This window comes from Anolis sagrei, chromosome 1 (genome assembly GCF_037176765.1).
Source record: "Anolis sagrei isolate rAnoSag1 chromosome 1, rAnoSag1.mat, whole genome shotgun sequence".
In the NCBI taxonomy this organism is placed as follows: domain Eukaryota; kingdom Metazoa; phylum Chordata; class Lepidosauria; order Squamata; family Dactyloidae; genus Anolis; species Anolis sagrei.
Genome location: NC_090021.1, coordinates 79,155,616 through 79,221,837, shown reverse-complemented (window position 1 = coordinate 79,221,837; position 66,222 = coordinate 79,155,616). Strand labels below are relative to the sequence as shown.

The 66,222-nt window shown below is 40.3% G+C and overlaps 1 protein-coding gene across 1 annotated transcript; it reads left to right on the top strand.

Annotated features, from left to right (window-relative positions):
* The first annotated feature begins 17,104 nt into the window (after positions 1–17,104).
* TNFAIP3 (TNF alpha induced protein 3) lies at positions 17,105–42,000 on the top strand. The gene is made up of 9 exons (XM_060753440.2): positions 17,105–17,203; positions 25,984–26,296; positions 31,754–31,944; positions 33,795–33,942; positions 34,047–34,217; positions 34,628–34,808; positions 36,084–37,000; positions 38,146–38,375; positions 39,654–42,000. Exons 2-9 carry the CDS (start codon positions 25,999–26,001, stop codon positions 39,936–39,938), a joined length of 2,421 nt encoding a protein of 806 aa, XP_060609423.2. The 5' UTR covers positions 17,105–17,203; positions 25,984–25,998; the 3' UTR covers positions 39,939–42,000.
* The last annotated feature ends 24,222 nt before the right edge of the window (positions 42,001–66,222 follow it).

The following is a 66,222-nucleotide window of genomic DNA, read 5'->3' as shown; positions in this document are numbered from 1 at the left end:
ATGCTATCCAAAGCTAAAGGTTAAACTTAAAAATGTACCTGTTCTCACTTACATACAAATTTGACTTAAGAACAAACCTACAGAACCTATCTTGTTCGTAACTTGGGGGCTGCCTCTATTTGCATATATGTACATATAATGAGAAATCTGGCAGATGGGATCCAAGTCTAAACAAAAAATTCATTTATGGTAAGTTTTATGGGACCTATATACAATATTTTTCATAATTTGGGACATGAAATAAAGCATGTGTGCACTGAACCATCAGAAAGGAAAGGTGTCACTTACTTCCTTAACTTGTATATAAGTTCACCACCAAAGCATCAGATCCAAAGTTCAGTAATATTAAAAATAGAAAGGGAATGTGAATAGGAAAACGAATGTGGCACCACCGTTTTTTCAGCAAATCATGAGAGCATTACTATGCAAGATAGTCTGCACATGATAAAACGAAACAGCAATGACAACAAAGCAGGCGGATATATAATGCCAGTCTTATCTATTTAGTAGTAAAGTTCAATTCATATTTCACAACTAGGAAACATAAGGGTTATGCAAAAAGTGAAGGCTCAACTGAAGTTAGATAACTGAAGTTAGAGAAATAAGAGATTAATTTCCAGATTATATAGGTACATATTAGAACCCAACCTAAAAGATAATTGAATAAAAACAATAATGATCTTATGGCCCAAAGATTTTGGGAAAAATATTGAATTAGATAATTGGGAATATTTATGGGAAAGAGTATTGAAATTCTCAATAGCAAATCTATTAGAGAGAACATTTTATAGAAGCTATGTAACACTTCTTGGGGCTATTTGGTGAATAAATAAGTAAAGAAGATCTAGAAATATGAGAATACAGTTTTGTTGTAGAATAATAATAGAAAAATCTTGGAAAGGAGAAAAAGAGCTCTTGCTAAAGGACTGGAGATAAACATTATTAGACTATATATAAATGGCCAAGCTACTCAATGGCATGTGGGGAGGAAGCAATGAAGGTTTTGTAAGAAATGGAGGCCTGCATTTGGATATCTACAAAAGAAGGCAAAAATAGATTGCAAAGCAGTGTCAAGGAGAATTTATTAATGTAGGTTAAGGGTAGGGTTTGTTTTTTGGGTTTTTTTTGTTTTTTTTTTGAGATATTCGTTTCACACTGGGTGGTGCTGGAAGTCATGGCTGGTGGTTCATGGGTGGGGGGAGGGGTGGGTGTTTGAGAAAATAGTATACCTGTATTATATCTTTAGATGTTTTTCTTTCTCATTTTCTGTATGCCACTGTAGTGAAACTGACCTTTTTGGCAGTAAGGCCGAAGCCTAGAAAGTCAGTAGCTGACATGTTCTGGGTTAGGCAAGAGAGCCAGAGGCAGGAGGGAGGAGTCAGCCGACTCCTGATTGGTTAGGACAGTCAGGGGTGGAGTTAGGATTTAGAGGGGAAAAAGGCTGGCTTATTTGACAAGTGAGGGAGTGGGAGTTTAGACATCGTGGAGTAAAGACGTATATTTTAGAGAGGGAGAGCTGTAGAGATCTTAGGCAGGGAGGGAAGAAGAACAAAGAGCTTGAATACAACTTTGCCTCTTTTCACCTTCACACATATGGTTTTCCTCAGACCTATTTAATTCAGGTGGTGGCAGTGATTTAACAACTACATCACAGTTGGTCACTTAAAAGATATAGTACTAAGGTGGGATAAGAGAGTCTTTCCCCCTTGTTATAGTTAACTATCTTTATTTGATTAGTGTCCAGCTGAACGATAACCCTGTAAGCTGAAGGGCATTGGGTTGAGATTGCTTATTCTCCCTTGCCAAGATAGCCTTGATCTACGTCACACTGGTGACCAGTGGTGGGTTTGTGTTCCCCTCAGCCAGTTTATCACCTGATTAATTTTACAGCCACTAATTTGTGTAATAAAAACTTTTTACAAAAACAAAAGTTATATAACATGGTTGTAAATGGCTTGAAACTTAGGACCTCATCACACTTGAGGATGAATCCACTTAAAATCCGGTTTCTGCCTCCAGCAGAATTCTGGGTTTTGTAGTTTTAGAGAGGAGCCTTTAACAGCCTCACTAAACTGCAAAACCCAGAATTCTGCAGGAGGAAATGTAGGGGACCCCCTGCTTGGGGTCCTTGCTGAGTCCGTCACAGAGGGCAGCAAAATGAAGAGAGTCTAGTCTCCAGAGGTAAAGCAGAAATCTCTTTATTTCAAGTGTGGCCACACAGGGAGAAACAGCCCAGACAGACCAGTGTCTTCAAAGAGAGCTGTCTCTGATATTTGGATATTTCAGTCTCCTTATATACATGTCTTTTCACTGTGTCATGGGCACACACCTCTCTTATCGGATCAACCATTCAAAAACATGTTTTTCTCATATTTTGCCACTCCAATGTCTTTCACTGCTAACCTTCTACAAACTACGTAAACACACACATTATTGTTACAGATAAGCATTTTGGGTGTTAACCCACCCTTGGGTACTCCCTGGGCGTAGTAACCCACCCTGGGTGTACTTGACAATACAGCATCTTGTGTCTTCTAGATACATTATCTCCTCTTAGCTTCTGGTCTTCTGCAGGCCAGAGGAGAGGCACAAACCCCTCTCTAGGTTTGCATGTTAGAATTTCAACATTTCTGAGTTCTGTTAGCCCCTTCACTCCTCCATTTTTTTTTTTTGCGAAAGCTGATCATACAGAAGCTGAAGCAAGATCAATATCTAGTTATAACATTTTTATGATACCCCAGCATTCTTGTAATCACCACCAATTGCCACGAAGTGGGAACCGCACTTGTGGTGAACTTATCACACATCTTCATGATGATGGGAAAATACATCAAGGAGAGCTCTCGTGCACACACACATTCATTCATACTCATGCACACACAGGCCTTCTCCGGCAAAGATGATCAGTCTTTTCTGAGGAAGCGTGGACACTCCATTGCTGCAGTTCAGGAAGCATGGAGATTGTCAGGGGTCCCCTGCATTTATAGGCCAAAATCCATTTTTCTTCATTTCAACAGCAGGTTGCTCTGTCCTCTTACTAAAGGACAATATGTCTTTGTTCTCTCCAAAGTTCAAGACATTAGCATTCCAGGCCTCATGACTTATGGGGTACCTCCTGCACTCCTTACATGCTCGGCCGCATACCTCATTGTCCATTGTTGTTCAGTTATGCCTTGCTGCCTCCTCGCTTCGACTGCCAAGTTCATCCCATATCATGCCTTGCGAGAACTCCATGTTGGTTTTTCTTCAGGCCTGTTTCTTCTCTTTTCCATGCATTCAAACATTCATTCCTCACATATTCCTCCCCTTGATACATAAATGCTAATTTATCGTATCACATACATGATCCATACATGATAAGCAATTCAGTGTTGGTTATACTTATAATCAAACTTGATTAAGTGTAGAGTATATATCTTTAGGTTAATATTGAACTTGTATGATTAATCAAACATCATAGTTCATAATTGTGTTTCTAAACACGTTAACTTGTTTTCAAATATAGATAATCGATTTGTCAATCCTGTCATTTGTCTAAGAGGCCATAAGATCCAAATGATTGGCAGCAATATAAGTATCCCTATCCATACTATTAAATGTATCCTATGAAGATATCATACCAGTGGTGTTCTGTGTTTCCACCAATATAAATCATTAGGTGATATAGCACATAGGCATTACATTCCATTGTCATATACCATTGTTTTGGGCTTTAGCTTTTGTAACCTGCAGATTGCATCTGCCATTTCCAATGCACATGGTTCAACTTGTTTTACTGTTAAAGGACATACATATCCCATTTATTGCATCTATCAATATCAATTATTTCATTCAAATTTGTATATTTGGACCTTGTGCATATGGTTTTCTTGGATAACAAATATGGAACCCAGAACCATTTTCCCACATGCATAGGCATAGGAACTATATCACAAACCAAATTTTTTCCAATATTGACCATTTTTCCCAAGGTTTCCAGTTTCAATCTTAGTATATCATCTTCCCAAGAATATTTGACAAGCTTACTCCATCCTTTATAATCTGTTCTTAACCAATAATGTAATTTTGTTAATTCTAGGAAGGCTTCTGAGTGTCCTCCCATTATTAACATCAACATTTTTCTCTCCAATCTCTCAAATTTATTTCCATAGTCAAACAACTCATAGACTTACTTATTTGTTGTAAGGTTTCATTTTTAGCTTTCATTAAAGCAACCAAGGAATGATTCAGCTGGTCAAATATACTTAATTGCAATCCGGCAGTAATCCCATATACCAAAGCTGTACTTCTCTATTTGAAGCTCAATATTCTTCATCCGTTGTATTCTGTGTCTTTCCTTCTATCACTTGGTTGATCTGCATTTCATCCTTATTTTTTCTATACCCTTTATACAATAAATCTTACACTTTATACCATATATTGCTTTCATTTGTGTTAGAGCAATTGTTCTTTACCAATCATGTAAACCAATCTTAGCAAATCCTGCACTTTTGATATCTCATTTGCTTTGTTTTTCACAGAGGTCTGATGCTGAATAGCTCTGGCCTCTGAAAAAACAACTGCCAATAGGTTCTGGTACCAGATAATAATATGAGTCATCATTATTATTATTATTATTATTATTATTATTATTATTGCACTCCTTAAAAACTATAAAACACAAACAATACATATATTTACTGTTCCAATTAATAGTCCAATTGCAATTTTTTTTCATAAGCTTTGCATCCTTTTAATTGGTGGCCAGTTGCATTCCTGTTTAGAAACCAAATAAAACTGTTAATTAACTTGCACAGCTTTCCAAGTTTTTCCTGGTTCGGATGAACCCACTTCTATTTATCATTAGCCTGTAATCAATAAGGATGAGGATCTTCTGCTCAAAACTGCAAACACTTCATGAAAAGTATCATCAATAAGAATGAGGCTAAATAAAATCTAAAATTACATATGTCATGAATGACTTTTCAATGATTTTAAAGCAGAGGTTCTTTTTTAATGCAATTTCCAGTGTGAGAAGGTATATAAGATTACAGAAAACATTTAGGCAAAGAATGACATTGGACATTGGACATACAGACATACAGATTCTATGTAACTACATTGGATTCACAATTACATTGGTTAACAAACAAACCAGAGGTTCTCAAAAGACATCACGGCTCTGTTTCACCATTGCCTCACCACCAGTTACTTTCAGTGGGACAATGAATTCTACGAACAGAAAGATGGAGTAGCTATGGGGAGCCCTCTCAGCCCGGTCATAGCTAACTTCTACATGGAACACTTTGAAAAACAAGCCCTGGAGACAGCAACCAAAAAGCCCACGATATGGTTCAGATATGTGGATGACACCTTAACCATTTGGAGCCATAGAGAAGAAGAACTCAAACGGGTTCCTGGACCATCTTAACAGCATCCACCCAAACATCCAGTTCACCATGGAAAAAGAAAATGAAGGAAGACTGCCTTTTCTAGATGTCCTAGTCATCCGCAAACCAGATCAACAATTGGGTCACACCGTCTACAGAAAACCCACACACACAGATAGATATCCACATAAAAACTCCAAGCATCACCCAAGTCAAAAAAGAAGCACCATTAAAGCCTTGGCAGACCATGCAAAAAGAATCTGCGAAGCCCACCTCCTCCAAGATGAACTGAACCACCTCAACTGGGCTCTACAGGCCAATGGATACTCCACCTCAGACATCAGAAGAGCTGCAAGACCAAGAACAAGCCACGAGAGTAAAGGTGCAGATCCACCCAGAGGAAAAGTGTTCCTGCCATACATCAAGGGAACCACTGACCGCATAGGGAAGCTGATGAGGAAACACAACATACAAACAATCTACAAACCCACCAAGAAAATCCAACAAATGCTACGTTCAGCAAAGGAAAAGAGGGATCCTCTCACCTCTGCAGGAGTCTACCGTATACCATGCAGCTGTGGACAAGTCTACATAGGGACCACCAAACGCAGCCTTGCCCAAACACGAATCAAGGAACATGAAAGGCACCGCAGACTACTTCAACCAGAGAAGTCAGCCATAGCAGAGCACCTGATGAACCAGCCTGGACACAGCATATTATTTGAGAACACAGAAATGCTGGACCACACCAACAACCACCATGTCAGACTACACAGACTACAAGCATGTGGACAATTTCAACAGAAAGGAAGAGACCATGAAAATGAACAAAATCTGGCTACCAGTATTAAAAAAACTCTAAAATTATAACAGCTAAACAACAGAGAGGGAAAAAACCCCAGGCACAGATTAACACCTCCCAGCAACAGATTTTCCCAGGCTCAGGCAGGCCTTCTAATGCTAATGAAGGTGATCAGCTAAACATTCACACCTAACTGCAGCAGGGAAGAGCTCCTTGCTCCACTCCAGCCATTCCACAGATATATAAACCCATTGTCCTAATTCCAACAGACCTCACACCTCTGAGGATGCTTGCCATAGATGCAGGCGAAACGTCAGGAGAAATGCCTCTAGAACATGGCTCTATAGCCCGAAAAAAACCCACAAGAACCTAGTGATTCCAGCCATGAAAGCCTTCGACAATACATGGCTCCCTTTTTGCCCCATTTTCCTAAGGGTGGTGCCTATTCATAGGGGAATTACATTTTCACTCAACATTCACACACATGTACACGCATTCATCCACATGCATCCAAATATTACCATATCCTTTTCTCCCTCCTTGGAGAAGCACCTGTAAGGCCAGACCCTGCTTTCCTGCAGCCTGCCAATGCACAGTTCCATAACTTCCATAATGCCATAACTTCAAAACACTGAAATGCCAAAACTTCTTTCCCTAAGCACAATGCCAAGGACCAGACCTCTGTTTTCCATACAGCAGAACCTGACTCCCTGCACAAAATCTAAGACTCCAAAAGCGCACTTCTTCCTCTTCCCTTGAGAAAGAAGCCCCAAAGTGTCCAGAATCATGCTTTCCCATAGCATATCTGACACTCTCTAAATACACTACCTCTGTCCTTCCCATGGAGCACAGCATGTAAGTACTGGAGTCTGTGTCTATTTTTTCTCTGAAAGTGCCTAATGCAACCTGTCTCACTAAAAGCAGAACCTATCTAATGTTTTTAAAAGTACTTATGACACATATGGTGGGGGCTGGGATTCCAGCTCTAATTGTCCTTCTACAGAATCAAGGTATATGACCTTCTTACTTTCACCATTAAATGGTGCTGTTGGATTGGCAAGTAAGGGCATGCAAGAGGGAGTTTCTTTGCAAAAAAGCCAAGGAGATCAGGTTTGCAACACAACACTCCATGCATTTATATAGCAAAGCTAATCTAGATGGTTGGCAGCTATGTAACGAAGGTATTGCCTTACTATTTTCAAATCATAAGTTTCGGTTTCTGGCCATCTGGGATTTAAATTAAATTTCGGCCATTCCACCTGACACAGAAATTGCAATTTCTGGGCATTGTTACATCCTGGCATCTGTTGCCTAAACTTAGAGAAATTCTTAACCATACATTCCAATGGGCTTGAGCATTTCTTACTCCCTTTTTGCCCCATTTTCCTAAGGGTGGTGCCTATTCAGTTGTATCACACTCCTGAACAGACAATACTTTCCAACCTTCCACCCTTCTGGCGCCTGTTTACTAGTCTAGACTTTCCCTTTCCCCAAGAAAACCTCTACTCGCCTGGTAACGATGACTTGCGTTCCCTGACGTTCCTGGGGACGAGATTTCCAACTTTCCTCTCAAGTGGAGCGTTCCTGCTGACGAGGGCACCCAACAAAGATGAACAAAAGGATCGGTCTGTTGTTTTGGGATCCCTTCTCGATCTCTGTTGATACATCCCAATTGGGCAGCCTTCGCCTTCAGGAATGGGTTGCCAACAACCTCTAGAATCTCATCAAACCGGCACCTCTGCTAGATCTCGGTGGAACCTCCAGAAATGTAGGGGACCCCCTGCTTGGGGTCCTTGCTGAGTCCGTCACAGAGGGCAGCAAAATGAAGAGAGTCTAGTCTCCAGAGGTAAAGCAGAAATCTCTTTATTTCAAGTGTGGCCACACAGGGAGAAACAGCCCAGACAGACCAGTGTCTTCAAAGAGAGCTGTCTCTGATATTTGGATATTTCAGTCTCCTTATATACATGTCTTTTCACTGTGTCATGGGCACACACCTCTCTTATAGGATCAACCATTCAAAAACATGTTTTTCTCATATTTTGCCACTCCAATGTCTTTCACTGCTAACCTTCTACAAACTACGTAAACACACACATTATTGTTACAGATAAGCATTTTGGGTGTTAACCCACCCTTGGGTACTCCCTGGGCGTAGTAACCCACCCTAGGTGTACTTGACAATACAGCATCTTGTGTCTTCTAGATACATTATCTCCTCTTAGCTTCTGGTCTTCTGCAGGCCAGAGGAGAGGCACAAACCCCTCTCTAGGTTTGCATGTTAGAATTTCAACATTTCTGAGTTCTGTTAGCCCCTTCAGCAGAAACCGGATTTTAAGTGGATTCATTCTCTAGTGTGATGACGTCCTAAAACATATAAATATTATTGCTTATCTGACTGATCACTTTAAAATTGTCTGCACAGCAGCACTAAGAATCTGATTCCATTGACGCCTACAGTATCTGCAACACAGATGGGAAACGCATATTCTGGACTATGTGTGGCACCCTGAGATTGCGCCTCTTGGTTGTAAAATGTGTTCCACCTAATTCAGTTGCAAATGGCAAACCAGAAAAAAGCCATTAAAGTATTAGGAGGAAACTTGTAAATTTCAAAATTTAAAAAAAGCATTTCATAATGTTTTAATGGTTCTAGTCCTCCCTCTAATTTGCCACCAAAACCCAACAGCACAATTTGTAAGGGAAGCAGTCAACAATGTGGTGGAGGGCATAGTCTCCCTGACTGACCAATGTTGCTCACATCGCCTCTAGACTCTGCTGCAGAAAGGTCTGCTGGAAAATCTTGGTTGGTTTCAGGGCCATCATTCAAGAGGTATAAGCAATGTGTTGTTGTGTACCTTCACATCATTTCTGAATGATGGTCACTCTGCAGTGGTTCTCAACCTGTGGATCCCCAGGTGTTTTGGTCTACAACTCCTAAAAATCCCAGCCAGTTTACCAGCTGTTAGGCTTTCTGGGAGTTGAAAGCCAAAGCATCTGGAGACCCACAGGTTGAGAACTAAGGTGAGCCTATCATGGAGTTCTCTGGATCTGAGAGTGTGACTCACCCAAGGTCACTCTATGAGTTTTCATGGTCAAGTGGGGATTCAAAGCCTAGTTGCTAGAGTGGTAATTCAGTGCTCAAAGCACTATGCCACACTACAAACTCTCAAACTGGAGGTGTGCGGGACAAAGGATTAGGACGGTGTTAATTATACGAAAGAAGCAGAACTTTCTGTGGAAACTGGGTCAAAAGAGGCATTTTCCTCTTAGAAAAAGGGGAGAGACGGGCACAATAATAGATCATTCTGAGATCTTTTAGTTTGTGTTTTCTGACAAAAACAATAAAAAATTAGAATGTGGTGAAAATCGCAACAATAACATCAATACACAGACCTCCTAGTAAAATATCTCAATGCATAGCCAAACAAATGCCAGTTCAAATAGAAAGTTTTTTGCCTCCTCAGTGGAAGAGGACAGAGAGGGTGTCCGCCTTGTGGAAGGGAGTCCCACAGTCTGGGAGCAACCACCAAGAAGGCTTTCTCCTGTGTCCTCACCTAAGGTGTCTGTGAAGCATGGGTCTGAAATCCCTTGCAGGCTCATATAGGGAGATATGGGTTTCCAGATATCTTCTCACACAGGGCATAAGCTGCAGCACCACAAAAACCTTATTTCTTATTAAATTCTAAATGTCCAGCAGTGAACTCAATGATAAAATCTAGTTATTTCATGCTGACATCACTGTTTGCAGACTAGCGACCTTCAGCTGAGAAGCAGAGCACATTTCCTACTAGTTTCTGACATGTGGCTTGTTTTCTATAGAGACTGATTTGCTTCACTCCACAAGAACAGTGACAACATAGATCATGCAGAAATGTGAGCAGGCAAATATGTCACTAATCCTGAAATAGTAGTCCACAAGTAGATGTGGAGAAGAGACAGCTTCTGCATTTGCCGCATGATGTGGTTTGTGTTTCTGTTATATGTCCTCTTTTTGATGTTGTGTAGCTATTTTAGATATGCAGATGACACCACTCTGATGGCCGAAAGCGAGGAGGAGCTGAGGAGCCTTTTAATCAAGGTGAAAGAAGAAAGCGCAAAAGCCGGGTTGCAGCTAAACGTCAAAAAAACCAAGATTATGGCAACAAGAATGATTGACAACTGGAAAATAGAGGGAGAAACCGTGGAGGCCGTGACAGACTTTGTATTTCTAGGTGCAAAGATTACTGCAGATGCAGACTGTGGCCAGGAAATCAGAAGACGCTTACTTCTTGGGAGGAGAGCAATGTCCAGTCTCGATAAAATAGTAAAGAGTAGAGACATCAGACTGGCAACAAAGATCCTCCTAGTCAAAGCCATGGTCTTCCCTGTAGTAACCTACGGATGTGAGAGCTGGACCTTAGGGAAGGCTGAGCGAAGGAAGATCGATGCTTTTGAGCTGTGGTGTTGGAGGAAAGTTCTGAGAGTGTCTTGGACTGCGAGAAGATCCAACCAGTCCATCCTCCAGGAAATAAAGCCTGACTGCTCACTGGAGGGAAAGATACTAGAGACAAAGTTGAAGTACTTTGGTCACATCATGAGGAGACAGGAAAGCCTAGAGAAGACAATTATGCTGGGGAAAGTGGAAGGCAAAAGGAAGAGGGGCCGACCAAGGGCAAGATGGATGGATGGCATCCTTGAAGTGACTGGACTGACCTTGAGGGAGCTGGGGGTGGTAACGGCCGACAGGGAGCTCTGGCGTGGGCTGGTCCATGAGGTCACGAAGAGTCGGAGACGACTGAACGAATGAACAACAACAAGCTATTTTAGATCAGGTGGCTGTCTGGACAGGCTTAATTCATCCCAAGGCTTCTATTATAGTAAAGGAGATAACTTCTATTATCCTGGATACATTACAGAAAAATGACAGTACACTACAGTGGATTTTGCCTGAAATTCAGGTGACAACACACAGCAATCTATCATTTTGGTTTGCTAAATCTACCTTGAAGAAGGTTATTATGAGGGAGGCCTATATGAGCTCTTTATTAATGAAAACAGAAAATAATGACACTTTTTTAAAGCAAAGTATTCCTTATGTAAATTTAATGTGCTGTATTAATTGGTCTATGGATATTTTAAATATTCTGGCTGCTGTTTTGTTATGCTTTTCTTAAGCTATTTTCATTTTTGTTTTGTTTTGTACATTGGATAGATGTTGTCAGCTGCCTAAAATTCCCACGAGAATAAAACAGAGTAGATATAGCCAATAAATAGACAAATCAATACATTCCTGACTATGATTTTTAAAATCTCTTGCATCTTATTGAATGTTATAACACTTTTAGGAATGCCTGAGAAGTTGGACATAATCCAGTTCTGTAGTTGAACCTTACAACAGATATAGATTGGATAATGGGTGCAAAATAGAAACTGAAAATGTGGGCATGTTTATTAGTCAGGGCCCTAATACTTATATGTTTGTTAAGTCATGTTGTCAACACATTTTGGTCAAGAATATAAACCTGCTCTGTGGTCCACATGCAAGCTGTGAGGTGAAGGTTAAAATATTTGTTTCTTTCTAAATGCAAGCTTCGTTAGCATGCATTTTATAAGCACTTAAAGCAATGTGACCGTTACTGAGGTGAAATTAATGAATTGTGGTACTGTTCATTTATCCAGATAGAGGCCAATAGGGAGCACTAGAGAGAAGATAGTCCATTTTATGGGAGGGGGATGGGTTGGAGGAATTACCATTTTCCCCTATTTTCCTGTTATTTCCCCCACCCATGTCCCTGTCGTGAAAAAATAATTGTGTATGACATGGGAAGGGGCGGCGGCGGGGAATAACCAGCAAAAATGGGGGGAAATGTTTTCTTCTTTCAACTCCCCCTCCATAAAATGAACTATCCTTCTGTTTCTAGTGCCCCCTAGTGGCCTCCACCCAAATAATGGAACTGTAATTGCCAATTGATTTGTTACCTATCTAATCTATATTCCAAGGATATCGCTGAGATGTCCCTATAGCCTTGTCTAAATACTCATGGGCCTCAGGAATAAGACAATGAATAAGAATTATTAGCTTAGTGCCACACATTCTCTCCCTCCCCTTTTCTTTTCATCTATATCAATAGTTGACCCTGAGTCCTAGGTCTGAAAGTATTTCTACTCAAGTTCTCTAAATGGCAGCAGAATATTTTAATTGCTTTCTCTGATTCCAATGAGTATTCCAATTGCATCTAAGGACCTCATCCCATGGGAAGGGGGAGCAGAAGCTCGGAACTGTCTTTTATTTTTGCATTTTGTATATTCCAGTGTACAGAGAATTATTGTCTCAATTATGTACTGCTTCAAAAGCAATCATTATTCAATTTGCTGTCATACAACAATACAACAGAGATATCCAGCTGTTGCCATCACACGTTAAAGTTCCCACCTTTTCCCACTTCCAAGTGAATTGAGATGTCTGGATTTGGGCAGCACCTGACTCCAAGAATGCCAATTTCCAGACACTTTAAAACCAGAGCCCCATGGGCAACCACCAGAAGTAGTTTTGCATCATTTAATGGCCTTCATGGGAGTCTGTTTCTTATCCTAATCCATTCTTCTCTCATCCCATGTTCCCATAATACTTTTTGGTATAATACACTGTTTTGGATTTTCCTTTCCCCTATGAGGAGGCCAACAGCTGAATGTCCTTTTGGCTTGAGTTCAGCTGCCTAATTCACCATAGCACTACTCACAGCTGTCTTCTGTTCTGTCTCAGTAGTTTGTTGAGTGCCTTCCAACCATATCCTATCAATTTCTGACATTATTTCTTGTTTAATTTTGCATTATTTCATCACTGGGTTTTCATAGTAACTTTAGAAGCAGTTTACCATGCCTCTTTCTGCATAGTACTATCAAGTGTTATCTATGGTGATTTCACTCCTATCTCGACCACTACAGTTTAACAATAATGTCTCACCTCTCATCAGTTGATAACTGACTTCATTTTTCATAGCCTGAAATATTTAAAATTGACAGAAATCTCAATTGTGCATTTCTGTAGCTACTGCATAGTTTGCATTCACACTATATACTTTTAAAACATGGGCATAACATTCAAGCATTAATTTAATGGAATATCCTTAACAAAGTTAATACAGTCCATAATATCCCAAGAGCAAAGATTTGCTGTGGGTGCAATATCTTGTCCCACCATAATATAATTACTTATTTAGCCCCTTATCTTGACCCTTCATTTTTTCTTTGTTAACGTTTTAACTATATGTTATCCAAATGTATCTCTCTTTATGAGCCAGGTAGAGCATTAAGATCGGTCCCGCAGCCCTCGCAGGTGCGACTGGTGGGGACGAGAGACAGGGCCTTCTCAGTAGTGGCCTTTCGGCTGTGGAACTCTCTCCCCCATGAGATTAGATTGGTCCCTCCCTCCTGATGTTAAGGAAACTACTCAAACAAGTTTTTCAAACAAGCATTCAGAGAATGAGATGATGTAGTCCAAGATATCTTGGGACTGGTGTAATGTTGAATGTCTTATGTTTTATGTTTGTTTACATCCAAAGTTTTATAGATTACTGATTTTAATCTATTGTTATTTGTTTTTAATAGTGTAATACATTTTATATTGTGAGGTTTTGAATTTTGCCATTTGCTTTGTTGTGAACCACTTTGAGTCCCCCTACAGATTGAGAAAAGTGGTATATAAATGAAACAAACAAATAAAATAAAATAAAATAAAATAAAATAAATAAATAAATACGATTGTGAGAGGGATTCCATCACAGGCATTAAATAAAATGCTGCATTGTGTACACGGCAAGTCCTAGCAGTATATTATACATTAAATATTTAAGAGCTAAGTTGTGTAACACAAACTTGACATCAAAAAATCACATTATTCTCCTTAAAACAAATAAAGCAAAATTATTTGGTGTACCTATGTACGGCGCTCCATGCAGTCATGCCAGCCACATGACCTTGGAGGTGTCTACGGACAACGCTGGCTCTTCGGCTTAGAAATGGAGATGAGCACCACACCCCAGAGTCAGACATGACTGGACTTAATGTCAGGGGACTACCTTTATCTTTACCTTTTATGCTTATTTTACATTTTCCTTCTGCTAGTAAGCCACAGGAATAGTCTTTACATTTATGTTTTATAGTATTGGTGGTTTAATCTTTGTTATATATATATATATGCTTTGTATAGTCCTTAGTTTTATTTGTGTATTTTAATTATGTTGTACAGCACCCCACCACGATCTGTAACAAATAACATTTGTTGTTGCCAAATAATTTTCCATTGCAATTCAGGATTCCTTTCCCACTTGACTAATAGCAACAATATGAAGAAAGAAAGAAAAATCTGATAATGATGTTTCTTGCATCACAGCTCTCTGATCATTTCCCATCAGATGCTTACATAAATTGGGAAGTACTATTTTGTTCTCCTTTTGGGACCCATGGCATTCTTGAAAAATAAGGACTCTGCCAATCCATTTCCTTCTGTGTTCTTTCTGGATCACATATATGACTGTTAGGAATTGTAGGAGTTAAAGTCCAAAACACCTGGCGGGCTGAAGTTTGCACATGTTTTATTTACACAATAGAATGACTACAGCTTGACACGACCTTAACTGCCCTGGCTCAATGCTATGGAATGATGGGAACTGTATTATACAAGGCCTTCAGCCTTCTCGGCCAAAGAGTAGTGGTGCTTCACCAAACTCCCTATTTTATTATTTTATTATTTTATTGTTTATACCCCATGTTTTTTCTCTATATGGAGACTCAAAGCGATCCATAATCCAAAACATTACAACTTAAAATATACAATAAAACAGCATATCATTATATATTATCAGTAGTCATTATATTTAACATATTCGTATATTTAATATATTAGTATTACTATATTACAATATTATTCTATACTATTATATTGTATTATTGGTATTATATTGTATTCCTTTATATTATTATCAATATTATAGGACTATACAATATATTATATTATTAGCATAGCACAATAGTAGTATTATACATTACTATATTGTACTATACCACTATACTGCAATATTATTAGTAATATTACATGTAATATATAATATACTTGTATTATATTATTATATATTATTATATTGTACTATATTACTATACCACTATATCTAATATTCTACCAGTTTATACTACTACTATACCACTATATCTAATATTATACCAGTATATAATACTATTGGTATTATATAATATATTGCACTATATCACAAGTTGTAGTATATATATTACAACATTATTAATATTATATATTTTAGTATTATTACATTACAATGTTATTATTTCTATATAGTATAGTATTGTATTGTATTGTATTGTATATATTGAGGGGGCTCCCAACTTCAAGCAGTCTTAAGCTGCATTCCTTCTACACTGTAGATCAGTGTTTCTCAACTTGGGGGTCGGGACTCCGGGGGGGGGGGGGGGGCGTCAAACACCATCAGAAAACACAGTATTTTCTTTTGGGTTCTGTGTGGGAAGTTTGACCCAATTCTATCATTGGTGGGGTTCAGAATGTTCTTTGATTGTAGGTGAACTAAATTCCAGTAACAACATCTCCCAAATATCAAGGTGGCACAGTGAGTTAAGCCGCTGAGCTGCTGAACTTGCTGATCGAAAGGTTGCAAGTTCTAATCCGGGCAGTGATGTGAGCTCCCGCTGCTAGCCCCAGCTTCTGCCAACCTAGCAATTTGAAAACATGCAAATGTGAGATCAATAGGTACTGCTCCAGCAGGAAGGTAATAATGCTCCATGTAGTCATCCTGGCTACATGACCTTGGAGGCGCCTACGGATAATGCTGGCTCTTTGGCTTAGAAATGAGCATCAACCTCTGGAGTTGGACACGACTGGACTTCGTATCAGGGAAAACCTTTGCCTATTTTCCCCAAACTCCAACAGTGTTTACATTTGGGCATATTGAGTATTTATGCCAAATCTGGTCCAGATGTATCATGGATTGAGTCCACAGTGCTCTACCTGGATGTAGGTGAATTACAATTCTAAAACTCAAGGTCAATGCCCACCAAACCCTTCCAGTATTTTCTGCTGCTCAAGGGAGTTCTGTGTGTCAAGTTTGGTTCAGTTCCATCGTTGGTGGAGTTCAGAATGCTCTCTGATTGCAGGTGAACTATAAATCCCAGTAACTACAACTCCCAAATATCAAGGTCTATTTTCCCCAAACTCCAACAGTGTTCACATTTGGGCATATCGCGCATTTGTGCCAAACTTGGTCCAGTGAATGAAAATACACCCTGCATATCAGATACTGACATTACGATCCAAAACAGTAGCAATATTACGATTATGAAGTAGCAACAAAAATAATGTTATGGTTGGGGGGTCACCACAACATGAGGAAGTGTATGAAGGGGTTAGGAAGATAATAGGAAGGTCGAGAACCAGTGCTGTAGATGCACTTGAAAAAAAACTCGGGCAAGAGCCACAGCTGAAGCAGGGAAGAATCACGGTGGGGATACCCCAGGGGAGAAACCCAGGCTGCCAAGCCAAGGAGGAGCGATGATGACGTCAGTGATGTTGATGATGATGATGATGATGCGAGGCAGTCGGAGTCACGTGCCGGCGGCAGCGGCGGAGGCTTCCGCGGGCCTGGCTTCTCGCACAGCAGCGCCACCTAGAGGCCGGCCACAGCGCCAGCAGCAGCAGCAGCAGCAGCGCCGGCAAAGGCCACCGCGAGTGTCACATGCCTCCCGCCGGAAAGTCCCTCGCTTGCCTCTCCGTGGCTCTGGAAATCCCCAGCCCTTTTTTTCCTGCACTGGGGTGAGGGAGGGGGCCCGCCTGGCTCACAGTCCGGCTTCTAGAGGAACAGGAGAGAGGCAGGGCAACCACACGGGAACCTACCTTCCTTCCTTCCTTCCCACCCGAGAAAGCGGATTAAGCCATGGCAGCCTAGCGCCGGAGAGGGTTTGCATCCAGAAGGATTGAGGAGGAGGAGGAGGAGGAGGAGGATTTCTCCAGCCCTCTCCAAGCTGACAACGAGTAAGTACTTCGCCTGGTTCTCTCTCTCTCTCTCAGTCCCTCTCCTTTCTTTCATCCCTCTCTCCCGCTCTTCCTTCCTTCCTTTCCTTCCTTCCTTCCTTTCTTCTTTCCTTTCTTTTTTCCTTCCTTCCTTTCCTTCCTTTCTTTTCTATCTTTCTTTCCTTCCTTCATTTCTTTACTTCCTTCCTTTCCTTCCTTCCTTCCTTCCTTCCTTTCCTTCCTTTCTTTCTTTCCTTTCTTTCTTCCCTTCCTCCCATCCTTCCTTCCTTTCCTTCCTTCTTTCCATCCTTCCTTCTGCTGCTCTTTGGACTTTGGGATTGTTTGGGGGTCCAGTAAGGACTCGCTTCGGGATGGATGGTGGTAAACAAGAAAAGGGTGCATCTTATTCTCCTGTAGATACTGTAGAATGAATGCAGTTTGATACCGCTTCAACTTCCCTGGCTATGGAATGCTGGGAGTTGTCGTTTGGTAAGGCATCAGCCTTCTTTGGCAGAGATCCTGTCAGACTCCCAATTCGGTAGCACTGAGCCATGGCACTTAAAGTAGTGTCAAACTGCTTAAATTCTACAGCGTAGAACAGGGGTCCTCAAACTTTTTAAAACAGAGGGCCAGGTCACAGTCCCTCAAACTGTTGGTGGGCAGGATTTCAATTTGGAAAAAAAAAAGAATGAATTCCAATGCACATTGCACATACCTTATTTGTAGTGCAAAAACACTTTAAAAGAATACAATAATTGTTACGAATAACAATTTAGACAAATATCAACCTATTAGTATTTCAATGGGAAGTGTGGGCCTGCTTTTGGCTGATGAGATAGGATTGTTGTTGTTGTTGTTGTTGTTGTTGTTGTTGTTGTTGTGTGCTTTCAAATTATTGTTGTGTGACTCTGAGTGAGGGCCGGGTAAATGACCTTGGAGGGCCATATCCGCCCCGGGCCTTAGTTTGGGGACCCCTGGTGTAGAAGATGGACTCAGAGGAGAGGAAAGTGCACCCAGTTGTGTTTCTGCTATCACCAGGAAAGTTAAAACAAAGGCTGATTGAGGGCCCTTCCACACAGTACTATAACCCAGAATATTAAGGCAGTAAATCCACACTCATCACAGAGAATGAATCCACTTTAAATCTGGTTTCTGCCTCCTGCAGAATTCTGGGGTTTGCAGTTTAGTGAGGCTGTTTAAGTCTCCTCCCTAAACTACAAACCCCAGAATTCTGCAGGACACAGACACCAGATTTAAAGTAGATTCATTCTCTTGTTTGATGAAGTTAAGTGTTGAACTGCCAGTGTGGAAGGGCCCTTAGCCCCCCTTCTTCAAAATACTACTCCAAAATCTGAAATAGCCCACCTGAATGTTTGAGAGAGTCACACCTCTGCTTTCTGATGGTTCACTTTGCCAAACTTTGTTTCATGCAACATATTTTAAAAATACTTTTGTGCATCAGGTTATTATAAGGTATGATTAAGACATACGATTTCCTGTTTATACTTGGATGCCAGCTCCAAGGTTACCTATGTATTTGGAAATATAGAAATTCCAAAATCTGAAAGCATGCCTTTCCTCTTCTTTATTTGTACCAATCCATGCAAGTTTTCTAATCACTTGAAGCCCCTAATCAGGAATAAAGGAAATGTGGCTGATTATTTATTTATTTACGGTGTTTGTATACCACCCTTCCCAAGCCTGAAGAGCACTCAGAGCAGTTCACAGGGCAATTATCCCCAACCCAAGATTTGGCCATGGATATTATGATGTGTTGTCCAAGGCTTTCATGGCTGGAATCACTGTGTTGTGCTTCTTCCAGGCTGTATAACCTTGTTCCAGAAGCATTCTCTCCTAACATTTCACCCTTATCTGTGGCAGGCATCCTCAGAGGTTGTGAGACGTCTGAGGATGTCTGCCATAGATGCGGGTGAAACATCAGGAGAGAGTGCTTCTGGAGCATGGACATATAGCCTGGAAAACTCATAGCAACTCAGAAATGATGGCTCCACAGGATTATTTTTAAAGAAAGGAGGATTGTTTTTTAACCAATGTTAAAAGAAGTGGAAGGTGACCAGAGAGAAGAAGCAAAAAGGAAAATACTAGTTGTCTTTGCTTCCCATCATGTGCTGAGAAACAATTATTTATTACCCTTAAGAGTTTGGTTGTTGTTCATTCGTTCAGTCGTCTCCGACTCTTCGTGACCTCATGGACCAGCCCACGCCAGAGCTCCCTGTCGGCCGTCACCACCCCCAGCTCCTTCAAAGTCAGTTGTAAGAGTTTGGTACAAAATAGTAAATAAATTCTGGGATTGTAGGCTGGGAACAACAAAAACCTAGTAACAAGCAGGTAATACTTGTTTGTGGCATTGAGTTACATAACAACATGACAGCTCATACATAAGTATTTATCCCATTTTAAAAAACAAGGATTTGCATGAGATGCATGGACGTTGTGCTGTGTCATATGTGATACTGACATTTTAAAGATCCAATGGTTCTTTTAATTTTAATTATTATTCGCTTTCTCATAGTTTCATAATTATCAATATTGTGGTAACATGAACAAGTGATCTTAAACAGACTTACAAGGCAGTAAATCCATTAAATTCAGTGTGACTTTTGGGTAAACAGGCATAAAATGATATTGTCAGGTATTAGGTTGCTTAAAGCAGTCGCTAATTTCTCAGACTCCAATTGGTTATTTTTTTAATCCTCAAGATTTATTTTCACAATTTTTCCACCTTTGCTTAAGAGATGTGACATTGTAATCCATGTTATACTTCAGGATCTGCACCAGTGAGTTTAGTAGTAGGGCTAGTACTAGACACTAGACTTTTTCTAGTAAAGCACCAGCTCCACCTCCTTAGGTTAAGGCACCTATTATCCAAAACCAGTCTTGTAGTTTTAGCACCTGGAGCAAAACAAACCCTACAAGTATCTATTTCTCTCTTGCTGTGAAAAATGAAGTGCTATTCATCCTATACTTTCCATAAATAACTGATTTGAAACAATTTCATGAGACCCAGTAGCTGCTCTCCAGTTAGATCTCCCTTGGGAGGGGGATCTGTAGTGTGGAAGCAGTCCCCAAGAAGGCCTTCTCCATTGTTCCTAACAAAAGGACCCAAGGTGGTGGTAGGACAGAGAGAAGGCCTTCTCAAGACAGAGAGAAGGCCTTCTTAGGCTGGATCTACACTGCCATATAATCCAGATTATTATCGAACTAGATTATATGAGTCTGTACTGCCATATAATCCTGTTCAAATTAGATAATCTTGACTTTATTTAGTAGTGTAGAAGGGGCTTTAGAGCCCGAATTACGTCAGAGAACCATGAGCTGGGTCCATAAGAGTCAGTGTTGGACACACTAGTCTTCCTTCCCTTGCTGCGCTGGAGATTTTATAGATGACTACACATACCTTTTGTGACCTGCCTTCCAAGCTCTTGGACCGATTGAGGTCCAAAGAATTGTTGAGAACACCCCTTTGGGGAAGACACACCTGCACTGACCCAAAGTCTGGAGTCTTTCTTAGCCCTGCTTGGAGGAAGCCCTGAAACTGAACTTGGAATCTTCTCCATGCAAAATGCATGGCTTAGCACTTCTCAGGAGATTGGCAAACTAGGTGCCTTGTAATCCCTTTGTAGCATTTCCAGCATTACAGAAATAGGGTCATTTGCAAGTTGCTTTCCTCCAGGCGTTTTTCCTAGCTTGAGAATGGAAATGGCACACCAGAAGTATTGCTGACAATATCTCACACATAAACAAAGAGGCTAAGCTGCAGCACTAGCTCTTCATTAAAAAAATAGTGCTGCTGTGCTATACCTCACACATTTAACTAAGTCCCTTCCACATTGCACTATTATAGCACTTTGGTTTAACTGACATGGCAACATCCTGTGAATTTTGGAGCTTGTAGTTTGGGTAGCCACTATAACTCTTTAGTTGAGAATTCAGATTAGCCCCCCCCCCCCTTCCTATAAATGCTATGATTCAATTGCATCGAAGCATGTAAATTAAAATAAAACCATAGTGCTATAATTGCTTACTGTGAATGCATTGCTGGACAAAGGTCCCATTCCTTAAAATGTTAACATAATGTGAATAGTTAGTTATATTAAAAGCAGAACTACTTCTTGCCCGGTGCATGGTGACACATTTGGGGAAGTAATTCCAGAACAGTGGGGTCAAGCAGTGGAGTTTGTAGTTTAGTGATGATAAGAACCTCTCTGGCTGAGCAGCTTAAAGGCTCTTCCTCTAAACTACAAGCCCCAGAATTCTGCAGGGGACAGAAACTGGATTTAAGTGGATCCTTGCTGTAGTATGATGAGGCCGTGTGTCACAAGCAGGGCCACAAGTTGGGACACTGTTATAGTTGCTCTTTATCTTTTAATGTAAATTTCACAAAGTTCAATGGAGTTTGCTGCTAAGAAGTTCACCTGAGTTTACTGCTAGAGTTTAATATGATGAGGGAGAAGGGTCTTGATGAACTTGGGACCCAGGCAAGCTCATATAGGGAGATATGGTCTAACTAGCTGGGCCATATAGGTAATAAGTATCATTTTTATTTGTGCTCAGGAGCAAACTGGTGGAGCTGTTGTAACAGGGGAACAGTTAAAGCATTCATAAAATGACTAATTGAGAAACTGAAAACTAATCAATATTGTTATCCCTGTACTTTCTGAATGTGTGTGGAAGAAAATATGAAAAAAAACCCAAATATTTTATATTTTCATAATTCTCTCAAAGAATGGTCTGGCTATTAAAATAATAAAGGTGGTCATTTTAGTGTATTCCTGATGATGAAGTTTAAACAGAGTATAAAATGATAAAATTCACTGAAAATGGAAGCATAATCTCTTCAAATTAGGAGTGTACGACTGAATATGCATGGGCTAAGTTGTTTGATCTCAGTGTATCTATGTGCTTTCAAGTCACCTGTCAACCTATGGTGACATGAATTTCATAGGGGGTTTTTTAGGCAACAAAGACTCCAATGTAGTTTTGTCAGTTCCTTCCTCTGAAATATAGCCTAGTCCAGGGCTTCTTTAATTTTTTCCACTTACAACTTTGCAACTGAGACATTTTTACATAACCTGGGTATATAGGTATATAAAATAGCTATAAAAAAATCAAACATTTACTAATCATTAATCGGCATTTGCAAGACTTGCCAAAGAAGCTGATTTTCCTTTATATGATGTACAGCAGAAGCCATTTCTGCAGAGTCCACTGTAAACACTGCATACAGTGGCTTACATATTTGTTTAAATGTCCATGGGGCCCCCTGGTGGTGCAGTGAGTTAAACCACTGGGCTGCTGAACTTGCTGACCAAAAGGCTGGCGGTTCAAATCCGGGGAGCGGGGCAAGCTCCCGCTGTTAGGCCCAGCTTCTGCCAACCTAAGAGTTCAAAAATATTCAAATGTGATTAGATCAATAGGTACCTCTTCTGTGGGAAGGTAACAGCGTTCCATGCAGTTATGCTGGCCACATGACCTTGGAGGTGTCTACGAACAATGCTGGCTCTGACCTAGAAATGAGCACCAGCCCCCAGAGTCAGACACGACTAGACTTAATGTCAGGGGAAACCTTTACCTTTATTTTTACCTGATGGCATTCTGAAACCTTTTTTGTAACCCCAGCTTTAAGCTAAGGGGACCTTACTTGGGGTCAAGACACACATTTTAAGAAGCAGTGGCCAAGAGCACCTGATATTATTTGGTAGTCCTCAACCCAAGTAACCAGAACTGACCTACTTATCGTTAGAATGAAGCTGTTCTTTTCAGAGTATTTAGGCCCCGCATGCTGTTTGATGAGACCAGCTTGTTATAGCATCTTAAGCATTGGATTAGCAATCTGGAGGCCTGGGTTTGGATCCCTGCTCAGCCATGGAAATCCACGGGGGAACTTGGGGATGTCATATCCTTTCAGCCTCAGAGAAAAGCAATGTCAACTCACTCTGAGTAAATCTTGCCAAGAAAACCCTGTGATAAGTTTGCCTTAGGGTTGTAATAAGTGGGAAACTACTCAAAAACTTACAACTTTATATATTTTTTTGCCTTAGCAGTCTGTTCCCATACATGGAACAAATTACAGTAAGAAGGGGAAGAGGTGCTTTTTTGGCAGAATCGGAATGTTAATTAGCTTTCTAATTGAACTTAACAAATTGGACAGTCTATTATTACTTAATACTGGAAACAACCAGTTGTAGGCCTAAACATACATCGGTTCTATTGATGTCATCATTTCTTATTCACACAAACTTTCCCGTTGACTCAAAATTATCTTTTTGTATTATGTGCTTATACAGTCTAAATACCCCCAAAGCAGTGTTTCTCAAACTGTATTCCTCCAGATGTTTTGGACCTCAGCTCTCAGAACTCACAGCCAGTTTACCAACTTTTAGGAATTGTGGGAGCTGAAATCTAAAACATCTGGAGGAGCCCAGTTTGAGACACTCTGCCCTAAAGGCACCAGATCCCCTCTTGGAAACCAAATTGGGTTAGCCCTGGTTAGTATTTGGATGGGAAGCAGCCAACAAATACCAGGTGCTGTTGGTTATATTTCAGAGGAAGGTTGAAAACAACCTCTGAGTATTTCGTGCTGAAGAAAACTGTGAAATTTATGAGGTCACCATAGGTCAATAGGAAGCTTGAAGACATATAAGGATAGGTAAAGGTAAAGGTTTTTTCTTGACATTAAGTCCAGTTGTGTCCGACTCTGGGGGTTGGTGCTCATCTCCATTTCTAAGCTGAAAAGCTGGCGTTATCCGTAGACACCTCCAAGGTCATGTGGCCAGCATGACTGCAAGGAGCATCGTAACAATCCCCCTAATTTAAATTATGGTGGATTTTAAAAATGCCTTTACTATTAATAATGGATGTAATAAAAATAATTATTTCTGAAAATCACAGAGGGTAAAAAGAAATCAATGTTAAGAAATTGTACCCTGGTGATCACATGCTTTATGATTAATTCTTTGGGGATTAAGTTATTAGTTTTTAGATGAACTGTGCCCATTCCATATGAAAACTCGTGTCACAGTAAATGATCATTGATTATATAAATCTCTCTCTTCCATTCAACCCACAATTACTTAGTTTTTAGTTTTTGGACATAAAATGTACTGACATGTTTAGAACTAAATCGTAAATATATTATTAGGAAGCAATTTTTGTTTCCTTTATCAAAGTTATTTGGTCTGGTTTAATCCTATTTTTAGATTTTTTAAAGACAAACTCCCATTTTCACCTGTCTTCTATTCCATTAGTTCCTCTTTCAGCATGTGATTTTTTTAGAAGTCATTGTGTCATATGTTACTCAGAATAGACACACATTCTGGAAATACTTCCTTTATTGCATACAATGTTGCTGCTTTGAATCACTACACCTAAAGGGAAAGCTCAGTTCAAAGGTATAGAGAAAAATATAGGAAAATGGAGGAGGAAAAGGGGAAGAGAAGGTGGAAAACTATTTTTTCCCACCAGGGATGTGGAATACGTGGACTTCCAGATATTGTTGGACTACAACCCCCATCACCTCTCATTGTTGACTAGGCTTCCATGGGAACATGGGAGTTCCAGCCCAACAACATCAGAAGAACTACATATTTTTCATTCCCGTTTTAAGCACATTCATTGTTCTGCCTTGAATTCTACATAGAGCAAACATAAGGTTTTAATCCTCTCGCTCTGCTTTATTGTTTGCCGATAAACAAGATGTTCGCTTTACAAGAGTGAAGAACTAGAATCCTCTGAAAGGTTGTTTGATTCACCTCCTTCAGACAATAATGCCGTATATTATCCATGTTATCCAAACCGTGATTTGAGGGGTCTTAAGCTGCCTGTTTTAATTACACACAGTTCATGAAACCAAACTCTGCCATGTGCCACTTGCAAAGACTAAGAGAAAAATCCCCAGGCTGTCTAGTCAGTCTGATCATAAGGGAATTATGGAATGGAAAAAATGCATGGGGGATTCTAAGATAAGAGGAAATTCTTTACAATCTGAATTGACTGACAGCTGAGCACACTCCCAATTGCTACCTCTAGAACTGACAAAATCCGAAGGACATTTCTTGGGTGCAGAATAGCAGGCGCCTGTTTCCCATTTATGACATGTGCCATCAATAATACTATGTAACACAATGTGAAAAAATTCTGTTCCTGTTTTGAAAGTGTTATTTCCCATTTAATTGAGTGGTACTTACTTTGAAAGTAGTTGTTGTACTCCAGAAACTTCATTTTTGTAGCTGAGGGTAGTACAGTTACTTCTTTTAGTTAAGGCCAGTGGTTGTCAACCTGTGGGTCCCTAGATGTGTTGGTCTTCAACTCCTAACAGCTAGCAAACTGGCTGGGATTTCTGGGAGTTGTAGGCCAAAACATCTAGGGATCCATGGGTTGAGAACCACTGGTCTAGGCACTTTGTTTGTAATTTTTCTCAATGAAAATATGCTATTTTTTAACCTTGTAAGGTAAAAAGTAAAGGTTTCCCTTTAACCTTTGTGCAGACCCCAAAAACAAAGTTTTTGCGATTTAATAAACATTTTCCATATTTTTATGTTAGAACAAAAATGATATTTATAACCCAGGAACATAGATTAGGTTACATAGTTTAATGTAACTGGTCAATTATAAGCTATGAATACCTCACATGTTGTTGAATGTTTGCTTTACTTCCTTTGGAAAGAGCTCTTAGTACCAATGACTTTCTGTAAAATAAACCACGACAAATACCTTTCGTGGTTTGTGTCTTAGTTGAAGAGGGGTGTTTCTCACTTTGTTTTATTGGTATGGCTTCTTAGGTTTCTTCTAACAAAATGGCTGGTTCACAAATTATTCCTCAAGCTCTATACTTGAGCAACATGCTGAAGGCTGTGAAGATAAGAGAGAGAATGCCCGAAGACCTCATCAAGTGTACCAATGGGATAATCTATCATTTTAAGACTATGCACAGATACACCATCGAGATGTTCAGAATGTGTCAGTTTTGTCCGCAGTTCCAGGAGCTTCTTCAAAAATCACTTTTTGATCGAGCAACCCAGACCTCACTGGAACACCAACGAAAGTTGAACTGGTGTCGAGAAGTTAAAAAACTCATGTCATTGAAGACAAATGGTGAGTCCGGCTTCTATTATAATTTCTTCTAGCTGGATAAAATATACGATTTGCTTTATGTGTGAAACTGAATTAATCTTATTTAGTTATCAATGATATTATTATCTTCTTTTAAAACAAACCAATAACAATGAATTGTCTTCCTACTACAGAAATCATGTTAAATTTAACAGATCTGTATATCAGAAATCTGGTGTTTAAAAACCTGTATGTTTGATGCTCATGTTGCAGCATGACACTCCTGTATACGGTGATATCCTAAATGTGGGGGGCGGGGGGAGCAAGAATCATTTTCAGGGTCTGAGTTACATACTTCCAGAGAATTTTAATGTCTATCCTGGCAAACTATATTTCCTTCATCATTTCTAATGATTCCACCTTGTCCTGTCCAAAGTTGCCTTGACTTAATGAGGTACTTGATAATAAGCTCTTAATGTTTCCTTTTTATTCAAGACATTATTCAAGGTAATATCAGAAGCTCACATGTTCAATGGTATTTCAATCATAACACCGAAATTATATGTAAAGTAAAGGTAAAGGTTTCCGCTGACATTAAGCCTAGTTGTGATTGACTCGGGGGGGGGGGGGTGCTCATCTCCATTTCTAAGTCAAAGAGCCACCATTGTCCGTAGACACCTCCAAGGTCAGCATGACTGCATGGAGCACCGTTACCTTCCTGCAGAAGCAGTGCCTATTGATCTACTCACATTTGCATGTTTTCAAACTGCGAGGTTGGAAGAAGCTGGGCCTATCAGCGGGAGCTCACCTTGCTCCCCGGATTTGAACCGCCAGCCTTTTGGCCAGCAACCTTTTGGGCCCCTGAAATTATATGTATGTATATATAAAATTATGTATATATATGTGTGTATATACATACATACATATATACATATATACATATACGTATAATTTAGATAGATAGATAGATGCATTGATAATACATCCTCATTTGGGTGTTTGCATAATGCCTATAACCATCTACAGATACGTGTTCTTTTGCTTAATTGCATCATCACTTTTCACCTGACTTCCAAATTATTCTAAACATATTTATTGTGTGTAATTGATGTGGACTAGCGCTTTACCCCAGTAAAACAAAAAGTAAGTGAACATGCACAGTAGAGGAAGAGGAAGAAAAAGAAAACATGTGTGCCCACACATGTGTCATTGCATCCCAAACAGAGTGTCAGGACCTCTCATGAAGGGATGGGTCATTTATTGTGAATAGCAGGTGCTGAGGTTAAAGTACAAGGAATTAAGAAAGTATTGCTTCCAGATTGCACAGGGCCAATGTATTTTGCTCTTTTCTTGGGCCTTGATCTAACTTTCAAAAGCTGCTGATATATATCTATATCCATATCCTTCTACTTCACTGCATTCATGGATGCAGTGAAGCAGCATCCATCAATCCCTGCAGCAGTGAAGTAGCACCCATCTATCCATGTGTCCCTGGAGTCTTCCTGGGATCCATGGTTCTTAGCCCTCACTTTTCTGAACTTGTACTTCACTTGACAGTATTTTAAAAAGCATGGTAATTAACAAAATAAACTAGGCGAACCATCTCATTTTCTCCACTTCTGTGCATTCATCTTTCCAAGAAGCCAGCCTTTCAATCAGCACCCTCCAGATGGCTCAGACTACAATTCCCAATATCCTCAGGCAACAAGGGGATTATGCAAGTTCTTGTCCAACCCATCTGGAAGTACCCCATTGGGAGAGACTACCATAGGCATTCTGGTGACGCTTTTCCCTTCCCAATTGGTTCCTCCATTGCTACGTGCCAGGACCGTTGAGGAGGCCTTACATAATTACCAATGAATGGCCACATTGGTGCATTTGAAACAGTAGAATGTGGAGACCTTGGAAAAAAGGCAGGGAGGATACAGTTTATGAGGATGTTCTTGGTGCATTTTAAACAAGGTTCTTGGGCTCCAGCTCCTCGCTATTGGCTATGCTAGCTAGAGCTCTTGTGAGTTGATCTAAAATCATCCTAGAGGCTCTTTGCTGATATGAACTATGCTGGGTATCTAAATCAAGATGATTTGTGCTGTAAACACCAATAAATCAACTTGTTAAAGCACTTTGCGCATACTCAGTAGAAGAAGAAAAAAATCAGCTATATGTGTTTTTAAAAACTCTGTCCATCTGGAAAGCCAGGGAATAAATGCATTAATCTATTCAATTGAAAGGATCTTAGAGGGAAGAGAACATAACATTACTTGCAATAGTGGAAATCAGGGTGATCCACACACTGTGCATAAGTCTGAGAACATTCCGAAGGAATGTAGTTATGGGGTTTTAAAACAGAAATGTTGCAAGGAAGCGATCATTTAGAAAGATTCCAGCCGCTCCTGACTAGCAATTTCACTTGTCTAATGAGTAGGCAATCCAGTTGCTCTAACCACACCCACTTGGAAAGTCCAGTATGTACTTCACAGTTCAAATGTCTGTAGCTCAGAACAAGAAGTACAATAGCTGTTACTCAATTGCTAGTCAAATAGCTTTGTACTGGGGAATTCCAAGTGTTGCTTAGGGAATTTTGGACTGGTGGTTCTCAATAAAGAACTGAAAGCAAGCACACACAAGAGGAAAAAAAATACCCCACTTATCTTTGCAGAGGGAAAATTTTTACAGGATGTAATTATTGTCCTAGTTGTATGTCATATATGTGCCTTTTGCTAAGCCTGAGGACTGTAAATCTGTCCTTTGGTGAATGACGTTAAAGTTTTTATTCTTTCTTTTTTAGGCTTGCATTTAATTTTGTATCTTTAAAGATTACATCAAGGAAAACCCAATGTACTTCTGTAAATGCGGCTGTATTTAAAAGAAACAAACATAATATGAATCCCCCTCCCATTGTAGAAAACATTTGGATTTTTACACTGGTGGAGTTGGACCTTGCCTGATATGACTGGGAAGGTGGGGGGAGGGGGTTGCAATTGAGGGCTGGATCAAAGCAGGTTGGAGGAAGGAATGTGAAGGATATTTGCAAATCTTGTCTTTCTTGAGAAAGGGAATTGACTTCCCGTCGTAAAATTATGTGTTGGCACATTATTTTTCTACAACTTGAAATATTTTTGTGAAAAAAATTGTTTGTGCAAGAAGAATGGGGGAAAGGGTGTCATAATGAACAATGGTTTTACATAGGAAAGGAGATGCAAAGAGTCTTAGTGTAGGTCTGTTTTTCATGAATTTTTCAAAGAAAATTCCTGAAAAATTCACAAAAATTAGGATCATCTCAGCTAGTGCTCAGCTAAGATGTTTGAGATTCTTCCTCACTGAATGTGTTGTTTGCCTTCAAATAATTTCTTATGTATTGTGTACATAAGGTGTTCTTGTAGACATATGCATTCAGGGTAAACCTTGTTCCGTTTTGTGTTGCAGCTTTCGTTGGGGGCCCTGATCCATTTTTTGGAAGCCTTCCAAAATTGAGAGGGTTGTTCTCAGTTCTTTCGTTTCGGCGCCCAAAAATTGAACCATTATTGGGGGGGGGGCTTCCCACCCACTAGCTCCCCTTCCTGGTATGTGTTCATACCTGGCACCTGCTATTTCTACTTTAGAGTAAGAGGCGCTCAGTTGTAGTACTGGCTGGCGCGTGCACTTTCTGGGCCTGCCTGCATGCCCCGCCACACATGCACTCTCCTTGGAAAGAGAGAGCGTGTGTGGCGAAGAGTTCAGACAGGACTGGACAGCGCACGCACCTGCCAGTTTCTGCAGCCAAGTGCCTTTTACTCAAGAGTAAGAGGTGCTCAGCAACAGGTGTGCTTTAGGCCTGCCTGAACATCCCACCACACACACCCCACTACACTCTCTTTCCAAGGCAAGGAGGTAAGTTCGGATGCAAGTCGCACTCTCAGTCTCACAGGATGATAAGAACAACCTGCACCTCCTAAAAAATTATTTTCAAGAACATAGACATGTGCGCAAAATTCATTCCTGCTATTTCTAACATTTCTTTCATGACTTCCGTTTCTTCAGAAGCACTAAATTCCCCATCCCCACATGAAAATCTGCTCAATACAAAAGAAATGTTAGAAATAGTAGGAATAAATTTTGAGCACATGTCTATGTTCTTGAAAATAATGTGTTTGGGAGGTGCAAGTTGTCTTCCTGTGAGACTGAGAGTGGGACTTGCCCAGGGTCATCCAGCAGGTTTCCATTGCTGAGCAGGAATTTGAACCCTGGTCTACCAGCACTCTAGTCCAACATTCAAACCACAACTAGATCATTCTTTGTTGAGTACAAAACTGAAATAAGGGGAAATTCTTACCTCTACATGGCAATGCCCTTTTCCATGGGAACCTTTCAATGAGAAAACCCCAACCCAACCTACATTGACCTTTGGAAGGTATTAAAGTAAATGGGATGAAATTATTCTACCCAGCTAGTCTATTCGGTATAATGTCATTGTGAGCATTTTCCACAAGGTCTAGAAATGTTTGTGTGCTATATAGGAATGGCAAAACTGAAATGATTTTCAACAAATTACTTTTCAAGGGCAACCTTTTCTTTTGATGGCAATACTCCTGATACTTAATTTATGTCTGACATTGGTGTTTATTTCTTGTTGTCCTTTCCTATTATTTAATATCCATTCACTTGTGAGTTAAGATAGTCTGGCTATCTGTTCTATAATCATCACTTTGCCTGGATTTTTAGAGAAATACAAGTTGAGCATCCCTTATATACAGCATTCAAAACTACTCAAAAATTGTCCACATGGGTCAATGAGATAGCGACATATTTGTCTACTAATGTATGCAAATTTTGTTTTGTATACAAAATTATTTAAAATAAAGTTTACTTACTTACTATTTTAAAAATTGCATAATATTGCTTTCATATTATGTATATGAAATGTAACTGCATTTTGTTTTTAGTCTTGGTCCCATTTCCAATATATCCCATTATGGGCGTATATGGAAATGCAGACATTCAAAAATCAAAAATATTCCTGGCCCCAAGCATTTCAGATAAGGGATGCTCAACCTATAAATAAAATCTTTTTACCATTCATTATGTTATTCCTCTATTACCAGTAGGATTCCTGGACTAAAAAATACTGAATTTTAAAAAAATCCAATGTTGCTTCTGTACTTCACTTGAAAGGAAGACTGTGATTTAGAAATTGCTAGACTTGACTTTTGTGGATTTGATTATTCGTGAATTTGATTAATACTTCTGATGAAGGTTAACATAAAAGTTGTTATGGAAGGCCTAGAAATTCCTAGAAAGGTTTTCTCTTAGGTAAAATAGTGTTTTTTCGACTCATAGAGACATGTTCCTCTAATCCCAGTGAATGTTGGGGCGGCGAGGGGGGGGGGTTGACTGTATTCCATTTGTCACTTATTCAGGAATGTAATGTTTTCCCTCTGAAGAATTTTGAGTCAAAGTTATACCTGATTCATCCTGGATAAACTATTCTTAAATAAAGGACCTTTTTTTGTTTCTCTGCAGGTGATGGGAATTGCCTCATGCATGCTGTATCCCAATACATGTGGGGTGTCCAAGATGTTGACCTGGTCCTGAGAAAAGCACTGTTTCATGCCCTCAAGGAAGTTGATACACGCAACTTTAAACTACGTTGGCAACGGGAGACTCTGAAATCACAGGAATTTGTGGAAACAGGTCTCTGCTATGATACTAGGGTAAGAAGGGGAGGTCTATAACATTTCACAAACTTGATATACTTGGGGGATTAATCATGACTTCCCGTGCATCATTTTCACAAATAAAGGAAGGGGATTATGGGAGTAGACATAACAAAAGTAAAATTGCAGGGTTGTCAACTTCTTAAGCATTTTAGTCCTTTAACTTGACTGGGTTGGCTGATTCCTTAACAAAGAGTTTCACTACTGTGGAGTTTCCAAATTAAGTAACCTCCTCTGAGATGGGTTATTTCCATGGACCACCCACATCTCCAGAACGTTGGCATGCCTCTGCCTATTATGAAGAGGCTCCCTTGGGAAAGCTGCTACCACACAAGAACAACAACAGACAGTTGGATGTTCTGTTTCTCAGATAGGTGTAAACTTTCCCATCCAAGAATCCCCACCAAGCAAAGAGTCCTTCCCATTTTCAACTTTCTTATGCAATAACAACTTCTTTAAAATGAGAAATCTTATTGCTAACCACTTTCCTACAATGGATTTACAGAAGTAAGGCTAGCAGGCCAGACAGGGTGGCTTCATAGTTTTGAAATTGTAGGAATAGAAGTAGCCACTGGTGAGAAACAGAAGCCACGTCCTGAAGGCCTGTCAAGCAAGACAGATTTATAAATGAATAATTAATTCTCATTTCTTCTTCCTCAGTTTTGATGCTACAGGTATGCAGCAAATGACTAATAGATAGTCCTAAACAACCCTAGGGAGGCTGTGTTGAGCAGGGAACATGTAGGAGGGGGAGAGCATGTCCACATTGAAGAGCGTGGAAAGTTTCAGAGATATATGAAGGTCATCAGAGCTGTATCTACTAGGAACAGCCCCCAAAACAGGGCATGCTGAAACGGATTAATTTGAGACTATTACCATCCAGAGTTTTTTCCTGCTCCATGAACAGGCCCATGAACTGGTTCACCTCACCTTTCCCTTTCATTGAATGTACTATTGGGCAGTAGAACAAGAACATAAAGCTATATGGGGGAGTATCACACAACTAGTGCACTAGCTGTTGTGAGACGGCAGAGCTTTTGGATGAAGCATTGATCCTGCTGTGGGTATTACCACCATCTATTTTGCAATACATAGGTTTGCCCTGTCATAAATGTAAGGAAAGTGTGGCCTGTAGACCATCTGCTACCCACCCCAAAGACATTTCTGTGCCCCTAGAAATGTTACATAGTCTATAACAGGTATGGGAAAACGTTGGCCTTCCGGGTGTTTTGGACTTCAAGTTCCACAATTCATAAGCACACCAAATGAACATATTAGGACTTCTGAGTAAGCACCCATCTTGTTCTTGGTTGCCTTTAAGTCATTTCTGACTTACGTTGAACCTAAGTAGTTTCTCCCATAGCGTTATTCATAGAATCATAGAGTTGAAAGAGAAAGCATGGACCATCTAGTCCAACCCCCTGCTATGCAGGAAAAAGCACATTCAAAGTACCCCGAGAGATGGCCATTCAGCCTCTTGTTTAAAAGCCTCCATTTCAGAGAAGGCTTGTCATTGCCGTTCTCTGAGAGAGAGCAATTTGAGAGAGGATTTGAACTCTAATCTCTAACCACTACACCATGATGGGATATGTGCATATGAAAATATAATAGAAATCTATTGACATACTAACTACAAAAAAGTGAGCTAACATTTAAGAACTTATCTGCAACAGGCCAGTAGTGAGATTGGTTGGAAAGTCCATGTAATTTCCTCTGATCAGCTTACTGAGTTGTAGCATAAAAAGAATAAAATCACTCGTAAATTTTGGCATGCAAAGGCATCAACGTAACAGGATAATAGCTAATGGTATTTACATGTATCTTCTTGTTTTGTTGTTTTCCATTAGAACTGGGAGGATGAATGGGAAAATCTCATCAAGATGTCATCTGCAGAAACATCGGTTGCCCAATGCGGGCTTCAGTATAATTCCTTGGAAGAAATCCACATATTTGTTCTTGTTAACATCTTAAGACGGCCAATCATAGTTGTGGCAGGTTCGTAATTTATTAATATAACGAGTAATGCTTAATATCCTAGTCTAATAATTTGAGAGGGGAGTCTTGGTTTCCTAAACTTCTTTTTCGTTCATTTGATACAGATAAGATGCTTCGAAGCCTACAGTCAGGTTCAAGCTTTTCTCCTCTGAACGTTGGTGGCATTTATTTGCCTCTTCATTGGCCAGCAGAAGAATGTTACCGATATCCCATTGTTCTGGCTTATGACAGCATGCACTTCACACCACTGATTGCTCTGAAGGACAGCGGCCCAGGTCAGTCTCCAGACCTTACTCCGTATTTTTCCCCCTTCAGGATTCAAAATGGCTTTAAAAAACCACATAGTTTAAAATGCACAAAATACAAAAGTCAAAAAATAAAAACAGTTAAAACGTAAAACGTTAAAAGTATGCATGCAAATATGCACACATTCATATATGCACAGATTCATTAGGGAGAATACAGTCCTTCCCATAGCCTGGCCCCAAGCGATGTAGGATTTCTTGGGTATGTCCCTGGAATGAGTTGCCCATCTCATTTTGTCCTGTTATCAGTCCTTAAGATTTACAAGTAATTTATGAAGACTGTAAGATTCAAGTTCTTAAGTGCTACTTGTGATGTCGTGTCCCTGTCTGCCCTATTTAATTCATAGCAACAATCTTTTTCTTCTGTCTTCTTCCTATAGAGATCCGGGCGGTTCCATTAGTCACTTGTGAAAGGGGCAGGTTTGAAGACTTGAAAGTGCACTTTCTGACAGATTCTGAAGAAAGGGAGAAGGAGATGCTGCTAAGAGACTACCTGATGGTGATAGAAATTCCTGTGCAAGGCTGGGACCCTGGAACAACAAATATTATTAATGCAGCAATGTGAGTCTGAGTCTTTTCCCTATCCAGTATTGTGATTGGTAATAAACCATGTGTTCAGCCTCTCATTTCCAGGAGCTCTTTCCATAGAAGGCACAGACTTTGAAATAGTTACTTTTAGCACAGTGATCAGACTAACCCAGGCAGTGTGTTCTCTGTTTTCAGTGCAACATTTGTTCCCATAGAACACAAAGATATGCAATACCAAAGAAGTATAAAAACTTCAACAACATTCAGAAGAAGCTCTAGAAAAGGGGTCCTCAACTATTTAAACAGAGGGCCAGTTCACAATCCCTCAAACTGTTGGGGGCAGCTATAGTTTGAAGAAAACATGAATGCGCACTGCACATATCTTATTTGTAGTGGAAACAAACATGAAAAATATACAATATTTAAAATGAAGAATAATTTTAACCAACTTAGCAGTATTTTAATATATTTAGCAGTATTTATGTGACCTTCCCAAAGTCATCTAGCAGGTTTCTAGAGCTGACCAAAGAACTGAACCTTGATTTCAAAAATTGTAGGCCAACACTCAAGCCACTACACCACACGGCAGTACTTTATAAATAAAAATTACAAACACCTTTTTTACCCGAGAGAATGCTTCTCTAGGCATCTCTGGGTCCTCCAGTGTTTGTGGTCTTTATTTATATTCACATTTTTCCATATTCGCAGAGATCATATTCTCCTAACCCTCATGAAAGTGGAGGGCTGGCTGTATTTGTCATTTTGATGTGTGTTCCCTTCCACCATGGAGACTGAGCTAGGATGGCATTGCCACAATGAGTCATTCCCTTTCAAGTGAATGGAGAAATGTTCCTTTTTCTTGCATAAGAGAGAAGGGGAAGCTCCCTCATTACAAAAGGCAAGAAAGGTTGCCTTTTGTCTGAAACTCTGTCAGCAGGACAGTTTAAAAATACAGGAAATTTATGATAACATTTGGAAGACAAGCCTTTAAGTACTTATTTATTCTAGTGAGCAAATCCAAGCATTCTGTTCCTGTTCCAAAATCCTTTGTGCATTTAGCTGATGTCTTTCCCACAAGCATGGAGGTGGTACTCGGCTTCCATAAACCCCATCCTTTTATCTTCTGTATCCATAGATCATGTAGGCTTACCCAATCTCTTACTTTTCAAATATAGATCATATAGTTTTTTGTGATGTGTTTTTTATGGTTATAAAATTCCAGCCATTCCTATTTTTTCTATTGGCTCTCAGATGCTATGGGTTTGCTAGCCTTTTAATACCAGTTTGTTATTTTGCTTTGCTTCACAGGTTGGATGAAGGCAACTTGCCTAAAGAGATTAACCTAGTGGAAGATTACTTTCAACTAGTGCAGCATGAGTACAAGAGGTGGCAAGAGAACACAGAAACTTCTGGAAGAGAAGTGGGGACAAGGGACCGCCTGGAATTGCACCTGTCCCAGCTGTCCCTTGTGGAGGCAAAATGTGAAACTCCCAATTGCCCTTTCTACATGTCTGTCAGGACTCAGCCTTACTGCCACGAGTGTTTTGAGCGGAAGCAGCAGAGGACTAAGGCAAAGGGACAGAACCTGAGGCTAGCGGGTGAGAAACCCCAGGCGAATAGATCTGGCTCACCCAAGAGTGAGTGTCGTGAGATTTCTGCGGAGACTCCTGAAAGCCCCGGGACAGGCCCTCGCTCTGCGCCCCCCACAGCCCCAAGTCTTTTTTTGTTCAGTGAAACCACTGCCATGAAGTGCAGGAATCCAGGCTGTCCTTTCACCCTGAACGTTCAATACAGTGGACTCTGCGAGCGCTGCTACAACGCCAGAGAGCTCAGCCCTTGCCACAATCCAAGTGACATGAGGCATTTGGATGGTGTGACCTGTACATTCTGCCTCAAGGACACCAATAGGACCTTCAATGGAATGTGCAGCACTTGTTTCAAAAGGACTACAGACCGCTTGTCCAACACCAGCCCGAGTGCCACACCAATGGGCCATCAGAGGTCCTCGTCTGATCCCAGCCATCTCTCACAGAGTTTTTTGCCAAATTCCTGCCATGTTGTAACAAGTAGCAATGCAGTGGAGCCACTGCCACATGCTCAGCCTCACAGATCAGAAGAGAGAAGGGGGAGCAGTAAATGCAGGAAGCCTGGCTGCAGCTTTTTTGGGACACGTCAGAATGAAGGCTTTTGCACACTCTGTTATTTTGAGTATCAGGAAAATAAAGGTGAGTGAAGGCACTTTTAATCTTTCTCACTCTTGCCAAGGAACTTGTTAGCTAAGGCACCGGGGGTGGGAATTAAGGCTCTGCTGACTCTGAAATTGCAGGGGAAAGGAAGGATGCAAATAGAGCAAAGCAGTACCCTTTGAAGCATTGGTGTATCACATGGTCACATGAAAAGCCACCACAGAAACATTTCAGCCTGCATTAGTCATCTACTGTCTTGTCAAAAATTCCGGGTCTTTTTCAGATTTTGCTGCGGTGTGCAAGAGAGTACTAAATGGCCCCATGCTTTTGTATATATTAAGCATTCATTTTGTTACCAAGGCACCCATGTTTTTCATATTGCCTTCTGAAAACATGCTCTACCAAAAGAGGCCATTTTAAATACATAGGCTGAGTCACCATGCTATGAATTCATTTAGATTGTAGGCAGTTCTCCTATATGGAAAATTTAGGACATGACTACTTAGTTCTGATCATGAGCATCAGATCTGTTTGAGCTATCAGGGGAAAATTCCCTGATTTGGATTTAGATTGATATAAGTGGTTTGAGGTAGGTAGAGAATGAGCAGAAATTCTAGTTGTATGTCAGAGACAGAGAGTTTTAAATCCCAGGAAAACAAATGTTTATTTGTTCATAGGAAGCTGCCATACCACCGAGTCAAATCACTGGCTCATATAGCTCAGTTTGTCTAGATTGGCTGACCATAGAGGTCCTGCGTTTCTTTCATGGTCTTATGGGAGATACCTGGGCACTTGCATGCTTAGCATAGTCATTGTATTACTGAGCCCTTCAGCTGTTTTGAAAATGACTTTATAGGTGTTGTCTCCCATTTTGTGAATTTGCCTTGCACCATGACTGATCCTCCAGAATTCCTGTCTGACAAGTAGGACTCCTTTGAGTTGAAGTATAAAACACCTGGAGGACCATTACTTTAAGCATTTTTTAAAAAATCACCCACTTACTTCCTCCCCTAGCACCATCATTGAGGTACATCTCTAGAAAGGATTCCCAGTTTTGCATTCCGTGAGGTTTGAGAGATGGAAGAGTTGGAACAAAGACAACTTGATTGTTTTCCCATTGTGTCACCAACATTTGAAGTGTCGGTAAAGCGTTAATGTGACTATTCCTTTCCATTCTGTTCTAGATACTTCGCTGCTCAATCACAGAAGGCGTCAGCAGAGTTCTCCAGTCTTTGGGAGCTCTGGAACCACTGCTGCCCTGTACCAGAACACGGTTTCCTGCCTTGGTCGAGAGTGTGGCACTATTGGAAGCACAATGCTTGGGGGATACTGCCAGAAATGTTTTATTGAAGCACAGAGAAAGCGGTTGCGGGAAGCCAAGAGGACAGAAGACCAACTAGTGCGACAGTCAGAGGTCAGTAAGCATATAGAAATTATTCATCCCAATTTAACATCTTTCCTAGAAAATCCCATCATGCATCCATTAAAAGCATAGTACTTGCAATCCCTTGAAGTCCTCAATGTATTCTGGAAACTGATGTAATACAATGGACAATCACTGTTCTTTAAAGACAGGGGAAAAATTCAAAGCCAAATTAAAGTCATATCTAAATCATTTTGAAAATATCAAGGGGACAATTTCTGGAATGGCCAGTTTTGATTATTTTATATCCAGCTTGTCAGTGGTGGATGACCTGATATAATACAGGACTTGGAAACAACTTTATGCAGTGATGATGAGGGAAAGGTTGGAGTTGAAAAACTGAAAACTAATATTTTCCCAAACTGGAAAGCCTGAATTTTAACTTAGCTCTGACAATGAATTTTTTTTAAAAAAACTAACCAATATTACTAGGCCATTATTTATTCATTCTGCATTTTTCAGCCATTTGAATTATAAAGAAAACACAGCTACAATACCACTATTTCCTTTTTAATCCATTTATATATACATAGGTATATAAAATAGGTATAAACAATAAATGTTTAATAATAAATCAGCATTTGCAAGGCTTGCTAAACAGACTCATTTTCCTTTTTATGAAGTACAGCTGAAGAATTTTCTGCAGAGTTCACTGTAAACATTGCGTGTTGTTGCTTAATGCCTTGGTGGCATTCAGAAACCTTTTGCAATTGCCAAATTTTTCACGACCCACAGTTCTTTTTCTACATTAGTTTTTTTATTTTGAAAATTATTGTGAATATGCTACACAAACTTATACAAACATTCAAAACATTTTCCATTGGTAACATATGTTTACATCATTTCCCATCTTTCTGCTTCCCTCCCCTCCCCTCCCCGGAAACAGTTTACAAATTTTGCTGTGCTTATTATGATTGTTCGATCAAGATATGATAATAATCTTGTTTAATTCCTTATATTTATCTTTCTTTTTATTCTGTAAATTAAGCCTTTCCATTTTGCCTCCCATGACTTTCTGATTTGGCCCATCCTGTAGTAACTTTTCCTTTTGCTAATGTAGTCTTGGAGGAGATAGTTCAAGAAGAAGCAGTGGTCTACTCCTAGTCCTTAAATTTGAAAACATTAAGAATTAGTCACTACAGTTAATGTTCACACCTTTAGTTTCCCTTCACTCAATACGACATGAATAAAAGTAGTAAAAGCCCAGACAGAGCCAAATAAAAGTCTGAAAATGCAGCTGTGATAACAAGGTTCTTTTACTGTTTCCAGCGAACAGAACAACATAGAGAGTTACATCAGTCAGGCTCAAGTTCCCAGAAGCGTAGATGTGCGACAGCATCCTGCCGGAACCACTTGGCTTCTAGAAGTGGGGAACTGTGCCAGGTCTGCCTGCAAGCCAGCCAGCGGGGACAGTCTGGGGCATCCCGGGGAGACCCTTCCTCAGAGGAGGTCCCTAAGCAGCGCTGCCGAGCTCCCGCCTGCGATCATTACGGCAACACCAAATGCCACGGCTACTGCAATGAATGCTACCAGTTCAAGCAGATCTACGGATAGCACGAAGGAATGCCACATGGCTCTTGCCTTTTGAAAGACAGAAAGAAAGAAGAGGAAGAAGAGGAGGAGGAGGAAATGGTGCTACACCCAAAATCTCACTTGTTCTGCTGTAACCTGGTCTTCTTCACTGCTTGTGAAAAGGATGAATTATTTGGCAGGAAAACGATAACTTGAACTATGTGCAGATGTAAACACACACATATGAATTACGTGGGTGTATAAGTGCCAACAGTGGCACAGAGGGGACAGTGCAGTTCGAGTTTGCATGTATAAGAACAGAAAAGCGGTTTGGTTTCAGTAGAGATGACTATGGCAGGACATTTATGTGGAATACTTGACTACAGACATTTTTTGTCAGAACTCTTTGGATTCTTTTCTTGGCTGAATATAGTGTCACGGGATATTTGTAGAGCCAGGGCCATTTTTGCCAGTACCTCATGCACCCTGCCTGAATGCCAAAGTGCAAGGAAACTTAACTAAAGCTTTGAAATGAAGAACTGTTGTATGACAGCCATCACATGGCCTGAGGTTGATTAGCCCCTGAAAACACTGATCTCTGGGTGAGACAAGATTGGGCGGAGGCCAAAAATGGAACAAGACCATTAGCAAGTTGTGGGTTTTAATTTGGTTTGCTTAGTTTTTTCACCTCTCTCTTTCTTACTTTGTCTTTTCCTTTTCCCAAATAAGTGTGTGCAAGAGCTATGAATCAGACACAGCTTGGCCCTCCAGTGCTGGCACATTTTTGCCCAATTAATGTGTTGGTTGTGTCTGATGCTAAGGACATCATCACGCTTACCAACAGATAGACACACTGCCCAGCACACATCACTGGACTTCCTGTTGAAACCCCACTCCCAACCAGAGTGTGGAAGCATTGTAGGACACTTCCCTCCTAACAGGGGAAGTCTTCGGTGTTGCTTCAGTGCCACTTTCCACTCGGGAGCATTCACAGCATGCGGGGAGAGAGGAGGGTCATCAGTGTGATGAGGTCATAAAGCACAAAGACCAATAATTTAAAAATGTGAAAGGAATTGGGTACATCTCAATTACTTTCAAAGAGTCTGAAAGTGGAGAAGCAATCAGAGAAGGGAGAAATGTTTCTCTAAGCAGAGAGGCTGATTTTAATTGCTTTTCTGTCTTTAGGTATTATTTATGTCATTGGTATAAAAATAGTGATAGATCATAGTCAACACAGAAAGGAGGCTATCATTGATTAGGCGTGTGCTGTAGGCATATGGAGTCTTTTATACCGACACCATAAATAAGCCATTCTATATTGTGTGCTGTGACTTGCCAAAGCACTTGCCAGGGGTCATCCAATCTGCTTTCCCCACTAGGAATACAGGAATACAGCTGAGCTCTTCTGCTCTTTATGGAATACAGATTGTAAGCTTTGACACTTGTTGTTCATGCTCACTCAGCCTATGACATTCAGAAGGCAGGCAGGAGCTGGCAAAGTGGAGAACCCCCCCCCCCCCCACACACACACACACTTTGCAGCTATCCATAATATTTGAATTGTGTGCAAGTGAATCTGATTCAAATGGCAGCGGAGTAGGGGGGGGCATTTTCATTGAGTCTGGGACCTGCTTTCAGTTGAGGTTGAACCCTGCCCCATTATTAGTGACATATTAAACTAAATACTAGAATGGTACTGGGAGTCTACATCTGCAGTTTAAATCTTCATTTCCTTCTCTGTCTGCTGGTGAATCTTTTACTTCTGCTTTGCATGTGACTTGGGGAAAAGGATAGGCGTTCTTGTTCCACTTTGTGTTTGTGTGTACTATCTGGAAAATATTTTTCATTCTTGCTCCTTCTCTTTAGTCTGAAACACTTTCAGGGTCTGCCCCCTTTGATTCTGAATTTGCTGTATATTATTTGTGAATTAATGTGAAGATTTGTTAAAATATTTATACTGTTTCAAAAGTGTAATGTTAACTTTGTTAATATGATAATTTACATCTTATTTCATTTCTTCCTCTGCCACAAAAACAATTCTGAGAACATGCAATTGTGTAACTGGAGGTGGCAAGGGGAGGAAAATAAATTATTTGAAGACTTATTTTATCTTATTTGTTTTATTTTATCTTATCAAATGGTTAAGATACTTCAGGTCTTGTCTTGCAAGTTATAAAGGATTATGGGTATCTATGGCAGTATCAGGCCACCCACCATAACTATGCAATCAAATGGGGAATCCAAAAGCTCACTTGCACTGGCGTATGAGGGGGAAGTAAGTAAAAGGAACTCATTAAGCAGCTTAATTTATTATTATGGCCCATGTGGGCTGACCATGCTGACACTTAGAGCACTGTTAGATGGCACAGAAGTCTACATAGTCCAACATTTTGTTAAAACAGTGGCCAGCTAATTACTACTGAGAATCCCACAGCATTTTTTATTTGATGAGTTTTGGTTTTCTTTATGCAGTGGTTCCCAACCTTTTTTGATCAGTGACCACTTCACCAGGACCACTTTGACCAGGGACCACTCTCCAACATTAGTGCCAAAAGGGTTATGAATCAGTTTTGGTCAACTTTAGATTTGGTTTGGTTATTTGGGGTGCTGATTCAGAAAATTGCATTGGTTAGACCACATCAGTTCTAGTTTCTCATACAGAACATATGCCATCCAGTAGTCGCCATCTGCCTGCCCACAACAAATCATATTTAATAATCTAGAGCTCATGTGGTAGTAGTAATCTTTCATGGGTAGTCAGCCTGTCCTCTCCCCACATCCCCGGTCCCTCGGCACTATAAGAGGGTTTTGCAAGACCAGTTGCTATTGCTGTGTAGTTTCAAGGCAACAGTATAGTAATGGTGAGGCCGTGGACCATAGTTTTGTTCTTGCGGACCACTGGTGGTCCATGGATCACAGTTTTGGAACCACTGCTTTGCAGTAACCCATGCGAGAGAGAGAGAGAGAGCAAAATGGTGATGTTCTCAGTAAGGTGGCACATGCCAGAGGTCATCCAAGCTGTTCTTTCCATTAATCTAGGACTATAGCTAAGCTGCCCTGGTCATTTTGGCATAAAATAGCCCAGAATGGTCCTCAGAACCAGGTGGAAATGTTCCACAGCATCATCTGGGGGCTTTTTTTTACCTACGAGGACCACAAAAGATGCCTTGTGAGCCACATGGATTCCATACTTTGCTCACCCCCACGTATGGAGCCAGAGTGTTGTCCCACATAGTAGGGAGTACTGGTTGTACTTTAGATTTCATTATTATATACTGAAATGTTTATATTCACACACACACACAATAGCTTAAAATCTCAGACTGCCATACACAAAAATATTTATATGAATTCAAACATTTATTTTTGTAGTAAACTTGTTATCTGGTATCTTGAATGAGACTCCATCTTATGGCAACCCTTATGGCCAGTGGATTCACACTCGTATATTTATACTGTGCTGGCCTTCAACTTAAATGGACTAAGAGGATATCAAACAATTTCAGTAAAGACCATTGTTATTCTCTAAGTCCAAAGCAAGATTAAAAAGCATATTTTGTGGCTATGAAAGGTGGGTAAACTTTATCTTACTAACCTTCACTTTGAAACTGAATCTCTCTGCAAGGTGGGTGTTTCTGAGCTTCAGATTAAAGAACGGGCACAACTATGTGGGTGGCTGATTTGGCATTCCTTGTTTTACCAATCACATAGAGCAGCATCTAAAAACATGCAGTCCCTGTACATTTTGTCCTTAAAAGAAGATGCAGCTTGTTCATCCACTGTTGCCACTTCTCAATCCCAGCTGAGTCTTTCGACACCAATTTATGGCAACCCTACTGTAGGCTTTTCTAAGCAACTAAGGTTGAAAAAACAATTGTACACGTTCACACAGTTTCCTTCACTGAGTGAGGATTCAGCTGAGGACTGGGAACCACAATAGCATATTAAGATGTTACATGTAGCTTATGGACTGTGTTTGCCCTCCTTAGTTTCCATTTATTTATTTATTTATTTGTTAATAAAATTTATACCCTGCCTTTCCCCATTTAAGGGCCCAAGATGGCTTATAGCAAATAAAAACAATATATAACAGGAATGGTCACAGTTGACGCACTAGTTCAAGTTGGTGAAGGTGATCCTGGTAATCTCCATCACCTGGGCTTCTAGGTTTAAGGAGGAATCCAGAATCAACCCCAAGCTGAGGACCTGGTCTTTCAGGGGGAGTGTAACCTCATTCAACTCACATTGTCACCCTATTCCTGTATCAATCCTATATGAGGTCAGTAGTATTTCCATCTTATCTGGATTGAGTTTCAATTTGTTTGCCCTCATCCAGCCCATCGCTGCCTCCGGGCACTGGTTCAGGTGCAGCATGGCTTCTTTGGCTTTATCAGGTGGAAAGGAGTAGTAGATTCAGGCATCGTTTGCATACAGGTGATACTGAACCCCAAAACTCTGGATGATCTGTCCCAGCAGTTTCATATAGATGTTAAATAACATCGGAGAAAGTGATGAGCCTGCAGGACCACACAGTCCAGCGGCCATGGAGTCAAGCAGGACTGCCCCAACACCACCTTTTAGCTACAATCCAAGAGAAAGGACCAGAACCATTGCAGAGCAGTGCCCCTCAGCCCCATCTCCTCGAGTAGCTCCAGAAGAATACCATGGTCAATGGTATTGAAAGTCACTGAGAGGTCAAGGAGAACCAATCTCTCTCTTGAGATTGTTTGACAAAGAAATATTAAAACAACAGAAAAGAATTTTTCTTTACATGATGACAGCAGCTAGAATTGAATATGGAAAATTATGGAAACAGCAAAATATACCTACATGCCGCCATGGGCATCTCCTCCTTCTGTCAGTGACGACAGGGAAATGTCCAGCCATGAATCCTAGCCAGCCTGGTTTCTAGGCCAGTCAGAAGGAGGTGTGGTAAGTTTGAATGGCTGACAGAACTGCATAAGCTTCAGCTAGTACCTGCATCCCTTTTGGCCAAACTGTAATAAACCTCTGCAGTTTGCCTTCCACCCAGAAGGCTTTTTCTCTGTCCTTGCTGATCCGGTTTAGTGGAAGCTCACCAGGCATAGACCTCTTTATCCACAGTCCTAGCTGAAATCTCATTGGAATCAAAACCTAAAGTTCACGGAACTGCATGAAGAGCACTTCAGTTTAAGTGAACTTTTCTTTCCTGCTTTTATTTTGCTGCACGATAGAAGGAAAATAATTTCATGCCAGTTTACCAGGTCATAGTTCTTTCCAGCCACATGATTTCTAGTCACTCAACCTTAATGGCTTTTAACCACACAGTGAAGTTGGGTTGATGGAATCAATGCTAAAGTCATACACTAAATGTAGTTGGGATTATTTTTTATTTTTATTTCACGCAGTAGCTCATAAATTTGCAAAAGTATGCAAATTAATATTTAGTCATCCTGTCAGTAGTATGCTGCTGGGTAAAATCACTGCCAGTGTCACACACTGTGGGACTGTCCTACACCAACACTACCAATGCAAGTATTAGGTTGCATGTGCCAGGTTGTATCTGGGTTGGAGGGGGTTACATGTGGCCATTCAGACGCTGCTAGACTATAATTCCCATCATCCCTTGTTACTATCACCTATAGTAAAATGATGACAGAACAATCTAGTCAGACAATTATTTGGAAGATCACAAAATCTTTTATGCAGAGACTGGATGGTTATCTGTGTGGGGTGCTTTAATTGTGTGTTACTGCATGGCAGGGGGTTGGATTGGATCGCCCTTGGGGTCTCTTCCAACTCTATGATTCTGTGATGCTCATATCTGTTCTAGATCATTTTAAGTGAACTAGAGTTTCTCCACCTCGGCCCCTTTGTCTCCAATATAGAGATAATACATATCTGTTTTATACAATTGATGCAAGGATGGTTGGATCTCTTGGAAGGCTGTCTGAAGTGCTATATTAACATTACCCCAAACCCCTTCCAATGGGAGGGGGGAGCATCCACCACCCAGCTTCCACCCGTTGATCCCTATGCAACATGGGAAGCCTCCCGTGTTGCCACCAAAGTGGCAAATGCCAGTTCCTCTTGATTTGCACCATGAAGCTCCGCTAGAAGCTGCTCTATGTCATGGGATGGGAGCCAGTGGGCTCTGTAGGGCAAATGGAGAGAAACCAGCATATGCCACTGGTTTTAAGCCCATCCAATGAGGTTGTAAGTCCTCCAGTAAAACTCTATGGTCAACATCTGGCAGAATTTTACCATAGTTTAATTGGATGGACATGAGATTACTAGGGAAGCGTTCTCTCAGGCAAAATATATATATTTTTAAAACTGTGTGACTCTACGTTTTTTCCACTTTTGAAGGGGTCCTAATCCCAGCAAATGTGGATGACCAACTGTACAATAGTTTTACGGCATATAAGGCACAGCCCAGTACTATACCTTGAATTTCTATGAGGCAAACAAAATATAAATTGATGCTACTTCCAAAGAACAGCTTCCTGTCTTGCAAAACACAGCACAGTTCCTTGCAACAGTTTCCTGGCTTACAAAACAGAGCTCAGTTCAAAGTAGTAAATTACATTGTTTTTAAATATCATTTGATCACTTGGTTGGAGAGAACAACTGAAGAAACTTGCAAGCCAGATAGGGAAACTACATGGGCCTCATCTAGCTTCTGGGCTGGAAATTCCCCATCCTGTTTCAGATCTGCACTTCGGTGGAGAATGCAGAACTCCACAGGTCTGGCACTGCACTCCCCAGCCCCAGGCAAGAACGATAGCATAATCTCTGGAAGCATCAAGGCGACTGACAGAACTTCTGTGGTCCTGCAAGTCGATAAAATGGTAACAGGTTCAAGTTTTACCACACTTTCTAATTGCACTGAAGAAAGAGAGTGGGGAAAATAATTGAGTAGAGGCTGCAAACTTTATTTTATGGCTTCATACATTTTTATTTTTATTTATTTTTTTGCATTTTTTTAAAAATTAAGCAGTTGCATTTCATCTGGCTGAAGATCTGTTACATCTCGGTGCATGTCACAAGATGAATCTATGAAGTCAGAAAGAAGTACCAAAAATAAACATCTGAGGAAGTAAACTTAAGATGACTCTCCACTGTTGAATGAATGCTATGAAATCATGGGATTGGTGGTTTGGTGAGAGTGCTTCCAATAGCACTCTTTGGAAGAGAAGGCTACAGATCGTATAAAACCATAACCCCAGATATTTTGACCTTCAACTTCCAGAAATCCTAACAGCAGTTGTAGGCCAAAACACCTGGGGACATCCAGGTTGAGAACCACTGTTAGGGGAAGTTGATTATCGTGTTACACTGGAGGAACCACAGATTTTCATATAGAACACTTCTCCAAGCATTTTCAAAACCCTGAGATTCTATGCTCAGTTGAACATAGAGTCACATTGAAGGACCTAGAAATTGTTAGGTGTTTTGTCAGGTTAAAACATATTATATTTGCAGTTTTCCCACTTTATCTAGGCTTGTAAATCCCAACCTCAGTGAATGTGGAAGCTCTCTTGGGGATCGTCCTGTCCTGGAGACTGACGATCCTGTCAACGCCCTTGTTGATCACTATAATAGCGAGATGGCCAGGGTAATTGACACGATTGCTCCCGAACGTTCCCTCTCGTTGCATAGAGTCACACCAACTCCTTGGTTCACTGAGGAGCTGGCTGTGATGAAATGCTGGAGAAGGGGTCTAGAGGGCAACTGGAGGAAATCTCGCGACGTATCTGACCAAGCATGGGCTAAAGCCACTATTAGGGCTTACTCCGCGGTTTTGCGAGCAGCCAGGAAAGTGTTCTTGACTGCCCACATAGCATGTGCTATGTGAATGCTGGAGCAAACCACAACCCCAGTTCAGATGGCCTATGTTTTGAAGACCCAGGATCTTCCTCTGGTGCCAAAAGAACCGGCTTGAAGGCGCTTGGGAACTCCTCAATGTTATCCAGGACAATCTGGACATAAAGCATGAGTCCCAAGGGTAAAAAACCTCAGAACTGATGCTAAGAGGTAACTTAAATCAGGGTCCTTTAGAATCAAGTCTTTTACTCACGTCCATGTGGCAGGGACTCTGATGGCAGAATGAAAAGAAAAAAGGAAGCTCTCCCCTCCTGCAGGAAGTGGTGGAGCCAAACAGTACTGATTGACAGCTACAAGCAACCAATCCATACAACTATACATAAGCAGGGTAAAAAGGGGCAGGATTAAGCATGATACAACAGTTTAAATCTTACAACTAACAGTTCTATACATAGGTGGCGCCACTTGCGCCGTCACAACAGTAACTCAAAGGATCCTAGATACTGAAGCCCAGAAAGACATAGCCACCCTGTCAAACACAGGATCCTTGAAGTGGTTAGGACACTTAAAATATAATTTCCAGTGGGTACCGTACCTAAAAGCTGATATGCCTAGACACCTAACAACCACTTTTACCAGGGCAAGATTTGAACAAATTGAATCCATGGAGAGACATGGTAGATTCAATCATATCCCACATGAAGAAAGACTATGTATCTGTGGTGCCCCTGAAGTCGAAAATCTGAACCACACTTTACATCACTGCAATCTATATGAAAAAGAAAGGAAACAATACATATGGCCTTTTATTTGCAATAAAACAAGCTGGGATACAGCGGCCAAAACTTCATTTTTGTTGGCTGGTTATAACCCCATTCTGACAACAAAAGTTGCCCTTTATTTGTTTAAAGCTACTAAAAGGATATCGGAGTACAAAATCAGATTAGGGTGCAGTGTAGGGGAGACGAGGATAGATGATGCATATATCTATGGCTACCTGTATATTTGTATTTTATTTTAAGAGGACTAGATGTATGTTGTATGTTGTATGTTGTGTCTGCGCTGTCTGTTTTTGATAAAGCCAACTGGCTAATCAATAAAAATTGTTGTTGTTATAATTACTGTTAACAGTGTATCGTCCCAATTTCTTTTAACAATATAATAATAATATCAATTGTCGAAAAGAAAAAAGTTTGGATGATTGATGTTGCCATACCAGGTGACAGCCACATTGAGGAAAAACAACAGGAAAAACCCAGCTGTTAATAGAACCTCAAAATCGAACTGTAAAGGCTCTGGCATAAACCAGTACAGGTGGTCCCAGTGGTCATTGGCATACTGGGTGCCGTGCCAAAAGATCTCAGCTGGCATTTGGAAACAATAAACATTGACAAAATCATGATCAGTCAACTGCAAAAGGCCACCTTACTTGGATCTGCCTGCATCATTTGAAAATACATCACACAATCCTAGATGCTTGGGAAGTGTTCGACTTGTGATTTTGTGATACGAAATCCAGCATATAGATGTCATTTGCTGTGACATATTGTGTTTTTGTGTCAGCAAAATAATGATGATGGTGGTGGTGGTGGTGGTTTGAAGGTAATATGAAAAATTGAAAAATGCTAGGCTATTTGAAAGAATAAAATTTCAAACAACATATATTGTTTGTTAAAAGCCATTTGTGCTTTCTATAAAGTTGTCACCTTATAAAACTGTGTTTTCTTACATGGCCCCTGATGAGTGAAATTACTAATCCCAATATTGCTACCCAATGTGGGCAGAGGTCTTGAGAGCAATGCGATTTGTAGTCCAAAATTTCTTACCCTATCTGGTTGGCTGAAACTAGAAGGAAAGGTTTCACAGATTCAGAATGCAAATCTATTTTTGTTATAAGCTCATCCATTGTAGACAAATGGGCCAAAATTAAATGTGTTTCCTGAAAGTTTCTATAAAAAGGCATATCCACATCTTGCATTTTCAGAAGACAAATAACATAAGCAATGTAGCAAATATATACATGAAATACCCTTGGAGATTTTTTACATCTTTCTACTGTCTTTGAGCTGGGATATTTGCATAGGTAACTTTCCTTATTAGCAATGGGAGAATATGCGAAATGCCTTGGCATTTCTTTTCATTTCTAGTATGGAATTTCCTTTGACTTTACTGGTAAAGCAAGAGAGGGAGAAAATATATCACTACAAGGATGAGAAGGTTCACTAGAATACTTCACTATTACTCTAATTCCCAATATGACTATTATTCTTAAATAAATGCTGCTTTGATTTCTCAGTTATTACAGCACAGTTGCCTTCACATACATCCTGTACTGCATGTTAAGTCCTTGTCATGGACTAGTGTCTGGAACATACCAGATACTAGTCCAGTGGTTTTCAACCTGTGGGTCCCCAGATGTTTTGGCCTACCACTCCCAGAAATACCAGCCAGTTTACCAGCTGTTAGGATTTCTGGGAGTTGAAGGCCAAAACATCTGAGGGCCCACAGGTTGATAATCACTGGACTAGTATCTGGTATTTCAAGACACCAGAACATCTCCATGCCAGGAGTTCACAGCCAAGGTTGAGGAATGAAAACAGAATGAAAACATCTGGGGCCCTGTGCGGGAAAGAACCTGTAAAGGTGTGCAAAACAGCAGAAATCTGTTCCGTTTTCGGTCCTGTTTTTGGATGCCCCTGCTCCATTTTTGGGAAAATTCAGGAGATTCAAGAGGGGAGGTATCAATCCGTAATTCGAAATATGGGGTTCCATTTTCATTCCAGGATGATTCGGTCCCTTTGCACCAATTAGAAAACTGGTGAGGCTCATCTTTTTATAATTTTTATGGCTATCAGGATGAAACTTGCTACAATTGTAGGACACATTTGCAACTGCAACCCTGCCAAGTTTCAAATCATTTCACTAATTCACTGATTTTTAGCCAAAAAAAAACAAAAAACAAGAGGGGTTCCTGGGATTTGAAGTCCAGATCAGCGCATACCACAAGAGGGAGGAAGAATGCACAGAACTCGGCTTGTGATTAGCTGAGGAACATGATGCAGCAAGTGTGGCTGCGCTTGCCACTAAGGCCCATTGTCCCCACCATGGAGAGATTTGTTGGCTCATGTTTCATTCCATTAAGGCTTTGGAGGGGGTCCTTCCCAGTTCATATTTGGCTGAATTGCCAAAATTGTCTGAATTCTGAACTGATCTCCAGAATTCTGCACATTCCTAGGAGCTTAATAACATGAACCGGCTCAGACTGGAAAACTTGGAGGCTGGACGGAAGAATTTTTGGGAGTTGAGGGGGTGGGGTTTTGGGAGTATTGAGCTGAAAAGTTCCCTGCATTTTCTTCATTTGTAACTTTGCTATATTGTAGTAACCTAGAATTAAAGAAATTTCTAAGATTTCCTTGTGAGTTAATTTAACTGCTCCTAAGTTTCTGCAATCATCACACTCTTGACTCTTGACATTTTATTTCAAGGCTTTATTTCAAGTTTCTCAGGCTTAACTGAAATAGTATCATCATACCAATATTAACATTTGAACAAATAATAATGACCAATCCACCATTCAAATGAATGTGAGTTGCCACCATACCCTTATGAATGTTCCAGTCGTTGCAGTGGGACTTGTGGAAGCAATCTCTTAGCAAATCATCCAAAAATAGGATCCTGGAAACAATTTCTGTTACATGACTCAAGGAAAGTTAGAATAAGGGTCATAATTGCCTCCTTGGTTCAGCTTCTTATATTTCATTACTTCATTTTTTTAACTTACTTCCAGTTTTAGCTCTGTACTGCCATCTCATGGCCAATTTGAGTGTATAACCTTTCATTTTTAAACTTATTCACTGAATATAAGCTATACATTTAGCAGTAGTTGTCTTTGTCATTACCTAAACACCCAAGATCACTAGATGCAGTCAGATTTTGGAATCTAAACAGGGTCTGGCCTGATTGGTACTTGGATGGGAGACCGCTAATGAATACAAGGTGCTATAGGATGTATGGACGGAATTGGGAAACCACCTTTCAATGTTCTTTGTCTATAAAAACCTTATGAAATTGAAAAGGTCACTGTATTCCACAAGCAGGTTGAAGGCACATGTACACCTGCCTTAATGGTAACATTACTATTATTGTTGGTGTTCTTGTATTGATACTAAGAGACTAGATCCTTGTCCTAATGAGTTTAGTAAAGGTAAAGGTTTTTCCCTGACATTAAGTCTAGTTGTATCCGACTCTGTGGGTTGGTGCTCATATCCATTTCTAATAAAAAAAAACTGGCATTGTCTGTAGACACCTCCAAGGTCATGTGGCCAGCATGACTGCATGGAGTGCTGTTACAATCCAGCTGGAGGGGTACCTATTGACCAAATCACATTTGCATGTTTTTGAACTACTAGGTTGGCAGAAGCTGGGGCTAACTGTGGATTTGAACTGCCAACCTTTCAGTCAGCAAGTTTAGCACCAAGTTTAACCCGCTGTGCCACCAGGGGCTCATATTAATTATATGAGTTTATAATTTATCATTTAAACAAATTTTATTGAGTCTTTTAAACTCTTCATTTTAAAATAAACGCGTTTCCATTTATTTCTGATGGGGTACCGAGCTGGTATGGTCAAGGGATTTGAGTGTTGGACTAAGAGTCTGGAAGACCATAATTTAAATCCCTAGTCAGCCATGGAAACCCATTGGATGGCCTTGAGCAAGGCAGTCTCAGTCTAAGAGGAAGACAATGGCAAACCACATCTAAAGAAATCTTGTTGAAAAAACTCTGCCATACAATCACTGTACATTGGAGCCACCCTGAAGGTATATAAAAACAGTTTGGAGCATTAGGGGCTATTGCAGGCATGGGCAAACTTCGGCCCTCCAGGTGTTTTGGACTTCAATTCCTAACAGCCAATTGTGAGAGTTGAATTCCAAAACACCTGGAGGGTCGAAGTTTGCCCAAGCCTGGGCTATTGTGATCATCTTTTTTTAAAAAAATACTGATTTGTTTAAAAAGTAGATGTTTGTAGCTCATTAGTACCACATGTAACAGCTACTATAGCACCATTAAAAAGTAATGGCCAATATTTTTTTTCTATAAATGATATTCTGAGCTCTATAGTGACCAAACACTACAAACTGCACTAAAAATATCATCTCTGCTTCCCCATGTATTCCACTCACTTCCTCCAGTCTTCAGATGCATGGGTTCAACTAGTTTTCTTAAAATGAATCATTTGTAGCCACATTTCTGTTAAAAGGGGGATCTGTGCTCCTAATAGAGAAAGTACTGTACTTTTGTGGTCATGAGGCTTTGCCATACACGGAAATCTGGAGACTGAAAAGTAGAGATTGGAATGGCCCAAGGAAGACGGAGATAATGTCTGATTTTATATTGGAAGTACTGTTGGGTAAATTATAGAATTTGATATGTTGGGGTGGGTGGGAGTGGAGCTTCAAAAATGGCTGGCTGCCAATAGACAAACATACAAAATGGAGACCATCTAGTGGAGTATATAGTGAGCTTTTGGTATCCACTGGGGTTTGGTTCTAGGACCCACCATGAATACCAGAAACCATTCCCACAGTTTTCCGGACTAAACCCGCCCCCTCCCCCGCCCCCACCCCGCTCTTCTGGCACGTCATTTCTATGCACTGGGAGAGCTGCTCCAAGAGTGTACTGGAGGCCAGGTAAGTTATTTTACTTTTGAAAGAGGCCTGGGAGCTTAGGGGCAGGGGAGTAGGGCCTCCAGATGTTCACATGGCCCAGTCCTGTGAGAGCATCTGGACACCTACCCCAGAAAGCGCACACTTTTAATAAAGGCCTGTCTGGATCTGCCCCTAGAAAAAGGTTTTCTCAGGTTAAAAAATGACATGTTTTAAGGTGTCAGACTTTATCATTTTGAATGCACTTGTCTACTAGGAGGTGGTTTTTCCAAGATTTTTTTTACTATTGTTATTATTGCAACCACTAGGAGGTAGCACTTCACCAGCTCAATTTGACTCAGTCCACAAACACCTACACAGCAGTTTGTGTCTGTAAGAGTCTTACCTAAGGTGCTTCCACACTGGGGGAAAACCCTTTATGAATTAGGCTTAAAAAAATTGCTTCGGCATGGGTTTTTGTCCTCACACTTCCCCCCAAAACATGGGCTTTCTCAGAACAGTGTCTAGATGCCCTCCCAGTGACTACAGGTAGGGCACCCAGACACCCAGAGGCAGGATTTTCCTGCTTTGTCCCAAATTAATTTGCTCTTACCTGAGGCGTTATTTGGACTCCTTAGGTAAAATCCCAACAGACCCCACATTTTGGGGCCTGTCTGGAAGTGCCCTTAATCTCTTAAATTCGACCTCATCTACCTTCTAAATATAAGAAAGGTTTTCCCTCTCACTCATTTATTCATTTAATGTTAAATACGGTTCATTTCCTCTTTAGTATTTAAATTAAAATTCTTGTAAAATTAGTTTGGACTTTTTGAATTTAAATTGTGTTTCTCTCCTCTCACCCCCTTTTGTATTATATCAGTAATTCCCAACCTGTAATCTTGTAAGAACTAAAATATGGTCCATGGCCTCACTGTTGCAACAAGAGCAACTGGTCTCACTAAACCCTCTTATAGTGCTGAGACTTATTACATATGGTTTCCTGTGGGCGAGCAGATGGTGACTACTAGATGGCATATGTTCTATATCAGAAACTAGAGGTGATGTGGCCTATCCAATGCAATGAATCAGCATCCCAAACAATCAAACTGAATCTAAAGTTGACCAAAAACTGATTCGTAACCCTTTTGGTACTAATGTTGGGGAGTGGTCCCTGGTCAAAATGGTCCCTGGTCAAAAAAAGGTTAGGAACCACTGTGATATACCTAGCCTTGTTTAATAGAATCAGGGGACCTACTCAATGTGTCCTCCGCAAACCTCAAGTTCACAGGTGGGTATTCCTTTGGGGTGAGAAGGGTGATATATAAATATGGTTTTGCTGGGCAAGTTTATCCTTCAGAAGAGAAGGCTGAGAGGAGACATGATGGCCATATATAAATGAGGGGAAGTCATAGGGAGGAGGGAGCAAGCTTGTTTTCTGGTGCCCTGGAGACTAGAACGCGGAATAATGGCTTCAAACTACAGGAAAGGAGATTCCACCTGAACATTAGGAAGAACTTCCTGACTATGAGAGCTGTTCAGCAGTGGAACTCTCTGCCCCAGAATGTGGTGGCTTTTAAGGCTTTTAAACAGAGGCTGGATGGCCATCTGTTGAGGATGCTTTGAATGCGATTTTCCTGCTTCTTGGCAGGGGGTTGGACTGGATGGCCCATGAGGTCTCTTCCAACTCAAGGATTCTATGAAATAAATAAATACATTTTCTATCCAGGTACAACAGCTTTGCTTAACAGTTGTATGTTTACTACATCATGTGGCAAGATAGTACAAGGTTGCATCTATATTACAGTGCTAGATCTTGGGAATACTACTCTTTTGATTACATTTCCCAGAATTCTCTTGTTTCCAAGACCATTCCTGTGATGGTGTGGAAATCTTGGAGAAATTGTCCAAAACAGTAACATTTTCGAGCTCATAAACAGTAACTTAAGTTTTTTAAAAAACTATCAAAGTAATGTCATCATAAAGGATCTTGTGACACGAGAAATGCCAAAGCATTAACCATTGCTGCCATATGTTGCTGTGTTATTTTTGATGAAGGATAGGTTCATATAATCACTTTGTCTCATGTCTTCCACAGTTGGTATTGTTTACTGTCTCTTCCTAGTCCAATATATGCTGGGCTTCCCTCTCATAATGTATATACAATACGCCCATGTTTTATGTGAGGGATCTCTTCCATAATTCTGCATTTAATACATTTTTTGTATATCAATGGGAACCCAATTTTCCTTCTGGCCAAAGCATACCATAGAATCACACTGGAAGATTAGCAATGCCTAGAGAAGTGTTCTCTCTAGACATCCAATGTAATTCTATGATCAATTCCCTAGGAATCTAGGTTCTCCAGGATAACTCTATGGACAACTTCTGGAGGAAACTGGAGGTCTGGGCATCTCTAGGTCCTCCAACATATACCTACATATAAGTGAAACTGCATCCATCAAACTTGCATAGTAAGGAGACTTCTAGGACCTCTTCACATGGGGTTAAATAGCCCCATTTGGCCACTTTTATTTGCAGCCTGGATGGGGGCTGCCGAGTGGAGAGAAAGCATGGGAAGGCGTTTCCTCCTCCATCATGGGGAGGAAAGTGTGTTTTGGGTAGCTCCAACAGAACTACCTGCACTTTCCTCTCCTTTATCCCCTATGATGGGGGAAAGGCAGGCAGGACAATGCACATTGCCGTCCTTTCTCCCATATGATGGGGACAGGGTTCCAATGCTCCCTGTCCCCTCCCTCCATACGATGGGGGAAGTAGGGAAGGCATCTGGGGTGCCACGAAGAACCCTATGAGCCTTCCCTTTCGCCAGCGACTGCCAACACAACCGCACAGCTGTGTGAAGAGGTCCCAACTGTGTTTGGGGAATATAGAAGGGAACAGTTATTTTATTATATGAAGATGACTACATGAAATTCTGCAAACTCTCTTAAACAGAATTTCAAATATGTCAAAGCTTAAGTGCCACTGCATTAGCTGTTTATAAAGTTATCAGAATATAGAATGGCATGAGATAAATTAGTAACTACTAAATTATATAAAACTATCATGGCTATCTTTTAAACAGCAAGAATACTTTAAGCTTAGCAAAGTTCCGTTTTATGAGGTCCTGTTAGTAATTTCTTATGCCAAGTTTGCTCTTAGTAGTTTCATGATAAAATCTTTGTGTCAAGAGTCATAAGCAAAGCCAAGCTGGATAAGACCAAATGCTCAATCCATTCTTCATTCTGTTTCATCATTAGCTAAGCAGATGACAGTGGGAAACCACAAACAGATTATGAAGGCAGTATCTTTCTCCCAGCGACTGGCATTCAGAGATATGTTGGCAGCTTAAGACACATAAAGGTTTAAAAAAAAAACATTGCAGTGCATTTGGTGTGGTTTCCATTTCACCCTGAGGCGGGGAAAGGGTTCTCATAAAGTGTTTCACTACACCCACCTTACTCTTTCAGACTTTCCAACAAAACACCCTTTTACTACTTTAAAATAAACATTTTATACATAGTATACATTTTTCAGTACCCTCTTATTTGTTTACTTCACTTTCATATGGTTTCTCATGAAAATGTTGTTGTTTTATTCTGCTATATGCTGTTGTTTATATATTTTAATCTGCTATATTTTAACCATGTTGATCAGGCTTGTCCCCATGTAAGCCCCCCCCCCCCCCCCCCCGAATCCCTTTGGAGAGCTGGAGGCGGGGTATAAAAATGAAGTTATTATTATTATCATTAAACTCTCTGGTATGAGAGACCCTGGGTTTGAAATATGAGAAGAAAAGCCCATTTTCATGAGAAATCATGTGAAAGTGAAGTAAATAAGTAAGCGGATTATGGAAAATGTTTACTATGTTTTAAATAGTATACCCCTCCCCCCACCCCTCAGGGTGAAATGGAAACAACACCAAATGCACTGCAATGTTTTTTTTTTAAAAAAACAAAATATAAAAGCAAAACATCAAACCAATAACCAATAAGTTATGCAATAACAATCAGTTTCTGGGCATGTGGTGGGCGGACTGGTGCAAAAACTCTTGTGAGGATAGGGCTGGTGGATAAAGTGCATAGGTCGTATTGGATCAGTAGAGATAAAGGGCAGTATAAGATAGAGCATTATAACTTTGGCTACAGATCAATAGTAAAGTGTGAGGAGCAGATTTTGGTTCCTAGTTGGGGCCAAGCTATCTGGGGAGTTGTATAGTCAAAAGCACAGTGAAACATCCACGTCTTTAGATCTTTGTGGAAGGTGGATAGGGTGGGTGCTAGTCTAATCTCTCTGAGAAGGGAGTTCCCGAGTCAGGGGGCCACCACTGAGAAGGCCCTCTCTCTTGTTCCCACCAATCACGCCTGAGACAGGGTGGGAGTGAGAGAAGACCCTCCCCAGAAGATCTTAGAGATTGTGTCAGTTCATAGAGAAAGATGCAGTAATGAAGATAGGCGATCCCAAACCGTTTAGGGATTTATAGGTAATAACATGAACCTTGAATTGGAACTGGAAACTTATCGGTGGCCTGTGGAGCTGTTTGAACAGGGGGGTTGACTGCTCCCTGTAATTTTTTTCCAGTTAACAATCTGGCTGCCAGCCTTTGCACTAACTGCAGTTTCTGTGCTGTATTCAAGGGCAGCTCTACATAGATTGCATTACAGTAATCCAACCTAGAGGTAACTAAGGCATGGATGGTCAAGTCAGACTTCTCAAAGTACAGTCGATTTAGAGCAGACCTTAAAATATGACCTACTCAGGAACAAAGCATCAAGAATATTTAACTCTATCTCCCAGTTACCCTGGTCAAATTCATGCTGCACACTGCTATTTATTCTTTATTCTTAACTTATGCATATATTTCCTTCCTTCCATGGGACAATCAACAATGTGGAAGTGTTTGTTTTTTTTCTGATTAGGAACATGGAGCAGGGAACAAAGCAGCTTTTCTCTTCCAACATAGCCAAAAAATCAGCAGCCCACCCAGCTAAAAAAAAGAAAGCTAAAAGGGTTAATCATGGTTCTTCTGTAAAGTTCATGTCATAGAATGTGAATGGCATCCATTGGATAATACAGTATTTAAGGTGATGAGCAATCCTGTGATATTCTGTCTGCACTGAGCCTGTTCGTGCATGCATGTCATTACTTGAAGAAACAGCCTTAAAGTAAGCAACATGCATATACCAGTTACATCTACATATGTAAATAGGTAAGATGTGCAAATGGTAAGAGAATTTGGCATAGACATGGATTCCCAGTGTGAACAGTGACCATGTATGATTCTAGATCTGGCTAAGGAAACATAACCTCAGTTTCAGTATTCATTTTATCTTACACCTGCTGCACCAAAGATCAAACTCCCTGGCTCGCATTTCTCTGTAATAATACCAAATGCAAATGTGTAATACCATAACCATCTGATAACATCAAAGACCTGTCCACATATTAGTTAATTAGAGACTTGTAGGGATTTGCAGCTTGCATGTACTTTTTCTTGGGTGTTTTTTTTTGCTTTCCATTCCTCCTTGCCCTAATGCATATTTTCATGGAGAACAATTACACCTTTTGCTCAGCTATATAAAGCAGAAGATTGTCATTGCAGTAGCAGCACATCCAATCTGTGCTGGGAATCTATGAAAACAGCTATACTGGAGATACGAATCTCTACACATTGCCTGTGAGGTGTAGAAGCTGAGTCTCAAAGGGAATTAGACAGATAGTGAACAAAAAAAGTTAAAGAAGGGCTGGGCAGGCTTTTAGCACACCGTTTACAAGTTAAAACAGAAATAATTGTCTTGCAGTTAGAGGAAAAATATTTAATAAGGAGAACTGTAGTAATATTATATGGGGTTTTTAATGTGGAGCTCCTATACTTGGTAAAACTAGTATGGTGTAATGGTTTCAGCATTTGTGAGTAGGGTTGTATCTATATTGTAGAATTAATGCAGTTTAATGCCACTAACTGCTGTGGGTCCATACCATGGAATCCTGGAAGTTGTAGTTTTACAAGGTTTTTAGCTTTCTCTGCAAAGAGTGCTGACGCCTCACCAAACTGTAACTCCTGTGGTTCCATAGCATAGGGTCATGGCAGTTAAAACAGTGTCCAACAGCATTAATTCTACAGGGTAGATGCACCTTAGGACTCTGGAGACCAAGATTAAAATCCTTATTCAGCCATGGAAACCTACTATGTGACTTCAGGGAAATCACTCTCTCGACCTCAGAGAGAAACAAGCGCAAACTCTGACCAAATTCAGCCAAAAAAAAAAAAAAACCTGTGATAGGTTCATATTAGGGTTGCCATAAGAGAAAAGACTTGAAGGCATGCAACAGCAAAGCAGCGTAGTTACAGAGCCATCGAGTGAATCCTGTTGAATCTCGCTAATCCTGACTTACTGGGAAGCAGCCTTGTGTGCTCTAGGTTATACATTTGTAATTGCTATAGAAAAGTCCAAACTATATCTCTGGCATGTTGGCATTTGATCTGTCCCACCATCCTCTCAAGCTTGTTTGGTAGGACCTAGGTGTTTGCATTTGGAGGGGGGTCTCAGTGGCTGCTCCCAGACTCTGGAACGTCCTCCCTAGGATAGACCCGTCCCTGCTTGCCTTTCATAGGTGAAAACATTCTTCAGCCATTGAGCATTTATAGACTGATGAGAGTCAGGCTTTTGGGGATGATGTGACTGGGATTTTGAGGTGGGTGTGGTGTTTTAATGTATTTTAATATTTATTTTTATTTATTTGCTATACTTGTATACCGCCGTTTCTCAGCCTAGCCGGCGACTCAACGCGGTTTACAACAACTTATAACAAACAACAGTATACAGTTTAAAAGCATAAAAACACAATCCACAATACATATATCAATAAACAATCCAATTCATCTCTTGACTAAAATCGTGATCCAGTTTCGTCGTCCAAATTGCCAGTCCTTCAATCATTACACTTATTGCACTGAGTTAACCGAACGCCTGCTTGAACATCCACGTTTTTAGTTAATGGCTTTGATGACACAAATGATTTTATTGTTTTTGAAAAAAACATATTTATATTTTAGTGCATTTACATTGTTTTAATTTGCATTGTGTCATATTTATTATTAGCTGCCTCGAGTCCTTATATCAAGAAAAGGGCAGGATGAAAATAATGTGTGTTTGTGTGTGCGCGCACACATGCACACACACCCTATATCTAACTATCTGGAAGTCACACTGAGATTGCTTTCCTTTCCATACTGAGATTGAAAAAGTTATTTTCTGGACTCCAGTTACCTAAAATCCTCAGTCAGTGACCATGTTGACTTGGAGATTCTCAAAGTCGGATCCCAAGCTTTTCTCTGGAATAATTAACATATATTTGTAACTTATTTCTGCCTTGAGCCTGCAATCATACTTAAATCGCTTGGAGTCAGTAGGAGTTAAGCAGCTTAGCCAGGTGCAGGACTGCAGTCATTGTAGCTTAATCAGAGCAATTAAAACATCTATGAGCCACATTCCTGATTCATCTGAACCCAAGCTAGACTAATCTGAAGTACAGCTGGCTCTTAATTACCACAGAATGTGTAGTCAATGCACAACATCTCAGCACTTTCTATGGAGATGCTGTCTATGAATGGAGGTCGCAAATTGAGGAAGTCTGGGAAAGGATATGGGCTTGCCTGAGTGCCGCATCTCATGGCCATATCTTTTATTCAGTACACAAAAGCTGCATTTTAAAAGCAACCCTTGTTATATGTTTTTTTTAATAAAAAAAACATTCTTACTGCAAGGCAGACAGATTACATCTTCTTTGCTCTGCAGTCTCATCTAAGATTGTCTACTCAGTAAGGTGAGGGAGAAATGAGGGCTGTCTTAAAGATAAGCCTTTGTGTTTTTTGTGATAGGCAATCAGTGTTAGAACTGGGTAAAGGCATTTATAAATCATAGGCACTTAAATTAATCTTTGCATTCAAATAAGTGCAGAAAATGAGGAAATAAATAATGTAATTGTGCTAGGATCATTTGTAAATTTGATATTATGAATCTGTCTTGGGAAGTATTGTTTGATTTCTAACTGAAATATATACACTGTAGTTTGCTAGTTTTGAATACTATAGATCCAGTGAAACAGTATGAATTCACCATTAATATTTACTTAAATCCAATTGAATTAGTCTATTGCAGTTGGTAGGACTAGTAACTGGATGTAAGCACCCCTGTGGCATATTCGGTCACATGCATACTCTTCAATTGTCTCAATTTGTGATTTGACTGTTTAAACTACTTTTAAAAATACTTTTGATAAATTTTAATAGCACAATATTTCAACTGCAAGAAATGATAGATTCATATATTAAACACTCCCCAGCTCCACTGGCTGCCTATTAGCTTCCGAACTCAAAGTGCTGGCCTTGACCTATAAAAACAGCTTACCTGTCTGAACGTATCTCCCTCTATGAACCCCCAAGGACCTTAAGACCCTGCTCTCGGTCCTGCCGCCATCATAATCATGTTTGGTGGGAACGAGAGACAGGGCCTTCTCGGTGGTGGCCCCTCGGCTGTGGAATGCCCTAACTAACAAGATTAGATCTCTCCCCTCCCTCATGACCTTCCAGAAAAAGCTCAAACCCTGGTTATGGGATCATGCGTTCAGAGAATAGATTGTTTTAACAGACTGTTTTTAGTTGATGGCAATGGATTGCAGATGGTTTTAATGAACTGTTTGAACTGATGGCTATGGATTGACTTGGAGGATGACATGAAATGGTGAATTGTTTTAATGTTTTTATAACTGTTTTTAATGTAGGTTAAATGTATTTTATGCTGCGTATTGTTTGGCACCAAATGGTGCCTGCTAGTAGCCATCCTGAGTCCCTCTTCAGAAGTGAGAAGGATGGGATAGTAATGCTCTTAACAACAACAACAACAACAAACACAAAAGACTAAATACAAAGACAATAAATGTTACATTGTTCCTCTCCCCACTATCCCTTAAAATTGACTTCCTGCTCTTCTTTGACTCCAGTATGCTAACTTATATACAGTTTTTGAAATGTCCTAGTTTTACTCTCCTCCTTCTACTTTCTGCATTTGTCCTCAGCATACTTCAGTTGCTGAAAACTGAGTGGAAAAGGCATTGCGGGGGGGGGGGGGGGGGGGGGTGGAGAGGGCAGAATCTTACTCTTCCTGGAAGCAAACAACTGCAGCCTCTCCCAGCTTGTTTGTTCTTCAATAATTCCGATGTTGCTTTCAGTGGATGATATAAATGTGAGGACAGAGGGCATCCCAGCCTCCTCTCCTCCATTCTCTGATTCTGTAGCTTTCTAAGTGTTTGAAAGAGTGGTGGTCTTGATTTTTAGATTGCATGGAGACCCATGGCAGATAACACTAGCAAACATGGTTTTTGTTCCTGGGTTATAAATCCCATTTCCTAATTGGTTCTATCATAAAAACATGGGGAAAGATTATGAAACTGCAAATACTTTGTTTTTGTGGGACATCCTACAACATTGACCTTGAGGGAGCTGGGGGTGGTAACAGCCGACAGGGAGCTCTGGCGTGGGCTGGTCCATGAGGTCACGAAGAGTCGGAGACGACTGAACGAATGAACAACAACCTACAACATATTTTGCTATAGTTTTTCAGTGAATATCTCATACACTCTCAACCAACTCAACATAGTTTGTGACAGCCAGAAAAACAAAGGTTGTGGAGTATAACAACTACTTTCAAAGTAAGTACTGCACAATTAAACAGGAAATAACACTTTCAAACCAGGAACAGAACTTTTTTTCCAATTGTGTTACATAGTTTAGTAGAAGCTCTTCACTCCAGATCTCTTGCCATCCACATCTGGAGGCAATAGAAGAGACAGAAATGGATAAGAAAGAAAGTTGGTGCACTCTTTCTCTTTGTACACTGAAATAATGTGTTTAACTAACAACTGAGTAGGGGGCTAAATGTTTGTTGTGGAGTTATTTTATCTGCACTTCATTACAGCAAGAATATTAGTACTTCTTTATTTCTGCCTTCAAACACTTTTGTGTTATTTCTTGCCAGAGGGAAGAAGTACTTTGTGTAATACTCAGCTGTCTGTCTGACATCTAAAATGCACATTGTTCACTTTTATACCTTGCCTTCGGGAGCTATATAATAACTGCCATGAGATATTGGGCTGAAGGGCTATCAAAGAAGTAGGCAGTCAATACTGATATCACTGCAGGAATGTCAGAAGTCTTAGTATTACATCTCAAAATGCGTGTCACCACAACAATGTAACCTTTTCTTCTAGAGGGGTGTAGAAGCGCCCTCAGCTACTTTTTGAGAGTCATATTCCGAAACACTGTGTACCAGTCAGCTGCCCATGTTGACAGGGAATTATGAGAATTGTAGTCCAACACATCTCAATAGCACTGAGAAGGCAGATGTATAACTTCCCCCAAATCATTACAGAACCTGTATTAATCTTCTTGTCAATTTAGCCAATTTACTCCGTTCATTCTGCTATGGGATGGGAATTGTGTAGTCTTCTTCTGCAACTCCCTGCTTTCACCACCATTGGTTGTGTCGACTGAGGCTGATGAGAACTGCAATTCAACATCTGGAGGAATACAGCATTCCCACCTCTGGGCCACTACATCCTTTGTAGCTCAGACAGGGAAGGTATTTCTTGTCATAGGAGTTTCCTTCTGAAATAAAACATTTATTTCTTTTTGTTCCAGCCGTCTTGGGAGTTCCTCAGCCAACACCCAGTGCCTCACCCTCTGTCATTTTGACAGCAAAGACATTGTTGTGCTCACTTACCTCTTCTATATATTGCACATAACTCCCACTCAGGAGTCAATGTCAGCTGTGTGGTGGAGGAATTGTCTCTTTAATCAAACATATTCATTAGGAGTATTTCCCTTGGCAAGTCATATCTCACAGTCCCACATTCTTCCATAGATTTCCAATACTGTACAAGGATGATTATGTTCAATAATATTTGCAAGTTGTCCCCAAGGCTGTGTTAAATATTAATATTAAAGGCATTAAATGTATGGTTGAAGTCAAGACAGTCATACTTAGAACAAACACATTTTCAAAAGCTGTTTCAAAATAGGACTCCTTGCTAAGGAACAAAAAAAAGGGGGGGGGGGGAGAGAAACCTGCTGGAAAACTATCCAGAGGCCATTTCATTCACAACATCCTAGAGAGGAAAATTGCATATTTTTCAGTCTTCTTCCTTCTGGAAAAAGAAAACTCAAAAAATATAAGCCCCATCTTTCTTTCTTGACAATTATAAACCAATATGATATCTTTCCTGGAGTCCATGTGTCCAAATCATTTATGACTTCCTGTTCAGTGTCATGGGTGTTGCTCTTTGTCAAGCTAATAAATGACTTTGGACTCATTGGCAGTTTCATCTTAGGCAATCAGATGCTTCTCAATAAGATAGGTGTGATGGTGTCAAGAAAAACACCAGCTTTAGTGATCAAACGCCGTCATTAACTATTTAATACTGACCTGAATGGCATCTTCAAAGGTCTTCTGTACAGTCAATTATAGACAGGAACAAATGCTTAATATTTTTAATTTAACGTTCAGAGTACAGAGAGTTTCCTAATATCCATGCAATGAATCACTGAAGAAGATCAATAGATAACACTGGAGCTAAACTGCTTTTAGTTCTGCCTTCTGTCTTTCTCTGTGCATTCTCAAACAGCACGCAGTTTGACTATCTGTTGGGGTATATATGCAGACAGATTTTGTTACAGTTTCAGAAAGCTACTTTTTGTACTATAAATGCCAAAATGACCCATCCAGCATAGACACTGGCTGTCAGGGACCTGGTGATCTGGATTATGTTAGATCTTCAAAAGGCTAAATGAAGCATGGTTGGGTCTTCAGTCCATGTAAGCACTCCATCCCATATTCCAAAGTGTTTAAAAATGCCCTTGCTTTTCCTATTTTATGAGTATATCTTTGGAAACACGAGTATAACATCACAATTGAATTTTTCTCTTCAGCTGACCATGTTTTTCCACTTATATTTTGATCAGAAAACAACATTAGGTAGAAACTAACAGGGACTGAAAAACGTATTAATGCTGAATTTTATTGTAATCTGAATTCTACAAAAAGTATGTCTCCGGTTACTTGAAGTGTTTGCTTCTATAGGCATTTGGCATAGGCTTGCAATAAACTGTTGGGAAAATGTGCCTGGTGACTGAAAATCAAGACAAGTGGGTGGGGTTCTTGACTGCAAATACAAGGCTTCCTAACACATGATCCCAGTTGAGCCATGGGAAAGAGTCTTGTAACTTTTATTTCCATGCTGGAATGGCATCCTGAGCAATTGCCTAAGTGCCTTTCAGCAATTTCAGGTGAGCAGCTTTTTGGTATGCAATGTAAAGGCGTTGCTTATTGGAAGACTTAGCCAGTAAGGTGTTGCTTCATCCAGCCCTAGCTTGAGGCATAGACACAAAACAAGTTTCAACAGAAGTCTGAAATCAAATCATCATCTCTTCAAAGAGCTGCTGATTCAGCTTTATGGATTATTTTCTCCTTAAAGAATGAACAGAAAAACCTGGGTTTTAAAAAAAAATCTTCAGGCACTTGATTCGCTCCCAGCCAATGATCTCCCAATTTTTTCTTCTGCAGCACCTCTTTGTCGTACACTGTGGCCAGGTTTTCCACTTATTCTTTTTCTTCTCTGTGCATGGCTATTAACAACTAAACATGACTTGAGTTTTAGGTTTTATGCCTGAAACTTACAAGATCTGTTGCCATTATTGTGACTCAGTGGAAGCAGCAATGAAGACAGTCATATTTGTCTCCGGAGCCATCTCTGTACGCACACTCTATAACATTAGAAACAAAGGCCCAGACTACCTGTCTGAATGTATCTCCTGTTACGAAC

What these genes read in the sequence shown, in the direction of transcription:
- TNFAIP3 (XM_060753440.2), top strand. Translation starts at nt 25,999, where the DNA reads ATGGCTGGTTCACAAATTATTCCTCAAGCTCTATACTTGAGCAACATG. An exon ending in GTCTCTGCTATGATACTAGG is followed by an intron (nt 31,945 to 33,794) that starts GTAAGAAGGGGA and finishes GTTTTCCATTAG; the next exon opens with AACTGGGAGGATGAATGGGA. An exon ending in TCTGAAGGACAGCGGCCCAG is followed by an intron (nt 34,218 to 34,627) that starts GTCAGTCTCCAG and finishes TTCTTCCTATAG; the next exon opens with AGATCCGGGCGGTTCCATTA.